The sequence below is a fragment of the Typha angustifolia genome, chromosome 5 (assembly GCF_048772165.1).
Source record: "Typha angustifolia cultivar Huaian chromosome 5, ASM4877216v1, whole genome shotgun sequence".
NCBI classification, from domain to species: Eukaryota; Viridiplantae; Streptophyta; class Magnoliopsida; order Poales; family Typhaceae; genus Typha; species Typha angustifolia.
In genome coordinates this window covers 632,928-693,875 of record NC_133243.1, presented here as the reverse complement: position 1 = coordinate 693,875, position 60,948 = coordinate 632,928, and the positions used below count along the sequence as shown (strand labels likewise).

Sequence of the window (60,948 nt, the reverse complement as noted above, 5' to 3'; positions counted from 1 at the left end):
AGGGATGATATCATTGCCTAGGGTTTAGATACATACGTGTGACTAGGTTTTTTTTAAATCCAGGTCTAACTAGAGTCAAGGTAAGATGGTTAGCATTCAACCAACCTAGGTGACTCAGGTTGACCGAGTAAGGGCTAACAGCTTTGAGGCAAACGGGAACAATAATGATCTAGGTGTGTGCACAACACTTATATTAGTCCAGCTTCTATATTCAGGTCGGACAAACTTGTCTGGTGCCATCGCCATCCAGTGTCTTCTCGTGTAAGTTAGTGTACTATTCATTATCGAATGGGAATTGGCTCAGCTCCTCCTCATCGGCTGATCAAAAGTGCATTTGGAAAGTCACTGACACCTTACCTAGAGTGAAGACCTTCCTTTGGAGAGCCATAGTTGGTGCTCTTTTAGTCAAGGTGGCGATACACAAACGCATTCCTAAAGCAGATCCCACCTGCATCCTTTGTTTGACGGAAGCAGAGACCGTGGAGCACTTACTGATAAAATGCCCATTCGCCAAGGCTGCATAGTTCCAATCGCATCTTAGAATGAAAGTAGAAGAAACCTCGATAAGGTTGGATACTTGGATGTTGTTGTTGCAAAGTCAGGTTACAACGGAGTAACTCGAGTATGCCTTTTGCTTTCTTTGGTGCATTTGGAAGGTAAGGAATGATAAAGAAAGCAAATCGCTAATGTGAGCTAAAAAATGGATGTGCTTAAGCAGTGGTTTCCTTGGACAGATTTAGATACCGAACAAATTCTTGATCAAGAGGAAAGCACTACTGAGAACATAAATCCAGGAAACATTATTTGTTGAATAGATCCCGCTCGGCAAGGTGGCCCAGTGGGTGGCATTGGAATCTTTATTAGCTCCTATCTAAACCAAGTCATAGAAGGCAAATCTATCTTCTTAGAAAACTGCCATAGCGCTCTTTAATGGAGGCATTGGCTCTTCTACCTGGGCCGAAATGTGTACAGTCCTTTGTGACGGAGGAGGACTGTTGGATCTTCTCGGATCCACAAACAATCATCAATGTAGTCAATGGTCATGGTGTTCAACTTGACCGATAATCAATGAATGTATTAGGTGGACTAATACTCTCCCCTTTGTTAGAGTAGCATATACGAGTAGGTGTAACAACTATAAGGCTCATCTCGTAGCAATATGGTCTGGCGTGATCCACCTCACCTAATCCCCTGCGAGGTGTTATAAATTTTCAACTAACATTGAGAGATCGAATAACTTTCTTAATTTATTGAAAGCTCACGTCTTCCTACGTAAAATTTAAACAGACAGACTCCTGACCGGATAATGCGAATTCTCCTACTTCCAGCTGGAAATTGCAATTAACCTTTCACGAGACGACCACTTTTTCTCGAATAAAGATTAATCAATAGTTTCCCTCGAAAGAAACTTCACTCCCAGATCTAATCAACGCAATTAAAGCGTAAAGACTTCATTCATGCATTCCTTCATACACCGCGTGCTCCTGATCCCAAACACGTTTTCCCCCCTTCCAAGTTTTAAACTAATCCACCACAAGCGCTGCGCCGCTGTCTTCTCTCTGTTGACAACTCATAAGCATTATAATACTACAAAAGAGTGAAGCATCCCACTTCCTTCCTACTTCACATCCCATTCCATCACCTCCTATATAAATCCACCACCCTCCATACTCTCTACTACATCACTACCTCCTCCTCATTGCATTCTCCACCACTTCAACATGGCTTCCTCTTCCTCTTCCAATGCTCTCATGGCCCTGCTGCCATTTGCTCTCTTAGCTTGTTCGTCCCTTTTCGCCGTCGCCTCTGCTGGCAATTTCTACCAAGACTTCGACATCACCTGGGGTGATGGCCGTGGCAAGATTCTCAACAATGGCGATCTCCTCTCCCTCTCCCTTGACAAGACCTCTGGCTCTGGCTTCCAATCCAAGAAGGAGTACCTCTTTGGCAAGATCGACATGCAACTCAAGCTTGTACAAGGAAACTCTGCTGGCACTGTCACTGCATACTATGTGAGTAGTCAGTCCTACTAGCATTTCTACCTTACCAAATTTATCGAAAGATTAAATGGATTAATAGATGGTATGATTCGTTGCAGTTATCCTCGCAAGGACCAACCCATGATGAGATCGATTTCGAGTTCCTTGGGAACCTTAGCGGTGATCCTTACACTCTCCACACCAATGTGTTCACCCAGGGGAAGGGGAACAGAGAGATGCAGTTCCACCTCTGGTTTGATCCCACCATGGACTTCCACACTTACTCCATCCTCTGGAATCCACAACATGTCATGTGAGTATTAATATAATATAATGCATCCTTATCTAATGATATTGAATTTTACTATGTATGCTGAATGAATCTTTATATGTTTCAGTTTCATGGTGGACAACATACCCATCAGAGATTTCAAGAATCTGGAATCCAGAGGAATCGCATTTCCAAAGAACCAACCGATGAGGATTTACTCCAGCCTATGGAATGCAGAGGACTGGGCTACGAGGGGTGGGCTGATCAAGACGGACTGGAGCAAAGCCCCATTCACTGCATCCTATAGAGATTTCAATGCTAAAACCAGCACTAGTTCGCCTGATGCTGGTTGGTTCAACCAGCAGTTGGATTCGACGAGCCAAGAGAGGATGAAGTGGGTGCAGAGCAACTACATGATCTATAACTACTGCAGTGATGCCAAACGCTTCCCTCAGGGATTGCCAGCCGAGTGCTCTATTGCTTAAAGAGAATCCAACAACGAATAGAACTAGAACCCATTCTTTGATTCTTTAATCCATTTGTAATATCATGATTTTGATGTCAGCTAGTGTACTTAATAAGAAATTTATACATTTAACACTACATTTTTTCCCCCAAATTATTCTCCAATTCAGAAACCGAACGATAACTCATTATGAAGGTATGCAATCTTTCTCAACAAACTGCATCTCCAACCAATATCTGTTAATTTTGGGACCTGTAATTTTCTTTGTCCCCTCCCTTACTTGCTCATGGGTGAAGTCGCGCAAGGCACTTTGGCAAAGAGCTGCCCGGGCTAGCATCATTTCAGATGAACTCCTTGCGAAGCTTATGTTCTGATCATTGACCCCAAATTGTTGGAAGAGAGCCGCGCAGAATAGAAAAACGTCTTGTTTGGCAAATTTCTAGGTAAGACTCCACAGCTTCATGTTGTTCGAGTAGAGCTTATGAAACAATGTAGCCTGGGAGGCGCCTTGTTCTAATTTCTGGCAAGTTAGATGGATTCTTCCTCTTTCGGTTTAATAACGAGGAAGACATAGTTACCATTCTTACCGGGGACCTTGATTAGGTCGAGGGAGGAAACAACCGTGAAGGCCTCGACCAGGGTTTGATCTCCTTAAGTATCGAAAACCACACACTATAGTAGGTGCATAAACGAGTCGAGCCTAAGCGAGCCGTCTCCGGCTCAAGCTCGGCTTAAAATTAATTTCGAACCTTAGAATTGGGTTCAGGCTTAGCTCAACTCAACTCCATCTGAGCCTGAGCCAGGCCAGATCAAACTAGAGTCTGAAATGAGCATATCATCAAGCCTCATTCAAGCCAAGCCAGATCGAGCCGGACCAAGCCAAATCGAGCCCAAGCCGAGTCGACGAAGAAGAAGAAGAAGAAGAAGAAGAAGAAGAAGAAGAGGAGGATGCGAGCTGGCGGGGCACTGCGATGGCTTGCTGTTGTCGAAGGAGGAGGATGCGCACCATTGTGGCACGCGACGACTTGCTGTTGCCAAAGTAGGAGGCGGCGGCATCGTTGCCAGAGGAGGAGGAGGAGGAGGCGACTGTGGCACTACTGCTGTAGAAATAAGAGGAGGAGGAGGAGGTAGCCGCGGCATTGCGGTCGCCGCTGCCGAAGGAGGAGACGGCACCACTGGTCCACTGTGGCACCACGGCCGCTTGCCACTGCCGATAGAGGAGGAGGTGGCAGCTACGGCACCATTGCTGCAGAAGGAGGAGGAGGAGGAAGAGGAGGTGGGGCACCTTAACGAGACTATTGAGCCAAGCTTGAGCGAGCCGGCTCTAGCTTAGGCTGGGCATTCAATATTAGTCAACCGTCACCTCGCATGGTTGGCCGCAATCTTGGACGAGGTTCTCAAGGTGCTACTTCATTAGGGAATATACCATGTTAGGTTTCTAGTGTTAGCAATTGTGTACAAAATATTCTAAGTATTTCTTATAAATATACATGAGTATTTATACAAGTTCTGAAAGTATTTGGAGTGAAGAATTTTACGATCAGAAGAGAAAACTTTCTGCATTCGCACTGTGTTCGAAAGTGCACTCAGGAGTTCATAGATACAGAGAATGTGTTAAGGCGGTTCGAACACGTGCATAGGCATTTGCAGATACAGAGAACACATTAAGGCTGTTCGAACGCATGCACAAGTGTTCGTATTTACAGAGAACACGTTCAAGCCATTTAAACGAATGCATAAGCATTCGCAAATACAAAGAACATTTTTCTTCCGTTCGAATGCACCCTGCATACGTTACAGCATGTTCACACATACAGAGGAGCGCATAGGCGTTTGCAAATACAAAGAACATTCACTCAACTAGTGAAAATCAATTTCGGGTTCCTTGGGAACCTTAGCGGTGATCCTTACACTCTCCACACCAATGTGTTCACTCAGGGGAAGGGGAACAGAGAGATGCAGTTCCACCTCTGGTTTGATCCCACCATGGACTTCCACACTTACTCCATCCTCTGGAATCCACAACATGTCATGTGAGTATTAATATAATATAATGCATTCTTATCTAATGATATTGAATTTTACTATATATGCTGAATCTTTATATGTTTCAGTTTCATGGTGGACAACATACCCATCAGAGATTTCAAGAATCTGGAATCCAGAGGAATCGCATTTCCAAAGAACCAACCAATGAGGATTTACTCCAGCCTATGGAATGCAGAGGACTAGGCTACGAGGGGTGGGCTGATCAAGACGGACTGGAGCAAAGCCCCATTCACTGCATCCTATAGAGATTTCAATGCTAAAACCAACACTAGTTCGCCTAATGCTGGTTGGTTCAACCAGCAGTTGGATTCGACGAGCCAAGAGAGGATGAAGTGGGTGCAGAGCAACTACATGATCTATAACTACTGCAGTGATGCCAAACGCTTCCCTCAGGGATTGTTGGAAGAGAGCCGCGCAGCTTGTTTGGCAAATTTCTAGGTAAGACTCCACAGCTTCATGTTGTTCGTGTAGAGCTTATGAAACAATGTAGTCTGGGAGGCACTTTGTTCTAATTTCTGGCAAGTCAGAAGGATTTTTCCTCTTTCTGTTTAATAACGAGGAAGACATAGTTACCATTCTTATGGGGGACCTTGATTAGGTCGAGGGAGGAAACAATCATGAAGGCCTCAATCAGGGTGTGCTTTATTGATCTCCTTAAGCATCGAAAGCCACACACTATAGTACGGGTGTAAACGAGTGGAGCCTGAGCGAGCTGACTCCGACTCAAGCTTAGCTCGAAATTAATTTTGAACCTTAGAATTGGACTTAGGCTCAGCTCAACTCAACTCGAGCCGAGCCCGAGCCAGGCCAGATCGAGCTCGAGCCGAGCTTGAGCTCATAAAAGCCAAGCCGGATCGAGCCGAACCAAGCCAAATCGAGTCCAAGTTGAGCCGATGAAGAGGAAGAAGAAGAAAGAGGAGGAGGAGGAGGAGGTGGATGCGGGCTAGCGGGGCACCGCGGCGGCTTGTCACTATTGAAGGAGGAGTATGCGCGCCACTGTGGCACGGGACGACTTGCCATTGCCGAAGAAGGAGGCGACGACGCCGCTGTGGCTTGTCGTTGCCGAAGGAGGAGGAGGAGGCAGCTGCGGCACTATTGCTGCAAAATGAGGAGGAGGAGGAGGAGGCGACACCACTGGTCCACTATGGCATGCTGCTGAAGGAGGAGGAGGTGGTAGCTTTGGCACCACTATTGCAGAAGAAGAAGAAGGAGGAGGCGAAGGAGGAAGAGGAGGTGGGGCACCTTAACGAGACTATCGAGCCGTGCCTGAGTGAGCCGGCTCCAACTCCGACTCGGCACGATATTAATTTTGAGCCAATTTTAACGGCAGATATAGAGAACGCATTAAGGCTGTTCGAACTCATGCATAGGCATTCGCACATACAAAGAACACATTCAGGCCGTTCGAACACGTGCATAGATGTTTGTAAATACAGAGAATATTTTTCTACCGTTCGAATGCACCCTGCATACATTACAGCACGTTCACATATACAAAGGAGTGTATTTACGCATTCCAACTCAACTAGTAAAAATCAAGTCATCACATTCGAATGCACTTGGGCCCGTTCGAACGCACTTGAGAAATAAGTCAGCCTGTTCGAACGCACTGGAGCCATATTCGAACGCACCTACATAATATGCAAAATTTTGGACTTACGTGAGTTTTGATATGACTTAGATTTAACATTATCTTGGTAATATATATAAGGATTGTGATGTCCTGACTCTAGGGTGGTTAGTGAATACTTTTGAAAGATAGTTTTTGAAGCTACATCGTTCTTCTACTAGCAAGGTCTGTCTTTTCTACATCGCATCAAGCTTTTGTTTTAAGGGTTATCTAGACGAAGGATCAATCTCGAGGGCTACTGATATTGGAGATCAATCACGAGAAATAGTGAATCGTGTGTTCTAGTGAGTGAGATTGAGAAAAATAAAGTCGTGGGGATCGATTGATTGTTTTGTGAGTCAGTCTTGTAAATGCTAGAATCTAAGTGATTGGTTTTCATCCGAGTTTGGATCTGTGAATTTTTTTTCCATTTAGGGTTTTCCACGTAAAAATCTTGGTGTTCATCTTTAATTTTGTTTTTTAATATTTATTCCTCATTTATTTAAGCAAAGGGATGATATCATTACCTAGGGTTTAGATACATACGTGTGATTAGGTTTTTTTCAAATCCAAGTCTAACTAGAGTCAAGGTAAGATGGTTAGCATTCAACCAATTAAGGTGACCTAGGTTGATCGAGTAAGGGCTAACAACTTTGAGGAAAACGGGAACAATAATGATCTAGGTGTGTCCACAACACTTATATTAGTCCAGCTTCTATATTCAGGTCGGACAAACTTGTCTGGTGCCATCGCCATCCAGTGTCTTCTCGTGTAAGTTAGTGTACTATTCATTATCGAATGGGAATTGGCTCAGCTCCTCCTCATCGGCTGATCAAAAGTGCATTTGGAAAGTCACTGACACCTTACCTAGAGTGAAGACCTTCCTTTGGAGAGCCATAGTTGGTGCTCTTTTAGTCAAGGTGGCGATACACAAACGCATTCCTAAAGCAGATCCCACCTGCATCCTTTGTTTGACGGAAGCAGAGACCGTGGAGCACTTACTGATAAAATGCCCATTCGCCAAGGCTGCATAGTTCCAATCGCATCTTAGAATGAAAGTAGAAGAAACCTCGATAAGGTTGGATACTTGGATGTTGTTGTTGCAAAGTCAGGTTACAACGGAGTAACTCGAGTATGCCTTTTGCTTTCTTTGGTGCATTTGGAAGGTAAGGAATGATAAAGAAAGCAAATCGCTAATGTGAGCTAAAAAATGGATGTGCTTAAGCAGTGGTTTCCTTGGACAGATTTAGATACCGAACAAATTCTTGATCAAGAGGAAAGCACTACTGAGAACATAAATCCAGGAAACATTATTTGTTGAATAGATCCCGCTCGGCAAGGTGGCCCAGTGGGTGGCATTGGAATCTTTATTAGCTCCTATCTAAACCAAGTCATAGAAGGCAAATCTATCTTCTTAGAAAACTGCCATAGCGCTCTTTAATGGAGGCATTGGCTCTTCTACCTGGGCCGAAATGTGTACAGTCCTTTGTGACGGAGGAGGACTGTTGGATCTTCTCGGATCCACAAACAATCATCAATGTAGTCAATGGTCATGGTGTTCAACTTGACCGATAATCAATGAATGTATTAGGTGGACTAATACTCTCCCCTTTGTTAGAGTAGCATATACGAGTAGGTGTAACAACTATAAGGCTCATCTCGTAGCAATATGGTCTGGCGTGATCCACCTCACCTAATCCCCTGCGAGGTGTTATAAATTTTCAACTAACATTGAGAGATCGAATAACTTTCTTAATTTATTGAAAGCTCACGTCTTCCTACGTAAAATTTAAACAGACAGACTCCTGACCGGATAATGCGAATTCTCCTACTTCCAGCTGGAAATTGCAATTAACCTTTCACGAGACGACCACTTTTTCTCGAATAAAGATTAATCAATAGTTTCCCTCGAAAGAAACTTCACTCCCAGATCTAATCAATGCAATTAAAGCGTAAAGACTTCATTCATGCATTCCTTCATACACCGCGTGCTCCTGATCCCAAACACGTTTTCCCCCCTTCCAAGTTTTAAACTAATCCACCACAAGCGCTGCGCCGCTGTCTTCTCTCTGTTGACAACTCATAAGCATTATAATACTACAAAAGAGTGAAGCATCCCACTTCCTTCCTACTTCACATCCCATTCCATCACCTCCTATATAAATCCACCACCCTCCATACTCTCTACTACATCACTACCTCCTCCTCATTGCATTCTCCACCACTTCAACATGGCTTCCTCTTCCTCTTCCAATGCTCTCATGGCCCTGCTGCCATTTGCTCTCTTAGCTTGTTCGTCCCTTTTCGCCGTCGCCTCTGCTGGCAATTTCTACCAAGACTTCGACATCACCTGGGGTGATGGCCGTGGCAAGATTCTCAACAATGGCGATCTCCTCTCCCTCTCCCTTGACAAGACCTCTGGCTCTGGCTTCCAATCCAAGAAGGAGTACCTCTTTGGCAAGATCGACATGCAACTCAAGCTTGTACAAGGAAACTCTGCTGGCACTGTCACTGCATACTATGTGAGTAGTCAGTCCTACTAGCATTTCTACCTTACCAAATTTATCGAAAGATTAAATGGATTAATAGATGGTATGATTCGTTGCAGTTATCCTCGCAAGGACCAACCCATGATGAGATCGATTTCGAGTTCCTTGGGAACCTTAGCGGTGATCCTTACACTCTCCACACCAATGTGTTCACCCAGGGGAAGGGGAACAGAGAGATGCAGTTCCACCTCTGGTTTGATCCCACCATGGACTTCCACACTTACTCCATCCTGTGGAATCCACAACATGTCATGTGAGTATTAATATAATATAATGCATCCTTATCTAATGATATTGAATTTTACTATGTATGCTGAATGAATCTTTATATGTTTCAGTTTCATGGTGGACAACATACCCATCAGAGATTTCAAGAATCTGGAATCCAGAGGAATCGCATTTCCAAAGAACCAACCGATGAGGATTTACTCCAGCCTATGGAATGCAGAGGACTGGGCTACGAGGGGTGGGCTGATCAAGACGGACTGGAGCAAAGCCCCATTCACTGCATCCTATAGAGATTTCAATGCTAAAACCAGCACTAGTTCGCCTGATGCTGGTTGGTTCAACCAGCAGTTGGATTCGACGAGCCAAGAGAGGATGAAGTGGGTGCAGAGCAACTACATGATCTATAACTACTGCAGTGATGCCAAACGCTTCCCTCAGGGATTGCCAGCCGAGTGCTCTATTGCTTAAAGAGAATCCAACAACGAATAGAACTAGAACCCATTCTTTGATTCTTTAATCCATTTGTAATATCATGATTTTGATGTCAGCTAGTGTACTTAATAAGAAATTTATACATTTAACACTACATTTTTTCCCCCAAATTATTCTCCAATTCAGAAACCGAACGATAACTCATTATGAAGGTATGCAATCTTTCTCAACAAACTGCATCTCCAACCAATATCTGTTAATTTTGGGACCTGTAATTTTCTTTGTCCCCTCCCTTACTTGCTCATGGGTGAAGTCGCGCAAGGCACTTTGGCAAAGAGCTGCCCGGGCTAGCATCATTTCAGATGAACTCCTTGCCAAGCTTATGTTCTGATCATTGACCCCAAATTGTTGGAAGAGAGCCGCGCAGAATAGAAGAACGTCTTGTTTGGCAAATTTCTAGGTAAGACTCCACAGCTTCATGTTGTTCGAGTAGAGCTTATGAAACAATGTAGTCTGGGAGGCGCCTTGTTCTAATTTCTGCCGAGTCAGAAGGATTCTTCCTCTTTTTGTTTAATAACAAGGAAGACATAGTTACCATTCTTACCGGGGACATTGATTAGGTCGAGGAAGGAAACAATCGTACGGCCTCGACCACGGTGTGCTTTATTGCTCTCCTTAAGTATCGATGCCACACATTATAGTAGGGGTGTAAACGAATCGAACCTGAGCGAGCTGGCTCCGGCTCAAGCTCGGCTTGAAATTAATTTCGAATCTTAGAATTGGGCTCAGGTTCGACTCAACTCAACTCGAGCCGAGTCTGAGCCAGGCTAGATCGATCTCGAGCCTGAAATGAGCATATCATCAAGCCTCATTCAAGCTCACCCGGATCAAGTCAGACCAAGCTAAATTGAGCCCAAGCCGAGCCGAAGAAGAAGAAGAAGAAGAAAGAGGACGAGGAGGAGGATGCAGGCTGGCGGGGCATCACAGCGGCTTGCCGTTGTCGAAGGAGGAGGATGCGCACCACTATGGCACGCGACAACTTGCCGTCGTCGAAGGAGGAGGTGGGAGCACCACTGCTGAAGGAGGAGGAGGAGGCAACCGCAGCACTATTGCTGCAAAAGAAGGAGGAGGAGGAGGAAGAGGAGGAGGTGGGGCACTGTGGCCACTGCTGCCGAAGGAGGAGGCGGCACCACTGGTCCACTATGGCACCGCGGCCGCTTGCCATTGCCGAAGGAGAAGGAGGTGGCAGCTATGGCACCGCTGCTGCAGAAGAAGAAGGAAGAGGAGGAGGAGGAGGAGGAGGAAGAGGAGGTGGGGCACCTTAACGAAACTATTCGAGGAGAGCCTAAGCGAGCTGGCTCCAGCTCAAGCCCGGCTCGATATTAATTTTGAGCTGATTTTAGCGGCTCGGGCATGGCTCAGCTCTGACCGAGCCGAGTTGGACCTAAGCTTCAGCCATGCCGAGCCTGTGCTATTCGTCAAGCTTGACAACCCTACAGTATAGTTAGTAGGATGCTGCTTATCTCCAAGAAGTTTATATCTAATTTCTAAGAGATATATAATCTTTGAAAAAATATTCTATCTTATCTCTAAGAAGTATATAAAAAGGTTTAATCTAACCCTAGATAGAGGTTGTCGATCATCTTCTAGAGATCATTAGAGATTATTTCATTGCTTTAGATGGAATGTGTTGAATAGCTCTCAACTCTATGCATCTACATCAGATTTTGGAAGAACTACGTTTTGAGAGTCACTGAGATGGAAGGATCAACTCAAGAGTCAATGAGGTTTGGGGATCTATCACAGAAAGTAGCGTGTCACGGGGTTTAGTGAGCAAGGTTGGTATAGATTAAGTCAGGAAATCGACGGGTGATATGTAAGCTTCTTGTTAACTGTTACAAATTTTATTGATTGGTTTTGATCCAAATTTGGATCGTGGTTTTTACCCGGTTTAGATTTTTCCATATGAAATTTTTTTGTATTTGCGATTGTATTTTTTTATGCTTTATTTTTCACATATTATTATCGATAGCATACAATAGATTGCATCTTTTAGGGCCTTTTTTATGTTTTTCAATTGCTACCGTAGCATACTTAAGGATTAACATAAGTTTTTTTTTTTTTTGGGGGGGGCGGGGGGCGGGGGGGGGGGGGTATGATAAGCTGTTGCTTATGAGAATATCCCATTTATTTGCTTCACTTATGATTGTTGGGCACAGAGAATGAAGAACCAGCCCCAATAAAGTGTCTAGCCAAGTATGAGAGTGATCCCATAGAGCTTTCCAACCTTTTTTCTTCTATGAAGATAGGTTCAAGGAACTGACAGCTATGTCGAGCCAACACTAACAACCATGGTCGTGCCTCAAGCTGTGGGTACGACTGACTAGGACTAGGCCAATGGGCCTTGGATACTAGTCAACCGTCACCTAGCTGGGTTGGCCGCAATCTTGGACAAGGTTCTCAAGGTGCTACTTCATTAGGGAATCAACCCTGTTAGGTTTTTAGTGTTAGCAATTGTGTACAAAATATTATAAGTATTTTTATACATGTACACGAGTATTTATACAAGTTTTGAAACTATTTGGATTGAAGAATTTTACGATTAGAAGAGAAAAGTTTTTGCATTCGCATTGTATTAGGTGGATTAATACTCTCCCCTTTGTTAGAGTTGGGTAGACGAGCAGGTGTAACAATCATAAGGCTCATCTCGTAGCAATATGGTCTGGTGTGATCCACCTATGGGTGTCAGGCTTGTCGAGCAACTCGGGCTCGGCTTGACTGGAGCTCGAGTCCGGCTTGGCTCGGTCAGAGCTGAGCCGAGCCTGAGCTGCTGAAAGAGGCTCGAAATCAATATCGAGTCGAGCCTGAGCTAAAGCCGGCTCGCTCAGGCTCGGCTCGATATAAAACTAGATTAGAAAACCCTAATCCCCAAATCAAAGTCCCACTCCCACATCGCATCCCCTCCCCACCTCCCACCCCAAATCTAATTTCCCCCTGCTGATCCCCTCGAACTGCCGTCGCCTCTTCCTCCTCCTCCTTCGACACTTGGCAGTTCGGAACTTCAGTAGTCGGCGCCCGTGCTAGTCGTCTCCTCGAGCTGCCGCGGTGCCGCCTCATCAAGCTGCCACGGACCCGCGGCTGTCGTCACCTCTAAGCTCCGCCTACCTTCCTTCTCCAAGCCGTCGCCGCCGCCACGTCGTCCTCCTCCCGCGGCAGTCGTCTCCTCTAAGCTCCGCCTCACCTTCCTTCTCTAAGCTCGGCTTGGGTCCGAATTGGCTCGGTCCAGTTCGATTTGAATGAGGCTTGATAATAAGCTTATTTCAGGCTCGGGCTCGATCAGGCTCGGCTCAGGCTCGGCTCGAGCTGAGGCGAGCCGAGCCTGAGCCTAATAAAGAAGCTTGAAATTAATTTTGAGCCGAGCCTGAGCAGTAGCCGGCTCGCTCAGGCTCGGCTCGTTTACACCCCTAGATCCACCTCAGCTAATCACCTGCGACGTCTCATAAATTTTCAACAAACACCGAGAGAGTGAATCACTTTCGTAATTTATTGAAAGTTCACGTCTTCCTACGTTTAATTTAAACAGACAGACTCCTGACCGGATAAAGCTAATTCTCCTACTTCCAGCTGGAAATTGCAATTAACGTTTCACGAGACGACCACTTTTTCTCGAATAAAGATTAATCAATAGTTTCTCTCGAAAGAAACCTCACTCCCAGATCTAAAACCACAACAATGCAATTAAAGCGTAAAGACTTCATTCATGCATTCCTTCATACACCGCGTGCTCCAGATCCCAAACACGTTTTCCCCTCTTCCAAGTTTTAAACTAATCCACCACAAGCGCTGCGCTGCTGTCTTCTCTCTGTTGACAACTCATAAGCATTATAATACTACAAAAGAGTGAAGCATCCCACTTCCTTCCTACTTCGCATCCCATTCCATCACCTCCTATATAAACCCACCACCCTCCATACTCTCTACAACATCACTACCTCCTCCTCATTGCATTCTCCACCACTTCAACATGGCTTCCTCTTCCTCTTCCAATGCTCTCATGGCCCTACTGCCATTTGCTCTCTTAGCTTGTTCGTCCCTTTTCGCCATTGCCTCTGCTGGCAATTTCTACCAAGACTTCGACATCACCTGGGGTGATGGCCGTGGCAAGATTCTCAACAATGGCGATCTCCTCTCCCTCTCCCTTGACAAGACCTCTGGCTCTGGCTTCCAATCCAAGAAGGAGTACCTCTTTGGCAAGATCGACATGCAACTCAAGCTTGTACCAGGAAACTCTGCTGGCACCGTCACTGCATACTATGTGAGTAGTCAGTCCTACTAGCATTTCTACCTTACCAACTTTGTTGAAAGATTAATGTGATTAATTTATGGTATGATTCGTTGCAGTTATCCTCGCAAGGACCAACCCATGATGAGATCGATTTCGAGTTCCTTGGGAACCTTAGCGGTGATCCTTACACTCTCCACACCAATGTGTTCACCCAGGGGAAGGGGAACAGAGAGATGCAGTTCCACCTCTGGTTTGATCCCACCATGGACTTCCACACTTACTCCATCCTGTGGAATCCACAACATGTCATGTGAGTATTAATATAATATAATGCATCCTTATCTAATGATATTGAATTTTACTATGTATGCTGAATGAATCTTTATATGTTTCAGTTTCATGGTGGACAACATACCCATCAGAGATTTCAAGAATCTGGAATCCAGAGGAATCGCATTTCCAAAGAACCAACCGATGAGGATTTACTCCAGCCTATGGAATGCAGAGGACTGGGCTACGAGGGGTGGGCTGATCAAGACGGACTGGAGCAAAGCCCCATTCACTGCATCCTATAGAGATTTCAATGCTAAAACCAGCACTAGTTCGCCTGATGCTGGTTGGTTCAACCAGCAGTTGGATTCGACGAGCCAAGAGAGGATGAAGTGGGTGCAGAGCAACTACATGATCTATAACTACTGCAGTGATGCCAAACGCTTCCCTCAGGGATTGCCAGCCGAATGTTCTATTGCTTAAAGAGAATCCAACAACGAATATAACTAGAACCCATTCTTTGATTCTTTTATCCATTTGTAATATCATGATTTTGATGTCAGCTAGTGTACTTAATAAGAAATTTAAACATTTAACACTACATTTTTTTGGTCAATGATTGTTCAAAAGATTTATAATATCACCCCAGCAGAACACACTGAGGCAATTTTATATTTCTCAAAAACAAAAACACATCGACACAATTGTGCAAAATATTTAAGCTAGATACAAAGTCGAGGATGTTGCGAATCAGATCTTGATCGACCTGAAAGTAATAAAATTATTAGATTTTTATAGTTGGTAACTCCTTGAGTTAGTGTTGTAATGGCTTTAGTTTTACGTGAATTGGAGGTCATAGTGAAGATTTAAAAATAAAACAATGATGAAAGATTATAATAAGACATAAGTGAAAATATTTGATGTTGACGAACGATAGTATAGTATTGTGGCTCGTGGAGAAAAGCCCTTAAGAAACTATTCTTTTTTATCTCTTTTATTTAATCTCAAACTTCATGCACAAAATAAAGGGGAGATATTTTGAAAAACCTCGTTACTAGCAATGAGAAGAAACAAACATCAAGCCCAAAGAGCATAATTGAGAAAATACCCAAATCACATAGAATTACTTGTCAACTAACTGATGAGGACGAAAAGGGAAGGGCAGCAGCAGAGGAAGCCTCTAGCAATCGGCAAGAGCTGGGTTGGACCACTCCGTGGTACCATACCAAAGCAAGCCTCTAGTGATTGGACTAACCTTACTTGAGCCACTAGAGTCAAAAGGTGATAGAGTTAGGACTCCACCCGAACTTGCCACCTTGTTGTTGGTGAACCATTAGCAACCGAAAGGAGGATAAGGAGAGACTGCTGCTAGGCAGAGAAGGTGACAAGGAGCGGTACAGCGACAGGAAAAGGATGACAATAAAAAGCGAGAAGAAACTCTAGAATTCACAATCATTTCCTAAATCAAATTTTAGAAATCTTATGAAAAGCATATCTATTATATAAAAATTATTTGATACTCAATTTCCAAAATAGTTCCCAAATCAAATTATATATATGAATTTCAATAATTTATTATGTCTAGAATGAATTCCATCACAAGTAAATATATGCAATAAGTTCTTAGTCATATATGCAAGTAACTTCCAGAACTTGATCAAGCAGGTCAAATATCCAAATCACAATAAGCAAACAAATCAAGTACATGATAGAATAAGCATAAAGTGATGAATACATACACACAGTCCTAAGAAGAGATACTAAAATCTATGCTTCAATTTTATTATAAATTGACAAGGTGGACCTAGACATAAAGTAAATTAGGACAGAGATGAAGATGTGAAAAGATGCCAAATTTTTTTCAAACTTCTTTGCCAAACTATCCATCAAACAAAGCATATTGTCAAAAAGGCTAAATATACACTTCTATATGTGTGAATGCGTTTGAACAGTCAAATATACATCTCTGTATGTCCGAGCGTGAGCTGAGTATGTTCAAACGGCTAGAACACCATCATTCTATATGCAAGAATTTGCAAGGTGATCTGATACCTTGAAAAGGCGAATCAGATCACTAGAACATAGGTGAGTTCTAGGTTATCTAATAGCATAAGATTTTATAGCAGATAATAATTTACAATGAAATTTTTTGGGAGTAGCTAGGGTATTAGTAAATATAATTTAGGGACTTTGGCAAGACTAAACCCTCAAATAGCTTAGTGCCTACTGCTTCATTAATCAAATTACAGTAGAGAATTACATATTCTACACATGCTTTCTTAACAGACATGCATCCTAATCCTAGAACAAAATAGGAATTTTATACTAGTGGAATTTGCAAAAGAACTAGGCTATTAGTAAATCATCTAATATGTAATATTTTTTATTAGGAACTAGGATGAGATCTTTCCTTAGTCAAATCAATGAATCAACTTAGTTTAGGAGCTTTGGTAAGACTAAAGCCTCAAATATATAACTTAGTCATATCAATGAATCAACTAACTGCTTCATTAATCTAATTGCTCTACAGTAGAAAATTACATATTCTTTACACCTGCACATACTTTATCAAACAGACATATGCACATTCTAATCCTAGAACAAACTAGGAATTTCTTCTTTAAACTAGTGGAATTTGCAAAGAATTAGGGTTCAACTACAAAGATTCATAAGGTCCATTCAATAGCTTATACATACACACAAACATAGACCTAAAGGCGACAAACACATAGCAAATCAAAGAAGCATCCCATATAATACATTTGTATATAATATGCAATCTAGATGAAGTCCAAGTGGTGGTTGAGAGTGCTGTTGTTTTGTGCAGCAGTTGCTCCCAACCAAAGAGAAAGAACCAAAGTAAAGAAGAAGACCATGGCGGGTTTGGAGGGCAGAAGCCTCCCTTCCTCTCCTTTTGTCTCTCTTGACTCCAGCAATCCTCCCTCTTTACCATGACCTCTGTCTCCTCCTTCTCTCTTGCTATTGCCATTAATACTGCCCTACAGAGAGAGAGAGAATAGAAAGGGAATTCTTGAATGGAATGGAAGAAAATTACTCCTATTTCTCTCTCTCTCTCCTCCCCATTTGTTCCATTATGTTAAAGGTGGTTGGATGTAGGTGTTTCTTTATATGAGCTCTCTTTTACTATACCTCTCTCTCTCTCTCTCTCTCTCTCTCTCTCTCTCTCTCTCTCTCTCTCTCTCTCTAGGACTTAAATGTGCAGAAGAATTGAAGACCCATAAATGTGGTCTGGTAAAGTAGCTATTCAAGAGGGGTGGATGTATGCGAGGAAGCTTAGTTATTGCCCTCTTTGAATTCATTTTGCCCACCTCTTTCCTCTCCTCCCTCCCTTAGCCTTAAGCACCTGTTCATGTTCTTCTCCTCCTCTCTTCTTCTCTCTATCTCTATCTTTACGTCCATCAAACCATTACTTAGTTTAATCTAGAGCATTTGCTGAACTGGGTCTTCTACAACTGGACATGAGGAGGATCGCAGCGGCGCTTGTCGCGAGCCTATTTCTAGTCGTCGCCGTGATGACTTCGCCTGGATTTGCTCGAGAGATTGGCAGGAAGAACAGCCATGCAAACGTAGTTACCGTCGGTGTTGGTAGATGCAAGCTGAAGAAGATTGAGCTTTGTGATCAACTCGCTTTGGCCGAGAAGAACGACACTACCGTCAAAGGTAGCAAGAGAATAGTGCCTAATGGTTCAAATCCCTTGCATAATAGATGATGGATGCCCTTTTATTTATCAAGATATTTCCAATGGAACTTTAGCAACAGGAGAAGCAATATATATTGCAGCAGTAGCTCTAAAGTAGCTGGATGGGGAAGAAGAAGAAGAAGAGAGAGAGAGAGAGAGAGAGTAATCTTTTGCTCGTCTTTTTTTTTTTCTTTCTTTCTCTGTCACTATGAAATTTTGGATGTTTTGATGCCAAAGGGATCAAACTAGTTGCTAAATTGTTGTTCCATTTCAAGTTTAATTGTAACATCTGAGCAATAATTTCCGTGCTTAGCTCCTTTTCTCATTTCTTTCAGTGCAGTAGTGTGGAATTTTCAGTGCAGGGACGCTGTTCATGGATTAAATGCTTCATTTCATGCTAAACTTTGGATAAAGGTTGATGCCAAGAGATCAAATACCATGAGAAGGTGATGGTGATGATAGTATTTATCTCTTGTAGACATTTAGACTCTTTTCTTGTGAAACCTTTTTTCCCATTCAGCAGTGTACGAGTGGGTAAGAGGAGCTGCAAAGAAGGGAGTAGTGGCATCTTATTATAACTATCTATCCATATATATATCAAAAAATTCTAAACATAAGTTGTTCTCTATGTCAACGACTTATATAAAAATTTAAAATCTCTAAAAGAATTATTAAATCTTAGAAGTCATCGTGAAAATATTTATCGTAAAATTTGATAATTTTTCCGATCAATGATTTATATTTGAAAGTCATCATTCTAGCCAGCGGTTTTACAACTCACTCGCATTGTCCCGTTGTTAGAGATAAACTAGACACCTGATGAAATATCTACCGGACTTAAAATAGTCAAAAACTCAAAACAAAAGAAAAAAAAACCCTTTGATTAGAGAACAATTTGAAAATTTTAAGCATTGGAAAGAAGAATTGAAGCAAAATTCTCTCATTGGATATGGTAAGTAGGAAGATAGAATATTCCTTCTCTGCCTTCCCCAGGTGTAGGTAGGTAACCAGTGGGTGGAAATTGGATCTCTGTGGATCATTTATTAGCAAACATAACTGCCAAGAAACAGCACCTAAAATTGGGCCATGGTTGTAGCTAGCATGGATGTAGAGCAGAAGAATAACTACCACAAAGACAATGATTGACGTTGGAAAACCTAAAAAGGGAAAAACGAAGAGAGAATTTTTTAAGTATTTAGTGTAGAAAATTCTAATTAATGTATTTAGATTATTATGTATGAGCATGATATAAAAGAAAGCCAAGGAATTTGTAATTGGCACAAGTGTTTTACAAGCGATTTGAATGGTTTATTGAAAGTTTACGATAGTAAGAAGGCATTTTATGAGTGTTTGAATGTTTTCAATAGTAAGTAAACGTTGTTGGACCGTTTGAACGTTTTTTTAGAATGTTCTGAAAGTGTTCGAAGGCTTTGAGAACTCATAGCTACATTAGCTGAAAAATTTAGGACGTCCAAATGCCCCGAGAAAAGCAATTTAAATGCCTCGAGCAGACTATGAAACGTTGAAACTTAATTTCAAATGAACTTACTTTCTCTAGCGCACCTATATAAAGATAAAATTTCCTAGGTAATAAGGTGAACATGGAGATTATATTTGAAGCCTAAGGAGAAATTATCAGAGAGTTTTGTACTGTCAAAAGACGGGATTCATATGGAAACCTTTGATTATAGTTGCTATATTGTTCTTTAGTGTGTGCTGCTATCTCGAGGATCACTGAAATATGAAATCTAATCCCGAGAGCCACCAAGGTCAGTTGATCAACCATGGGAAATAATTTATTATATATTTTAATAGAAACAAAAAACTTTCGATATAGCTACAAAATTCAGCAAAAGGTATATAAGTGGTTCTTAAAGTTGCAACATTATTAGTTGAAACATCCCTAACTTGCCATGTGTCTACTACGTGAGGTTATCCTCACGTGAGATTCTATAGAGACTAGAAGAGCTAGCAACATATAATTAATATCAGATAAAAGCAAAATAACGAAAATGAAAGCGGGGCCCACAAACCACAATTAATCTATCTATAATACAACAAGACGGGTAGAGTTCTTTGAATACAAGAATACATAATAAAAAGAAGATACAATAAGGAGAAAAACATAAACCCCTCTACAAAATAATATATTCTAAGAAAGTAAATAGGCCTAATGCCCTACTAAGGGGAAGTGCTATTGAGCTTAATTCTGTCACGATAATAGTCAATCTGCAACATATGCCAAATATAGAAAAGCCTAACACTTAACAAGCGACACTATAGTACGGTCCGACCCAACAAATGCTAGCTTTGGTCGCTTAGAATAAATGTCTAATTAGGATTCCTAAATAGTGTCCTTGAATAAGAGATATATATTGATCAACCTCTGGGCTACATAAAGAATATGCAGGTTGAAAAAGACTTGTATGTGTTAGGTTTTTTATTTGTTGGCAATTTTGTATAAAATATTCTAAGTGTATTTTTTCATGTATATGAGCTTTACACAAGTCTAGAATATCACTGGTGTGAAGAATTGCAAGATCATTGGAGAAAAGCCGTCGCGTTCTCACCGCGTTCACAAACGCGTTCGAACGCGAAATCTACGTTCACACAGACAGAGAGCCGCGTTCACAAGCGCGTTCGAACGCGGGCACTGCGTTCACACAGACAGAGAGCCGCGTTCACAAACGCGTTCGAACGCGGGTACTACGTTCACACAGACCGAGAGCAGCGTTCACAAATGCGTTCAAACGCAACCTGAAGAATTCAAGCTGTCGCGTTCGAACGCACTTGGGCCCGTTCGAACGCACCTGAGATTAAGTTAGGCCGTTCGAACGCACTCGGGCCGCGTTCGAACGCACCTATGAAGTTTGCAATTTATTGGATTTTCGTGAGTACGATTATGACTTGGATTTGGCTCTATCTTGGAGATCATATATAAGGATAGTGTTGCCCTAACCTAGGGTAGTGGAAGAAGATTATTCAAGGAGACTTTTTGGAGGCTACATCGGTTCTTCAACAAACAAGGCCCTTCGCATCTACAAATCTTAATCTTTCGTCTTAAGGGCTATCTAGACGAAAGATCAATCTCGAGGGCTACTGAGATTGGACTTCAATCATAAGAAGCAGTGAATCGTGGGTTCTAGCGATCAAGACTGAGAGGAACAAAGTCGTTTGGATCGACGGGTTGTTTTGTGAGTCAATCTTGTAACTGCTACTATCATAGTGATTGGTTTTGATCCGAGTTTTGATCCGTGGTTTTTTCCCGTTTGGGTTTTCCACGTTAAAATCTTGGCGTTCATCTCTACTTTCGTTTTTAATATTTCTTCCGACTTTTACTTAAGCGAACGAGAAATATCATTGCCTAGAGGTTAGATACATACGTGTGTCTAGGGGTTTATCAATTGGTATCAGAGCGGGTTCTCTCACCCTTTGAGAGAGATCAAATAGGCATGGATTTTCGTAGAGATGGACCCTCATCTATTAAACCTCCTATTCTAGATGGATCAAATTATGGATATTGGAAAGCTAGGATGAGAGCTTATTTAAAGTCTATAGATGAGAGAGTTTGGATGGCCATTATGAACGGTTGGAGTCCACCAATGTACATGGTGAATGATGAGTTAGTTGAGAAACCGATTGAGTCATGGGATAAAACAGATTATGAAAAAGTTGGCTGGAATAGCAAAGCAATAAATGCAATTTTTAGTTGTATTTCCTCGGAAGAATTTAGAAGAATATCTACTTGTGAAATAGCAAAACAAGCCTGGATGATCTTAGAAATAACTCATGAAGGTACTATGGCTGTAAAACTTTCGAAACTTCAGAGGTTAACTACTAATTTTGAAACCCTACGTATGGAGGAGAATGAAACATTTGATGAGTTCTATGCAAAGTTAAGTGATATAGTCAACTCCAGTTTTAACCTAGGAGAGAAAATTCCTGAAAATAGAATTGTCCGTAAGATCCTTAGGTCTCTTCCAGAAAGGTTTCAAGCGAAAGTTACAGCTATTGAGGAAAGTAAGGACATTGACTCTTTGAAAGTTGAACAATTGGTAGGAAATCTACAAACATTTGAGTCCAGTCTTTCAAAACCGAGGAAGTCCAAAGGGATAGCTCTATCCACTGTTGAACAAAATTTAGAGGAGTCTGAAGATAAAGGTGATTTAGATGTTGAGATGTTGGCTATGTTTGTCAAAAAGTTCAATAAATTCTTTCGGAAGCCAAACAAGTTTAATACTGAAAAGTTTGAAAAAAATAAAACTTTTGTGAAAAAGAAGAATACTGTGACTTCGAATACAGGTGGTAGCAACAACAATGTCAAACAGAAAAATAAGAATTCTGAAAATAAAGTTTAATGTTTTGAATGTTCTGGTTTTGAACACATCGCACAAGAATGCCCTAATCGTCTTAAGAGAAAGGGCAAAGCTATGAAAGTTACTTTGGATGATTTAGATGAATCTAATGATGATTCTGAAAAAGACGAAGAAAACTTTGTAGCCTTTGCCTCTTCTCTGCTTAATACTAACTTTGTTGATGATACTGATAGTACAGATGATCTTGATATGCTACCGGCTGAGGAAGATGAATCTGAAATTCAAAAGGCATATAATGACTTGTACCTGGAGTCATTTAAACTCAAGAAAAGCAATCTTAGACTACTTCAACGACTCAAGGAAATTGAACCAGAAAGAATTCAATTTGAGGAGAAGTACAAATTGGAGCTTGAACGTGTCAAAGACCTTTCTGAACAACTTGACAATGCGAAAAATAAAATGAAGCCTGATGAAATTGAACTAGAGCGATTGCATAAGGAAGTTACATTTCTAAAAGGGAAGAACAAACTGGACGAGATTCTAAAAGCTCAGATCTCTGGAAAAGACAGGTATGGTGTTGGATATACTGGTAATTCAAATAATAATAAAACTATTTTTGTTTCTGCAGGTATACAAAAGGAAGAATACCTGAAGCCATCAATCGTATTTTCAAAGCAATCCTGGATGAATCCTTCAAAATTGAAGTTGAATCTACAAACTGGTGAATCTTTGACGACACCAAAGGTAAACTTTAGTCACACTCCTCGACAAAAGATGAGTAGAAAATGGTTTGTTCTGACATGCTATCATTAAGGCATTCTAGGGCATATTCGACCTCATTGTAAATTTTTGCAAAACCTAGAACTGCTTTCATTTATGGGATGAAAACAAAAACCATATGGGTCAAGAAAAGTGATTTGAAATGTTATGTTGTGCATACAGCCTTGAAAGCTTTAAATTCTGATTTATGGTATTTAGACAGTGGCTGTTCAAGACATATGTCGGGTGACAAGTCGTTATTTTCTAATCTTGAAAACCATGAAGGGGGAGTTGTGACATTCGGAAATGGTAATTCATCAAAGGTAATAGGTAAAGGAAAGGTAAGTACTCTAGGGATTCCTAGTCTCGAAAATGTTCTTTATGTTAAGGGCTTGAAAACAAATCTACTAAGCATCAGTCAATTTTGTGATGAAGATTATGAGGTAAAATTCTCCAAAAATGATTGTACTATTCTAGATCATGATGGTAATGTTATATGTTATGGATCTAAAACATCTGATAATTGCTATGTCGTTGAAACTTCACATAAACGGAAATGTAACAATGCCTCTTTCGACATTGCAGATCTTTGGCATCAACGTCTTGGACATGTGAATCACAAGGAATTATTTACTCTGTCCAAACATGAAGTGGTAAGAGGAATACCTAAGATAAAAGAAATGTCAAAAAGAGTGTGCGGTTCGTGTCAAATTGAAAAACAAATTCGTATCTCACACAAGAAGGTAAATACAACTACCACTGACCGTGTGCTACAATTAGTTCACATGGACTTGATGGGTCCAACAAAAATGGAAAGTTTTGGAGGTAAACGCTATATATTCTTAATGGTCGATGATTACTCCAGATATACCTGGGTTGCCTTTCTACGTGAGAAGTCTGAAACCTTTGAAGTTTTTAAATCACTATGCTTAAAATTGTAGAATGAAAAATCTACAACCCTAGTTAGAATTCGTTCTGATCATGGTAGAGAATTTGAAAATGAAAATTTTTATATATTTTGCGATTCTCTTGGTATTCAACATAAGTTTTCAGTTCCTATAACTCCACAACAGAACGGGATTGTTGAAAGAAAAAATCGAGTTGTGCAGGAAATGGCTAGGGTTATGCTTCATGCTACTCAAAGGTTTTGGGTAGAGGCAGTCAATACAGTGATACATGTAATAAATCATGTTTATCTAAGACCAGGTACAAATATAACTGCTTATGAAATTTGGAAAGGTAAGAAACCTAGTGTTAAATATTTTTGAGTTTTTGGTAGTAAATGTTATATCTTGCGTGATCGAGAATATTTGACTAAATTTGACACTAGAAGTAGCGAAGGCATCTTCTTGGGGTACTCGAATAATAGTAGAGCCTACAGAGTATTTAACCTTGAAACTTCTACTATTATGGAATCTGCTAATGTTATGATAGATGAATCCTCGACTGACTTAACTAAAGCTACTTCTATTTCTGTTTCTGTAGATACATATTACGAAGAAATAGGAAAGGAGCTTGATCTGGAAATTGAGAATCAGGACGAGGACAAAGTTGAAATGAACAAAAATGACTGCAACGTACCGGAACCATTTGCTAGAGTGAAATCAAATCATCCACTATCACAAGTGATCGGAGACGTGAATGGACCAATTAAGACAAGACGACAAATCCAAAGTGAGGTATCATTTACTTGTTATACATCTTCTTTTGAACCTAAAAATGTGAAGGAAGCATTGTTAGACGATTCTTGGGTAAATGCTATGCATGAGGAATTAGAGCAATTTTCTAGGAATGATGTTTGGTATTTAGTTCATAGACCTAAGAATGTGAACGTTATTGGAACAAAATGGATTTACAAAAATAAAAGTGATGAACATGGCAATATAGTTCGAAATAAATCCAGACTAGTAGCACAGGGATACACTCAGGTTGAGGGTATAGATTTTGATGAGACATTTGCTCCTGTTACTAGATTAAAGTCTATTCGCATACTGCTTACCATTGCTTGTCATTTAAAATTTAAATTGTTTCAAATGGATGTTAAAAGTGCTTTCTTAAATGGTATCCTGAATGAAGATGTTTATGTGGAACAACCTAAGGGTTTCGAAGATCAAAAATTTCCTTCTCATGTTTTTAAATTGAAAAAGGCTCTTTACGGGCTAAAACAAGCTCCAAGAGCTTGATATAAGAAGTTGACCACCTTTTTAGTGGATGCGGGGTTCACTCGAGAGGGAGTGGACAAGATATTATTCATTAGACGTGAAAACATGAGTTTAGTTGTGGCACAAATATATGTGGATGACATTGTCTTCGGGGCGACGAGTCAATTATTAGCTAAGGAGTTTGCTGATCTCATGCACAGTCACTTTGAGATGAGTATGATGGGTGAGTTGTAGTTCTTTTTAGGGCTTCAAATTACTCAATTGGAGAGAGGGATTTTTATCGCTCAAACCAAGTATGCTAAGGATCTTGTGACTAAATTTGGTTTAGAAAATGCAAAACATGCTAGAACTTCTATGAGTACAACTACCAAACTAGGTAAGGACATGTTAGGAAAAAGTGTTGATCAGATAGTGTATAGGAGCATGATCGGTAGCCTTTTGTACTTAACGGCTAGTAGACTTGACATTGCATTTAGTGTCGGTGTGTGTGCTAGGTTTCAGTCTGAACCTAAGGAGTCATATTTGTTTGCTGTGAAACGTATCATAAAATATGTCAGTGGCACAGTTGATTTAGGTATCTGGTTTACTTATGACTCGGGTGCTATCATATCGGCATACACGGATTCTGATTGTGCAGGTTCATATGATAATAGAAAAAGTACTTCAGGTGGATGTTTTTATGTTGGAAACAATCTGGTTGCTTGGCACAGTAAGAAACAAAACTCGATATCTTTATCTACTACGGAGACCGAGTACATTGCAGCAGGAAGTTGTTGTTCTTAGTTACTATGGATGAAACAGATGGTCAAGGATTATGGCATTGAACAAAATACTATGGTGCTTTATTATGACAACATGAGTGCTATTAATATATCGAAAAATCATGTTCAACACTCGCGTACAAAACATATTGATATCCGACATCATTTTATACGCGAGTTAGTTGAAGACAAAACAATAGCATTAGAACATGTTGAGACGGAGAAACAGTTGGGTGACTTGTTTACAAAACCTTTGGATTTATAGAGATTTGAGTATCTTCGTACTTCTTTAGGGATTTGTGCTTTGGACTGATTTTATTGGGATTTGTGTTCTTTTTAGTTTGCGAGTTTCTTTCGTTTTTTTTTTTTAGGTTTTCTTTTACTCTGAAATTTTCTTTGGTTTTAATTTCAGTTTTGTCGAGAGTTTTTGTCATATAAAAAAAATAAAAAAAATTGATGCACTCCTAGATTCAATAATATACTCTTGACATAAAAATATGATTTTTCTTTTGATTATGAGTTATTATAGTCAATTTTGTCATCTTGTAGTATATTGTTTCAATTTTTGATTTTGTCACTCCCTCGACTTCTATAATAATAAATTTTTAATGCCTCATAACATATGTGTATTCTTGTGTGAGCATGATATCATGAATATTTTTTTAAATAGCTCTCTATTAACTTTGATTTGCATAGTTTGACCTCATGCTTAGTTATCAAATATATTTTTATAAAAGATCAATGAAAAGGGCTACAATGAGTTAGTGTGAAAGCCGTCTTGTTTCGAGTCCAATTTGACTCAGTACATTATTTACAAATTTTAAAAAAAATGATATATGTGAATTTCTTCTTGCACTTTATTTGATTTGTACTATAAGAAAAGGGCTACCTACTCATGTGTGAAAGCCATCATTGCACCTGTTTTGTTAATAAAAAAAAATATAGGAAAAATTCCTGTGATGTTATGGAGAATAAGTCGAAAAGTGCAAAATTTCTATACTAAGTCGGTTTGACTACTGTGTTGCATCATTGTTTATATAGGAAAGTTTGTTTAAGAAGATTGGTTCATGTTATCTATGCTCATCTTGCATATGCGTATCGTTATGATCAATCAAGATTAATTTAATTTTGAGTGATGCATTAGAATTGATTATAATATGCTTTTGATGACTTGATTGATCTGTGTATGACTTATTTCATTTGATTGTCATATTCTATATCTTGAATATATTTTGAATTTCTAGAAGTGCATCTCCAAAGTCTATTGATCTTGAGTGATTTTGTGCGTTCTCAACTTTTGATCACGTTAATGTTAAACTCTTGATGGTTCTTGTAAGATTGAACGTGATATCTTAGCGTTTTTCAAGTGAAAGATGTTTTTCCTTTTGGGGCTTCATGGTTTCTACCATTTTTTTTTTAGAATTTTTGCTATTTTTTTGTTGTTTTGGGCATGTATTGAATATTGCAACGTGTTTTCTTTTCAAGATTGCCTAAAAAAAAAAGGGTACAGTTACCAAGAAACCAAGGCCACCTTCGTCACCTACCTTGACTTCATGTTGACAATTCTTTATCGTCAGTTCTCTCTGAGTTCCTAGTCTTTGGCATTTGTGTCAAAAAGGGGGAGAGTGTCTTAGAGTCTAGGTTAGTGTCTAGGTGTGTAGGGGGAGTATAAGCATAGGGGGAGTTTATGAGAGTCTTAAGTTGATACGATTCGGACTTCACCGACGTCGTCTCGAGTTTGGATTTACCTTAGGATAAGTGTAGGGGGTGGCCCTCTTCTCCCCCTTCTTCCAGTATATCCACGGAATCCAAAAACAGAGTCCACTAAACGAACGATATCTCGAGATCCCCAACTCCGATTCGCCTGAAACTAGATCATAGGGGGAGTTTATGAGAGTCTTAAGTACTTTTGAACTTTGCTTGAAGTAACTGTGAACTTTGTCTGCTTAAGTACTTTTGAATTTATGCTCCATTGATAACTTGTGTTTGAATTGTTTATTCATTTCAAGTTATTTTCACTTGATCTTGGATTGGTATATGTTTATTTGCAGGGCTTGATGTGCAAAATATTCTAGACTTGTTGATTGCTCAATTTGAAGTCATTGTAATATCTTGTAACCTAGGTGTTTTGTCACAAATTGCCAAAGGAGGAGATTGTTAGGTTTTTTATTTGTTGGCAATTTTGTACAAAATATTCTAAGTGTATTTTTTATGTATATGAGCTTTACACAAGTCTAGAATATCATTGGTGTGAAGAATTGCAAGATCATTGGAGAAAAGCCGTCGCGTTCTCACCGCGTTCACAAACGCGTTCGAACGCGAAATCTGCGTTCACACAGACAAAGAGCCGCGTTCACAAACGCGTTCGAACGCGGGTACTGCATTCACACAGACCGAGAGCCGTGTTCACAAACGCGTTCGAACGCAACCTGAAGAATTCAAGCTGTTGCGTTCGAACGCACTTGGGCCCGTTCGAACGCACCTGAGATTAAGTTAGGCCGTTCGAACGCACTCGGGCTGCGTTCGAACGCACCTATGAAGTTTACAATTTATTGGATTTTCGTGAGTATGATTATGACTTGGATTTGGCTCTATCTTGGAGATCATATATAAGGATAATGTTGCCCTAACCTAGGGTAGTGGAAGAAGATTATTCAAGGAGACTTTTTGGAGGCTACATCGGTTCTTCAACAAACAAGGCTCTTCGCATCTACAAATCTTAATCTTTCGTCTTAAGGGCTATCTAGACGAAAGATCAATCTCGAGGGCTACTGAGATTGGACTTGAATCATAAGAAGCAGTGAATCGTGGGTTCTAGCGATCAAGACTGAGAGGAACAAAGTCGTTTGGATCGACGGGTTGTTTTGTGAGTCAGTCTTGTAACTGCTACTATCATAGTGATTGGTTTTGATCCGAGTTTGGATCCGTGGTTTTTTTCCGTTTGGGTTTTCCACGTTAAAATCTTGGCGTTCATCTCTACTTTCGTTTTTAATATTTCTTCCGACTTTTACTTAAGCGAACGAGAAATATCATTGCCTAGAGGTTAGATACATACGTGTGTCTAGGGGTTTATCAGTATGGTTTGAAACAAGCACCGAGGGCATAATACAATTACATTAATGGATATTTCTTGAAGAACAAATTCAAAATTTGTCTATTTAAGCATACTCTATACATCATAGAAGGTGCATACGATAAGTTTTTAATTGCATATATTTATGTTGATGATTTGATTTTTATGGGTAATAGTTCAAATTTTTGTGAAGCTTTTAAAAGAATCATGATGCACAGATTTTCTTTCATGGCATCCAAATTAAACAAAGTGGAGACAATATTTTCATAGTATGCAACAATTCTTTTGAAGAGATTCTGAATGGATGATGCTTCACCTATAAGCACACCTATAGGGGTAGGCTTTATATTAAGTAAGCAAAGTGATAATAAAGTTGTTGATGCTACTCTCGTAGAAGTCATATTTACCGTCTCATGTACATGACAGGCATAAGACCATATATTTTGTACTATGTTAGTCTTTTGAGCAATTTTATGGAAACACTAAGAAGAATATGCTATCTAAATATAAGGAAGAGAAAATTTAGAGATATATATAGTAGTGATAACTTGGATTAAGATATTACTTAACAAATACTAACAATTCATATTTATTTGGATGTTGTGACAGTGATTGGGGTGGAAGTATTATGTTTTCAACGTCGACTCCGGTGCAAAATTATATTCTTTAAAGAAGCAAGATTTTGTCACTCTCTCTGTTCCAAAAACAGAGTATCTTTCCTTGACATTGGCAAGTTGTCGAGAATTATGGCTAAAGTAAACTTTTGAAGAACTCGAGCATCCATTTTTCGTTCGAGATTTTGTAACTAATTCTAAAATCGATGTCAAATATTGTTGTAAGATCCAAGATCAATTAGCATATATATTCACCTAAGCTCTCAAGATGGATAACTTCACCAAATTGAAGAAGAATCTCTACGTGAAAATGATCTAACTTAAGAGGAGAATATTAAAATATTAAGCTAGCTCATTAATGTACTCAATTAGATTAATTGTCTAGCATAAAATTCAACAATAATATAGCATTAGTCTTTTGACTTTACATGACTTTTGCTATTCTCTATGCCAACGTGTCCTATATGTTTTGTTTGATATGATAAAAATAAAATAAAAATTAGAAAAAAATTAGGTAAAAAGCTACTTGTCACGTAAGTCGTTGCATTGCAATAGATTTGGGTGAGCAAAAAGAAAATTATGAAAAGAAAATAGATTAAAAACAAAGGGAAATTTGTATATAATATTTTTTTTTAATAAAATTTTGATTTACACTCTATATTTTTATTATTTATAAATCAAGCCCAGTAATTTAATGAGTATGTGTAGAAAACTACTTAATCAACCTCTGAGTTTAATTAACTATACTAAAAAAAATTACGAAAAATCCTCAACTAAATCGTATTAAGAGCTTTTTAGTTATTTTATAAATAAAATATCTCTACTTAATAGAATATTCTCACGGTGTTAATTCAAACCTAATTTAAAATATTTTCTGCATATATTCTTTAAATTATAGCACTTTATTCGGTATAAATTATAATTTTATTAAAAAAAAAAGGGTGTTATATATAAATAATAATAAAAAGAAGGATTATAGCATAGCAATGTGGTACTGGTAGGTTTGACTACTAGTAGTGGTACAAGTAGATCATTCTAAGTAATCGTGTTGGCATGATACGTGCTTGCTCGACAAGTTTCTAAAGCATTGAAACTTAATTCCAGACGTACTTTGACTTTCTCTAGTTGCACCTATATTAACAACAACAAAAAAAACCCTAAGTTGTTGGGTAAATATAGATATATTATATTCGGAGCCTTGGAAGAATTTTCTAGAAAACTTTGTGCTGTCAAAGGATTATCTCGAGATCTGAAATTTTTGTTTACGATGATCATGAACACTATAGATATAAATATTATTAGTGGTTAATTTGACACTAGAAATAAAGAGAGCCCAGAGTGGATAAGAATCGAGCAACGGACTAAGCATGAACTAGCGCATAGACTCTATCATACAGGAATGCAATAGGCGGATGTAACATTTTACCTTCGGTACTTTTCTTCTCGAGCAGGCAGGAAGAACAATTTTACTGCTCACTAGACAATCTAGCTATCCAGAATAGATCATGTAATGAATAGACCGATCCACCGTCGCATTAGGTCTAGTGAAAGTTGTGAAAAAAAAGAAGAAAAAATGATGCTCGGGATAATGAAAATTAATTTTTTTGGGTGAAATTTTTTCTTTTTTTGCTTCTACTCTTTTTCAGTCGCATTTTTTTATTTTTATTTTCTCTTTTATGTTTTATCTGACGTCATCTGTTTATTAACTTTGCTGATGCATGGCATATCGGACGACAGGACACGTTTCATCCGACTACTCCTTTACCAATTTATCCCGTCGCTCTCGTTGATGATTCACCTCCGCCACCAAATGGCCAAAAGAGGACGACAAATCTAAACGGAGAAATATAAAAACACCACCATCCCTCCCACCCCATCTTTATACCCCCACATACTGTGGGCCACAATAGTCCATACAATCGCCGGAGTCCAATTTCTGAGTACATTTCTCCGGTGCTTGTAAAGAGCGGAAAGCTAAAAAGCATTGTTCGCCACGTCACCGCACCGCGACAACGACCAAGACCCAAGGCGGTAACCTCACCGCACCGTCCCCCCCCACCCCACCCCTTCCCTGCTATATAACCATCGCCCGCTCCGCTCTTCGTCTTCCAAGTCGGAAGCGTTCTCGAGTCGATCTGCGAAGAAATGGAGATGCTGTTCGATTGGAGGTCGATGGGGTCTCTCGTGGGGACCTTAATTTTGCTGCGGACTGTGCGGGACTACCTCCCACCGGAGATCCAGTACTTCCTCCGTTCCCTCCTGAGCCGCCTCCTGTCGTCGTTCCGGCCGTCGGCGACCGTCATCATCGAGGAGGTGGACGCCTCGGCGGGCGCCAACGACCTCTACGACGCCGCCCAGATCTACCTCGGCTCCCGCTGCCTCGCCGACGCCCCCTCTGTGCGCCTCCACAAGCCCCGCCAGTCCCCCACCCCCGCCGCCTCCCTTCCCGACTCTCACACCACCCACGACTCCTTCGACGGCATCCCTCTCCGGTGGACCTCCCGCACCATCGAGCGCCACAACTCCACTTCTTCCCACGATCCATTTTCCAGGTAATCATCCTCTATTCACCGTCTTCTTGTTGTTGTTATTCTCTCCAGATAGTCCCAAGACTAAAACGTTAACATTCTTACACAGGCGGTCATCAAGTAATAATGACCAGCGGTCTCTGGAGCTCCACTTCCATCAACGGCACCGGAAGACGGTGCATAACTCCTACATCCCCTTCGTCATACAGGAGGCGGCGAAGATTCGTCTCAAGTCCCGGGAGAGGAAGCTCTACACTAACCGCGCCGCCTACCCCGGGGACGACCACCACCGCCTTTGGTCCTCCCACACCTTCAACCACCCCTCGACCTTCGACACCATCGCCATCGACCCCGCCCTCCGGGAGGACATCCGCGCCGACCTCCTCCGCTTCTCTGGCCGCCGCGATCACTACGCCCGCGTCGGCCGCGCGTGGAAGAGAGGTTACCTCCTCCACGGCCCGCCGGGCACCGGAAAGACCAGCCTCGTGGCCGCAATTGCTAACCTCCTCGATTTCGACGTCTACGACCTCGAGCTCACCACCGTTCCGTCCAACTCCCACCTCCGCCGCCTCCTAGTTTCCACCACGCCTAAATCCGTCGTCGTGGTCGAAGATATAGACTGCTCTCTCGACCTCTCGGATCGTAAAAAGAAGACGAAAGAAGAAGACGACAATGGCGTCGGACTGCAACCCAGCACGCCTGGGGGGCAGTCAGCGCCGCCTCACTTGGCGGCGGCGTACGCCAGAGAGGCGATAAGCTTATCCGGGGTGTTAAACTTCGTCGACGGGCTGTGGTCGTCGTGCGTCGGAGAACGGCTGATGGTGTTCACGACGAACCACCCGGAGCGGCTCGACTCGGCGCTGCTCCGGCCGGGCAGGATGGACCGGAAGATCGAGCTGGGGTACTGCGGAGCCGCCGCGTTCCGGATGCTGGCGAAGAATTACCTCGAGATCGACGAAAAGGGACACGAGCTGATGCCGGAGGCCGAGAGGCTCCTAAACGAGGTCAATGTGACGCCGGCGGACGTCGCCGAAATCTTCATGGGCTACGAGAACGACGGTGCCAACACCGCCATGGAAAAGGTTGTCCAAGAATTGCGCCGGAGGAAGGCGGCGCCGTCACCGTCCGATAAAAAAAGACAGTGAAATTTCCAACTGAGAGATTAATGGAAAGTAAAAGCTAATATATTAGGAGGAGACAAAGTTGAACACAGTGAGAGATTAACGAGAAGTGAATATGGAAATAAGCTATTCCTAAAATAAAGATCATCTTTTTAAAATTAAAAATAAATAAATAAGAATAATTCTTTTAAATTGAGTCTTTTGGTCTTCAATTAATAGAAAGCCAAAAAGGTTTTGAAGGGTTGAAATATCCAACCGAGTGGACGTAATCTTCTATGAATAGTCAACGGGGAAGTAAAAGTTGTGTTTCTATTTGGCTTTTTTTACATAAATGCCATTCGAAACTTTTATTATAATTGTCACTAAAAATTAATCTTTACCGAAATATTCTAACACTCGTCTTTCTTGAATTTTAGAGTGTGAAATAATTATTAATAATTTGTTTCTATTTTACTATAATATAATAGGGAATTTTATAAATCACACCCTATGTTTTATCTATTTTATGATCCGCATCCTGTCTTTGAGGTTTTGTAACCCGACTCCTACACCTTCCTCATAATTATCATTTAACGCTCTCATTTGCTTTAAAAGATACCATCAAAAAATTATAATATATAAAATAATTTATAAATACCTAAATTACTCATGCCTTCTTCAGAGGAGGGGGGAGACGAGGAAAAATAGTGATGAAGGTATTTTAGTAATTTTATTGATATTAGTTAGTCAAAATAACGTCAGGGTATTGAACGAGAATTATAAAGAAAAAACAGGGGACAAATTACAAAATCGTCACAAACAGAGTGTGAATCACAATATAGGTAAATGATACGGTGCTATTTGTAAAATACCCAATATAATATTAGGTAAAATAGTAGATATATTTTAATCATGATGATATTTTGAACAATTTTAGTACCAATTATGTAATACTATTTTTCTAATATTTTTTAATCGTTTATGAGTCTCTGTCACTGACACATAGAATGTATAGTTGAGCTAATTTTTTAAAGATCCTATGTCTAATGAGGGATTTAAATCTAATTAATCTCTATGATGGTAGGATAAGACATCAATTGCTTACGCTAGCATGGTAGTATTTTTAAGCAATCTATTTGTCATTAGTAATTAATTCGCTCTTGACACATCAGACGATTCATTTTTGGAGAAAACATCAGCATCAGGTTGGGAAGATTTATTTATTCCAATATAATGTCCAAACAATGATACATTATCTAATGTTATATTAAAATGCACTAGGGTAGATAAGATGTGATGTGTTACTAAAGCATGAAAGCTAGTCTAAGCATACAAAATCTCGGCATCGAGATCGATTTACAGGTTCTCAGACCTTGCGGAACCTGATAATAGATATTAGGATCCTGTTATTAGCTTTTGACAATACGCTCATCAAACATAATTACAAAGAAACTAACATGATAGCCGATTGGTTAGCCAATATTTTTGTGGAGGGGCTCAGTCTTAATTCCCTGAGTTCACTTTAATTTTAATATGAAGATGCCATTGGCACCTTGTACTGGGGAAGCGGGTTGTAATTTTTCGGATTTCTTGCCTCAAATTTAATGAATTTCTCCTTAAAAAAAAAAGCACCAACCCTAGCTCTTATGAATCTATCAAGCTATACTCCACTCTTCTTTTTCTTATGGGTTCTTTGTGCATGACACCTTATATTATCTGTAGTGTTGTCTAATGTAGGATAGAAGTAGACAAAATAAATTTTAAAAAAAATCACCCATACCCTCCTTTGCATCTCAAGAATACTTCAAACCATTATTGGGCTCATACTGGATAGCCCCCCAAAAAATAGAAAAAATTCAATGAAAAAGTTTTAATACTTCAAGAAGAACATAATAACGGGTTGCTTATTTTGTTGGTCTCGCTACAGAACAATAATTAGATATTGTTCTTCGTCACAACATGCTTCTTGTAGCCTTCAATCTGCTTTTCACTAATCGGTAGCCACTTCCAAGAGTCTGAGAATGTGTTTTACAGCTATCAAAGGTCACAAAGACATCATTAGATCCATAGCTTTCTTTTTTCTTAACTGCGACATCAAATCTCTTCTTGATGACTATTAACCTCCGTGTAGTCGAAATCAAGATGGCTCAATCCATTGCGCAGCCTCCTTATCAATGTTGTGGCAATTTCTCTCCACCGTCCTGATTGAGTGCACATGTCGTTTTCTTTGGGAAGAAGGGTTGGAGAGAGAATGACGATTGGTTGGAGAAAGAAGCGATTAGGGGAAATCGATGTGAGACTTATATCAAAGAATTGTCACTCTTTCTCCCATCTTTTTTGTGTATCAGGCTACGTTTAAAATTTAATGAATTATTCTATCTTACACGTTTTTCCAAAAAACTGTTTCAAATAGATATTACTACGACATTGTTGTTGTGCTTATAATTACTAAATCAGTATCACCGAGGGATCTAATAAATCAAGAAGATTAAATCCTAAAAGAAAATAGGGAACAATATTAACAATAAAAAAAAGTTAGAGAAGAGATAAGATAATATGGTCCTGAAAAGTAAGAGAGACGTAATCCAAAAGCTTTTTTAAGATTAAAAGCCTCAAATCTTAATTATTCTCTAACAATCGCAAATGTATCTCTATGTAGATACATGCTCGAAAAATGAAAGTTTCAATCATTTTAAAAATATAGATAGAAGATATTAACGTAATTTATACTTTTCTCATTTAACTTTGGACGTAAAATTTAATAAATTTACATTAGTTTAAACCATATGGGAGATAAAGTGATACAAAGAAATCTCACGATAATTTTTATATAACAAAAAAAATGAAGTTAAGGCGGCTAGATCAATAGACAAAAAAAGGGCAGTTTAGTGGAAGAGAGTGGTTAGGGAGTACCTAACGATTTCTAATGTGCTTACAAGCGTGGAAAGTTGAAGACATGTTTATCTTTAGGAGGGTAGTATATTTATATTAGCTTATCTAGAGGTTTAAGTAGGTAATAGAGAGATTAGGAGAGGGAAACAAAGCTTAATTAACGTAGTGAGATCATGAGATGTTGACACTTTGGACAAAAGAGAGTGGAAGGGAAGTTGCTCTTTTCTTTCATTGAACCTTTCTGTAATCCTTTTGGTCTTTCTTTTGAGCAAAGTCTTTTTTTCTTTCTTTCTTTCTTTCTTTCTTTCTTTTTGACCTTATAGGAGTGGATGACAGCGCCACTATAGGTGTTTTAGTGCTAATTTTTATGATAGGTTACTTAACGATTTATTTAAAATCTGAATTTATTTATAAGAAGCAGTCCACGCAATCGAGGAAAAATATTCACCAAATATTCTTCCATAGTCAGAAAATTACGAAACTAAGTGGGATCGATCCGTAACTCCCTGATATATGTTTTTTGTATTTATGCCCTTTCTAGATTCAAAATGCAACCGAGACAAAAATACTATATAGTGCGGATGATAGTGGTGGTGACGAGTGAAGTGGATCTTAGGGTTATAGATAATAATAGAGATAAAGGTGAATCGTTGATTGTTGTTTAAGTGATAAAGACGAAGGAGAAAAAGTGGTCGAGATCCCAAGGAAGAGAGAGGACTCGACAAACGAAGGAGATTAGAAGTTAAGAGAGACCTTGCCAACAGTAGAGGTGATAGGTTGGTGAAGAATGAGGAGGGAGATTAAGGTAGAAAGACTAGAGAGAAGATAGAGAGGCAAGAAACTAATATTCCAATAGTATAATAATTTTGGCTGCTATCCACGTCTTTATAGAGGCTAGCCAACAAGCCAAAATAGCAATTATTAACCCTAATTTTAGTGGACTCTCGCTGATCGCGTTCGAACGCGCCCGATCGCATTCGAACGCATAAAAGGCGTTATTTATTTTTACGAACCTGATGCAGGTATTCGAATGCGACCTACAGAAAATTTATTTTAATAAAAATAAATAACTAATGCAATAAAAAAGACTCTAAAAAGGTATGTCATTTTAACCTAGTATTGTGATCTAATATAAATACGAAAGGTTTAAATGAGTATAGATTTAATATGATTAGATTAAAATCATAAACAAATCATTATATACCAAGGCTACTACTAAGAGTCAGTACAAAGCCAAAGTGTCGATGTACTCTATTTAGCAGTCAATAGCCTCCCCGATTAGGGCATTCACATAGTGTCCGAGAAAGTGTGGCTTGGTAAGAATGTCATTGCTTGGAAAGTTGCATATATAGAAGGATATTAAGACCACCATTTGCACTGCCTCATAAGGTGGCAACCTAGCAAGATATATAAGGTCATCAATGGTCGGACTTGCTAGGGAGAGAGAGTTCATGGAAGGATTGATATTTTTGGAGAACAGTCTTCTATCTTGGCATAGAGTTAGATGGTTGGATAGACGAGAGTTTCTACTATGGTTGCCAAAGGAGAAAGCTTTACACCCTTGAAAGCTTTGATGCGATTATATGAAAAGTTTATTTTCAAGTAATGATTCCAGTCCTCTGAGCAGCCAAGTGCGAAATTGAGTCTAAGGCCTAGCCCATATGCGAACTAGGTTGCTTAGGCAAAAGGGGATCTTATGAGAAAATGATTAACAATCTTTGCTTTCAGGGAAAGCGATATTAATGATGGCATGCAAGATGCTTTGAAGAAAGATAGTGTTAATTAAAGTTGAGTTCCAATTGTGGCCAAGCTTGAGATCATTCACCTTCGAGAGACTTCGAGAAAGACAGAGGTTAGAGATATCAATGTTTTGATCCAGGGATATTGTTAAATTGAGATTTTCTTTTTATCTCCTACTAGCCACTTGATGCGAACCGAGTCAAATTGGATTATGTATGCCTTTAAAATAAGTTTAGTTAAGCCATATAAGTCATATAATGAATGGACTGATACGTGCTTACTTGACAAGTTTTTAATTGATTCATGCTTATAAAGTAAGTCTAGTTAAATCATATAAGTCACTAAGACAAATTCAATTAAGTCATATAAGTCACATTTATCACTAAGACAAATCCAAGCATTAATAATTAATTAAGTTTACTTATTTTCTAATTATTATATTTACTATTTTAATTGTAGTCATTAGATCATCTTTATCTTTATAAGAGTAGATCATAATTGTAGAACCATTCCAAACATCAAAATCCTAGCCACCACCTACCTTCAGTGGCCACCCCTATTATACGGCCGTCCGCCACCCTCCGACGACTGCCACAACGTTGAATATTTACCGTTTTGCACCTGTTCTGATCTTACTCCACTGTTTTAATTATATATTTTTATCCCAACATTTGATTGACATGAAACTAAAGCCATTAGAATCCTATCTCGTGAGGCTACCACCATCTAAATTTTTATAATCTTCTTACGTCCGGATCATTTTAGATATGATTCGTAACACGACCTAACATGCTTTTAGTATAGACTATAGAAATCCATGTCTAGGCAGCCCTAGGATGCAATCTAACTAACCAACACAATGATTTAGGGAATACATAGCCTTGCAGATTTTTGACCACTTGCTCCAAAACTTGGTTCACATTAGAGAGCTTTCTTATCCTGAAGCCACTGTTGATCTTAAGATGGGATAGGAGGTCCCAGGAGCATAAGTAGGCATGCCTTTTCTCACCCTTCGAAACCCCATCAAAAGTCTCTGATCATAAGACCATTGTGTAATTGAATAGAAGTTGATATATATGAAGCTTAGAAGTGATTGAATGAGGACTAAGCCTCTACCAGTCTTTACTCCACTCCTCGTTCAACATTGAAAGAAAAAATGTATTAGAACTAATTTATGACCTGCTAAACTATTTAACCTATTTAATTATCTATAATATAAATAAACTCATTTAATATGTTTATTAAATAAACAATATATTTGATTAGTAATTAATTCGCACCTAACACTTATTAGAAACTTATTTTATATTCCAATATGATGTCAAATAAATGAGCATCATTGGGGTACTACTTTTCTTCCTACTACTTTAAATAAACTCATCAAGCTTTTTGAGGACACTATTTTCTTCATGATTTCGTACTACTTTCTTCTTATAAGTCTACATCTCCTCTTAACTTTTAAGAGAAGACAAGCTAATGGTTACATAGTCTTCATCTCATCTCTACCCATTCACATAAATTGATTTAAATTATAAATTAGGAGAGGCCATGTCTTCAAAGTTGCTCTCACTCCTTCCATGATGTTAATATCTTCCACCCATTTGTGAACCTTTTCTTGCAATGCTATCAGTTGAATAATATGTAAGCAAAAGTGCTTGTGTGTGTATACATATAGAGTTTTAAATTTTTAATTAAGTTTGATTTTTTTTTAGTTTAAAAACTAAATATAATTAAGTTACAAAAACCTTGTATATATACAAGAAAGTATTCCAACTGCATAGAATTGTTGCATAGAAATTCTAATGCCATATAAAGGACATAAGATTATATAAATTGATTGCCAGTAAAATTTTCTGAAATGATATGACACATTCTTATGTGAAAAATTATAATAAGCATTAGGAGATTGAATTTATCACACGCTATTATTATAATAAAATGTGAAAAATAAATGCGTAGAAAGGCAATATCAAACACAAATGATTTAACATGGAAACAAATCTTAAAATATATAAAAAAAAAACTATGAATCTAAGCTCAGATCGAAATGAATCACTAAAAAATTATAATAATTATTAATTCACTAACTACTCTAAAAATCTAAATTGTTAGAGAACCATAATTTTTATATTTTATATTCTAATAATTTTTTTGCTTCTGGACTTAAACATTTTGATGGACCTTAAAAGTGGACTTGATTTGAACGGGGAGAGTTTTAGTTTGTAAATGATATATGTGCCTAGTAGATTTTGAACTCAAGATCTCTATGAACCGCTTCCTATGATCTTCGCAATCTCAATGACCCGTGAGACATAATTTTTTCAAACCCGACATAAATATAATGTGTAGAAACTCAATTTAGTTCATTCCATTTAAAACTATCGTAGATATCTAAAACTCTTCTCAAAAGTAATGATAATGGCTACTAAGATTAGATTTTCTAAACTTTTAAATATCTCGTTCGAGATAAGATAGAAGTGCTCCTCAGAAAAAATCTACGAAATCATTTATTTAGAAAAAAAGGATTTGTGACGAAATTCACTTCAAATGTCCTAATTTAAAATCTCGATTTTTTCTCTCGAACATCCATGAGAACTTTTGCTAATAAGGAAAATAAAACTTATCTAAATCATGTTTATTTGCACGAAAAGAATTATTAGAAAGTTCAACAAATAACAAAAAAAATGATAAATGCTATATTTTTTCAGATTTAGAGTTTTTATCATCGAAATCATTATTACTTACCCAAGTGGCTTGTAAAGTCTTTCCTTTTGTACTTACAATTTGGACATCTATAAGCAATATAACCATATCCTTACAATCATTAGTATTGTTCCAAGTAGCTTGCCTTTTTAATCTACAATTGGACATTTATAGGCAATATGACCATACCCTTACAATCATTTGTATTATTCCAAAGTGGCTTGCAAAGTTTTACCTTATTTTTTTTTTCTTTCAATTGGACATCTATAGGCAATATGATCATACCCTTACTATCTATAATATTCAACTACCGCTCCTCGATGTCTAGCTTATTATTCGTGTCAGACTCCTCATCTTCATCTCTAATAGTGGTCAAGTCATGCCTTTAGACTTTCAAGATTGATGAAGAGAAGGCTCCAAGGTATGTAAGTTGCCAACTAGATGTTCAACTTTTAGTAAGTCTATATTCTTGCTTTCTTTAATAGCAACAACTTTTCAAGCAATGACCTAACAATTTTTGTTTTCCTTCGTATGAAGAGTTTCAAAGTTTGTCGTCGGCTTTTATAGCTTAAACACACACTTGTATATTCTAGTGCAAAAATACATACACAACATATCATGTGAGACTCCCTCTTAAACGTAGTTTTATTGTTTTTATATATCAAGCCTTTTATAAAGCAAAAGGCTTGTGTGCCTTACTCATGTTACACCATCCATATATCTCAAGTATTTGAGCATTATCACATATTCTTTGCATCTTCATACGTTCATGGCAGACTTTCAATATGCCTATTATGATCTTCTATTTGCAGTCTATAAATGCTAACCCTCTGTATCTTTATATAAGTATTTAAAGCTATGTCATTCTTCTAGTCAAATTATAACTCATATAAGAAAACAAATCCTACATATAAAATACATTTCCTATTCATTCCTTGACTTGTATTCGCATTTCAAAATTCTCAATGAAATGGTTCTGTCTAGTCTAGTCTTCATCTCTCTCTCTTACAGAGATGATCATCGGACAAACCAAGTCAAGCTTTTTGAGCCGATCAGGCTTAAATATGTGTTTATGAGATATCAGGCTTAGGTCACACATAACGGACCTAACGTAAAATCATGAATTTAAAAAAGATTATATTTTATCATGTCAAGCTTAATGGGCATCAATAAAGATATTTAATTATTTTTTATAAGAACATACTTATATATTGATATCTAGTTTACTAAATATCTAATTTTAGATTAAAAAACTATAAAAATAAGCATACATAAAGGGCCGGGCGGGCAAAGGTCTAACCCATGCCGGCTATTGTAATCAAGCCGAGTCTAAACCCAATTAAGACCAACCAGATTCCAGTCTGAGCCTAATAATCACCTCTACTCTCTCTCTCTCTCTCTCTCTCTCTCTCTCTCACACACACACAAATAGAAGGAGAGAAGCCTCTCTTTGGGCTTAGCGCACCCATGATTGGGTTGGGTGACAGTTCTTAAGCCGTATCCAAGGGAAACAGTTGACCTATACTGAAATTTCCCTTTAATCTGGAAGAAAGAATTGGTCAAAGTGGCAATTTATGGCCACCAACCTTTGGAAAAAGTCTTCTATTTGCTTTGTCAAACCCTCTATTGATCAATCTCACTTTCCCAATGTTGACGCTGCAAACTTAAATTTCTTCTTCTCTGCTCCTTCTTTCTAGCTCGTAAAGAGTTTATCATTATTATTTATATATAGATCTTTTTTTCTCAATTTTTCTCTTTTAAAAACTCTGAAATTAATTGCATAACAATCAAGTGAGGATCTCTCTTTGCCAAAGGTAATTAACTGCAACATGAGAAATCTTTGTTAAAGAAGAAATGCCATCAAACTAGCCCTAATTAACAACCTTGATCATTTGATCTAAAACTAACTAATAGCTAGTTTCAATGACTAGTTATTAAAAAGATTAGATTAACCCTATTTACATTATAAATTAGCCATTCAAAAACACCATGCATGGAAGGGTCTGTGATCATCATCAGCATAACTTGCAATCCTTTCTAGGGTTGATGCTCCAATCCTTAACGCTCTTCACATCATCCATCACCGCCTTCTCGCACGTCGGGCAAATACTAACCATCGCCGCCTTCTGTATCTCCACGTAGTACGCCGGCACGCCGGGTCTCGCCGACTGTAGCTCCGTCAGCTCTCTCTTGAGCCGCCGGTTCTCGTCGGTCAGGCTCTCGCAGCACCTCCTCAAGAACTCACAGTCCACCTCAATCTGCTTCAACTTAGTCCTACATATAGATAGATACGATCAAGTACATCATAATACTTCATCCCATGCACTTAATAATTATCAAGTTTTCTATATATATACCTAGCTCTTCTATTCTGGAACCAGACTTCTACTTGCCGAGGCTTTAGATTCAACTTCCGTGCTATCTCATGTTTCTGCGCCTGTCATGGAATATCAATTCATCAATTCTAAGATTAGCCCATAAAACCTATCTAGAGAATATATATATATATATATACAGAGAGAGAGAGACGAACTGGTGAAAGGGTGTGTTGAGATCTGAAGCAATCTTCGAGCAGCGACGACTGCTCCTTGTTCAGCCGCAGCTTCTTCCTCGAGCCGCCATTATCATCTTCCTCGGTGCTCTTGGATTGCACTTGCTCTTTTCCTTCTTCCACTTGAAACGGAAACAAGATGTCGAATTGAACAGGCGGCTTCGCCTCCTCCTCCGCATGGCGCCGTCGGCTTAGGTTAAACTCTCCTCCTCCTCCTCCTCCTAATCCTATACCGAGAGCAAGGCCTATGTTGCAGTGGTCCTCTTCTCCCATGGATAGATTAACTGCTACCTAAAATAAGAGCTTATAGTAGAGCTTTGGTGGTATACACTGGAAAGGTATGTGGTTAATATAAAGAGCATAAATGAATCATTTTCTGGGTGGATGGGCAGTTTCTTTTATGTGGTTTAATGCCAGAAGTAAGGGGTGTGCGTTTGAATATTGCATTAGAGAGGGATAAATAGAGAGAGAGAGAGAGAGAGAGAGAGAGGAATATTAGCATTTGAAGTTGGACTCGAGAAATATTACCACTTGTTTTCAAGTCAGCATATAAAAATTTCTGGGCAGTTTCTTGGTCTTTATCAATTGCCACATCTTTGTGGGAGGAGTTAGTAGTCATAACCGACGGCATCAGCATTAATTAAAGGGTAAGTTTTATGAGTCCTAATTAACCCTTTCATCACTCTATCTCTTTGCATGACAATAAGAATCTTTATAGAGAAAGAAATCTTTAGAGAGAGATGTGAAATATTTTGTACAGAAAAAAAAAGAAGTGGACCTTGACCTTTTGGTCCTATGATCATCATGTATGACTTAGTACCATGTCCTATTGCCCTCCCCATGGCCAATTACAAGCAACATATAGAGGGTCTCTTAATTCTAGGGACAGATGGCCCTTGGTCCAAAGTTAAAGTTAACACTATTGTTTAATCATTTATCACTTGTTTAACTAGGATGGGCTTTTGCTCATACCCTTAGATAACCGGTTAATCTACTAATATATTTCATTTATTAGATAATGAATCAACAATTAATATATATATATATATATGTATGTATGTATCATGCTTTTAATTAATATGCCTGCCCTAATATTGTACCTAGATAATTGATATGTTTGGCAATTATAATATTTCGAAAGTTTACGGCAAGATTTAAATCTATAATCTCTAGAAAAATTAGCTCTAGCACTATATTAAATAATAAATTAATTTTAGCTCCAATATATAGTATACTATATATGCATAACCTAGACCAATTACTGCATCACAGACATTAGTCTTTTCAATTTAATTCAAAGCAGAAATTAGGGCAAAGGAGTTGATCAATAATTAGGCCATTTTTTTTTGCTTTGGGAAACATCAAACTAAGAGATGAGTCTCTTTGAATACTTCTTCACCTAACTTGGAATTATTGTTGACTGGAAGGGAACAAAGATCCTTTTGATGCGTTCTTGACTCCAAGTACTCAATTTTAAGGAAGGCAAGTGTCATTGCTTATGCAAGGTGGAGTATTGAAACTTGACATAGTGTATGCAATTTAGGGGACAATGGAAATAAACTCTTGTCACTTTAAGATAATTTGGGAGAGTCAATAAAACACTTGGACAAGTAATCTAAAAAGGGATTGATGAAGGGGTTAATGTCACTTGAACCCCAAGGACCAATAAATTCTAGATATAAGACAAAATTTACCAATTCAACTATATGAAAATAGTTTATATTTCTTTTTTATAATGGAATGATTTACATTTTTAGTCTATTATTTAGTGGTTTGAGTTTTTAGTCAACTAGTTATCTAACGTGATACCAGAACTAGTTTTTTTTTTTTTTTGTTACTCAGCAATTTTTAAGCTTTTAGTTCGATAAGTTATTTGATATTTTATATCACTACTCTATGATTTGTAATATTTTACTTTATTTCTTGCCCCATTTTAGTTATAAAAAATTTGGTAACATATCTGAAACTAAATTTGAAACTTTTAGTCCATTATTTAGCAGTTTGAATCTAACTAGAGTCGATACACAGTCTAAAACATATTTGAAACTAGATTCAGTCAAACCTTAGGCTTAGATCAATGAGCTCTCATATTTTCACTCGTGATATGAATCTAGAAACCCTAATCCTATCTATCTTCCTCTTTCTCCCAAACCCTAATTATAACGATAAATACTACCTACGACCAACAACTCCTCGACTCCTTGTAAAACCTTTGAAAAGAACCCACCAACCCTATTCTTTATGCAGTACAATATATTTTCTAAGAAAATATTTTTTGGAGAATTTTTCCGTTTGTAACTTCTATTAACGTTGTTTAGGGGCTTAAAGATTTTGACTAATTGAAGAGTAAATAATCACCTATAATTAAGGAGGTCATAGTGTAATTAACCGTATACTAAAACCCCACTAAATGAGAAATTAAAAGAAAGAAAGAAGCATCATTCACATTTCTAGACTTTGTCCACGATATAAAGCATAGTCAAAGATCAAGTCAAGGTTGAGATACGAGCGAAAGATTTTGTGAAAAGAAGGTAACCCTAATAAATTAAATATGAACAGGGAGAAGAAGCAAGTCATGGTCAAGTGCATGATACACGCCTCCAATCTTCTTCTTCTCTCTAGATCTTAGAAATTACTTTCTAAACTTTCTACTCATAGAATGATATATTTAGCAAGATATTGGATTTGTTCTTCTATTCTGCTATCATTTTTACTGAGTCTAAAGATCAAAGTGGTGATAGATGTGATTTCACATCATTGGAGTTTGGGGTCAAAAAGCCATTTCCTTTTCCTTTCTCTTTTATGGTAAACAGGTCAAAATCCCATGTTGATGTGAATGTTTTTGTGTTCATGTGAATCAAGCCATCTTTTGGGTAAGATTAAGACATGATATTCATACAATGACGTGAAAGTTGCCTCTCTCTCTCTCTCTCTTTCTCTCAACCTTCGTATTTCTACTTTAATATATATATACTTGACTTTAATAGGTAATGATTTTATATTTTAAGCTCTATAATTTAGCAAATATGCTTTGAAAATACTCTGCCGTTAGAATTTCATTTTTATCTCTCTCTCTCTCTCGCGCTTCATATTTCTAATACATATATATACTTTACTTAAATAGGTAAAGAATTTATATTTTAAAAGACGGATCAACTCGATAGAATTTAAAATCAGAATCTCTACTGTAATAGTATATTAATTCATCAATTATTCTAAAAGTTATTAAACACCGGTCATTTTTATGTTTTATATTCTAATAATGTTATGCATTATTGATTTGTTATCTAATAGTATTATCTAATACAGTACTAGACAATTATTAAATCTGTTAATTAAACCTCTTGATTAAGTTAAGTACTATACTAAAAAATTATGAAAATATCTTCGACTAAGTCATACTAACGATATTTTAGTCATTTAGAACAAAAAAGAGATGTTTTAGTTATTTTAGAAATAAAATATCTCTGGATATATTTGCTAAATTATATAGTGTGATTTATAAATAATAAAAATATAGGGTGTAAACTATAATTTTGTAAAGAACAGGGTGTTATAGGCAAATTTCCCTATATTTTAAAAGAGCTCCGAAGTCGGCCCATACAAATGAGGCCCATCAACCCGTTAAGGATCCGAACTCCAAATGGTATCCAGCCAAATGAAGCTGAAGTTACAATTGTATCCCTAAACAAGAGTACTTATTACTTAAACCTCTCATGGCATGTTTGGTAAATAAATAGATTCCAAGGGTCTATTCCAAGAATCTCCACCATAAAAGCAGCAGCACCTCGTCGTAGGGTTTCCTGAGCTTTTCCTCAAGACTTTTTTCGCCGCCGTCGTCGTCCGTCGTTCTTCTTCTCAATCGCCTCAAAACATCCGTTTTGTTTTCGTTTTCAAAGTAATTGGTTCTTTTGTTTTCGATCCGAGTTTCCAACGCTTGTTTCCTCGCTTCTCCCAATCTAGATCTAAATTACTACTTGTGTTTATTTTGGAGGAGATTAACGTTGCAATGATGATAACCAAATCAATCAATCGAGAGTGTTCTTCCGAAAGAAGAATGCTTGATGAGATGGAGAATATTTATGTTCTTCCTGAGCGGTTACCTGAGCAATTTGGCCTTTACCTCGTTGTTCTTTTATTTGGGATTATAATTAATTTTTCTTTTACTCGAGTTAAAAAGGAGTGGTTTTTAGTAGATTTGGATTAAATGGTTTTAAATTCTAATATAGATGTTGGTACAACAATAAAAGATACCAAAGTTGCTGTAAATAATTCAAACAATATGACAGCAATGGTGAAAGACTTTAATTCTTTTGGATGCATTGAAACATTTGAAATCAGACTACATCATCACAACAAGCCATAGATGAAATCAAATCCATACAACACTAGACATTCTAGTCCCACGTATCAAAGAAAGTAGGTTAAGCTAAGAGAAAGAAATTAGGGATCCCTAAGCACAGAAGGTGTTTGATTCTAGGAGGCTGAGAAGGACCAACAAATCTTCCCATCTTTTTTAGAGAGCTTTCCGTGTATGGGTGCAGTAATTTTGTTTGCTTGAAATGCAGGAGCAAATCCTTATTTGACTCACAAAACCTTATATTAATTACAGAGATGACTAAGAAACTTTAGCATTCGTCTATACTTGGCATTGCTCATTTTCCTAGGCAGATAAGAAACGGACGACGACGCAGGTGATGTTATCGGCACTGCCTCTCTGATAAGCTTCTCGGAGGAGTCTCTTTGCTGCCTGCTCAGGGTCCTCTATGGGCTTGATCATGGCCACAGCCTCCTGGAGCAGTGCAAAGAGATTAAAGAGTAATTCTATCTACAAGAGTAGAGCAGTCAAATTGTGGTATATTATACCTCATTTGATACAACATCCCAGAGTCCATCACTAGCAAGGATGAGAAACTCAAGAGAGCCATCGATCACTTCCTCCTGAAACAAGTATTTTAAAACAAATGGGCCATTTTTGGGGAAATTTCCATGCAAAACAACTAATGATGGAAATTCTGAGTCTGCATAGCAGTACATCATCAAAAGATGAGGTTGTTGATTAACTGGATACATAGCAGTACATCATCAAAAGATGATTTTTATTTTAGGGAACCAAGCAAAGTTTTGCATTTACTTTTCTCATATATCTATCTAGGAGAAATATGTCAGCAGTGGAAGTAGTTGCAAGTTGCAAGAGTCAAAATGCACAAGAAACAACATGAACCAATTTTGTCTGAATGGAAGTTAAAACAAGAAAAACACCAACAAGGCAGAGAGCTCAAACCCGAATCTCTGGATCTGCAACAACATACTGTTTCAAAAGCCTATCACCAAATGCACGGGAAACAGCAAGGACACCACCAACACGCCATGTTCCTATATATATAAATGTGTGTGTGTTGTTGTCAGAATGGAACTACAAAATATTTAAATCATTGAACAGAAAGCTAGAAAAAAAGAAGGCTGTTAAAGACATTTACCGGCCCACATCACAAAGCCTCCGGCATCCTCAATCCGCTGTCGTTCATCTGTTTGGTCAGGTTTGTGATCTCTTGATACAGCAATAGCTGCAAAATTCAAAATTAGATATCAACATTAGGCCTAACAATAACAAATGCTAATATTCAAGGAAAGGCCACAAATAAGCCATGTCTGGCAGGTCATAATTTGCTGGCCAGAGCAATAGTTAAACTGTAATTCCACCATGACCAACGACATTCAAGCACTGGCAAACAATTAACTACTTTAAAGTTAAAAAGGGTTACTTACATCTAGGCCCTCTGAATTATTTTCTATTTTCACATAGACCTCATTTATTTTTTATAACATTTTGATCCCTTCAGCTATCTAATACCACCCATCTCTGCATAGCCAGAAAATGTTAAATGATCATATTTTAGGTAATTTCTAAATACTTCCTGTGGGAGATGTAGAAACTACATACTTTATTTCATATAAACCATTTTCCAGTCTCTCTCACCACACTTCTAAATTCTTCACCAAGTGCTTATCTAAATATTGGCTCTCGCTATTGACAAAATCAGCATAGGAAAACAACTAAAGTTTGAATAAAACATAATATTCCATACAGCATATGACAACATTTCATAGAATGACAAGCAAAATTCTAAATTTAACCACCCAAAGTATCAACCATCAGGAGCTCGGCATTCTCACATAAGAAATTACCCCATAATTGCCAACACAAGCTACAAAGACAGTCCACATTTTTTTTTTTATTATTGCATTACTTTGTCTCAGCTTGTTTTCATGTAGTGCACAAATGGAACACGAGACAGCATAGAAATGGAGCAGCACATGTAACGATGGGCACCATCAGATCTACTGGGCATGTAACTGCATCAGCCACAGGATTTAACCAGGCAGATACCTGACTATGCCCGGCAAAGTCAACACCTTTAAAGGACAGTAACTTCTAAAATGATTTTCGACTAGGGCTAATGGTCTTAAGGATAGGACAAGTATCTCACTCTATGACACTTGTGAACATTTTTCCCTGTTGTTGGAAGGGTGGATTTCTAGAGTTTGTATGTTGAAAACTCGAAATACTCCATGCCTCTGATGTTAATTCTTGAGACTGCTTTAGTGACCAAACTATTTTTATCAGTTTTTATTGCTTTTCAGAATAAGTTGGACCCAAAAAAATAAATTTCATGCTAGAAAATAGTCAGGCATGGTTGTTGTGGAATTTTGAATCAATGTGAAACAGTGGACATAGAGTTACTTACAGAAGAGAGCAAGAATACTTGATTGAAAGGAATAACTTGAGGCACAAAGAAGTTCAAAAGAAACTAAGAAAGTAATTTCAAAGATTATGATATTACTAAGTACCAATCCAAATTTTGCATGCTCAAACTCAGTATTGGTCATTCTACCACACACAATCAACTTTCTTAATTCCCCGATTGGTCCAATTAAACTTACAACAAATGGCTTGATATTTCTTTAACAACATGAAAAAGAATGTAAATCAACAAACATTTTCTCCAAAAAAAACTGCTTCAAATGTATATGTTCAATACCACAAAGAGCAATGTCGTAGAGTTATGAGAACACAATACATTTTTTGTACTACATCCTAATGCTGATTTGAAAACAAAAACCCTTAAAAGTTATAACAACATGATTACTTCCAAATATGAAATATTGGTGGCATAGCAAATCTTGTCTAGTTAAAAGGACTGCAGACCACTCTAATTTCCAAATCGTACTTTTAAAAAAGAATAAGTAATATCAGGTCCTAGATAATGCATTTCCAATCAAAAGTATATAGCACATAGTATTTTATTTTGGCATCTATACTGTTATATGAGGATATATATGATAGATCTTTCATGCCATTTATTTCATTATTCAATTGGACAAACATCGGACTTATATTAAAAAAAAAAATAAGATTTTAAGAAAATGAAGAGTGGTACAAAATGAAGCAGCATTTTTTGTGGTCAAATTGTATTGCGTGACAACCATTGATTTCAAACAACAGGAGAAAACATACAACGTTCAAGATAAAAGATGAATATCATCTTATGCTCACAATTCAACCAAGAAAACAGCTGAAGATTTTTAGTTATCACATTTGTTGCAACATTCAACACAGGGAATTCTACAAAGAATAGTATTGAGCTACATGGGAAATAAGTGCTCAACATGTTAAGACAATTAAATACATGGAAAGAATGCCCAAAGGAATGACAATGTCAAGTTTGAGGATGGGTCAGCCATATGGGCCAATCTGTTTTGGCGATACAGATTGGGATCAGCTAAAACTTCAATCCATGGTTTGAGGAATACAACAATATAAAACCAACTTAAGAAATTAATTTAAGCAATGGAATTACAACAGAAAACAATTTCAATGATTCTAATATGACCAGATTCTAGAAGAAAAGCATTAAATCATACAATGTCAAATCACACTTTTACAAACATTTTTATTAATATTTTGTAATGCTAAGTTTCATTGGAAAAGAAAGTAGCAAAGAAATTTTCACAAGAAAATAATAATAACGAACTCTTGTAAAAGTAGGAAAAATAGGAGAATAAAAACCAAGGAAGAAGGCATAGTCTATGTGCTTAGCATATTCGATGATGATGCATATAGTTGATAAAGTACCTTTCCTTCAAATAGAGCAAGCTCAAGTTACATAACATGGGTTGCTTCTTCATGTGGATGAAGAATATAAGAAGTTAATGCTACTGTTACTAGGGCTTACCGTTTCCTCCCCTACATATAACAACCCTGGAATCCCCAACATTTGCAACTAGAAGGCGGTCACCAACAAGGATAGCAGTTGAAGCAGTTGAGCCAGCATCTCTATTTTGACTATTCTCACATTTCAGAAACTCCGAGTCTGTATGGTTGTATGCATCAGCTGCAGTGTCATGATTAAGTTATTAAATTACCTGGTCATTCAAGAAATATTCACAAGACAAAAAAAAGATAGACTTGTACCTATAGCCAACTTGGTATCACTAATGAACTTTGGGTGTCTGATCAAATTGCTGAAAAGGTTTTGCTTAACGTATTCTGCTGCTCGAGCACCACCATGACCTGCATGTACAGCCAAGCATCACAAAAGCGTTAACATGGATATCCAGCATTAACTACTTGAAAACTTACTCAGAATAGAACAAATCCAAATAGAAATTCACCAATAGAAGCAACAGATAGATGAGTTTAGCCCATCACTGCGCCCTCAAATTTTATAGTAACTTTTTGTGCCAGGAAAAAATGTTATTAATATCCTTAAAACCATATGCGACAACTGATAAAATAATCCTCCTCTTCTCAAACAAAGAGAAATTCTTACCATCAAAGACTCCAAACAAGCCGACTATCTCTCCATCGACACCATCAATTCTTGTCTCATAGAAGTCCTCCATGGAAGCCCTCTTTCCTGGAGAACTTGCATACCCATAAGTAAACTTCCCATTCTGACTGCCAGAAAAAGAAAACATGGGCGTCAATCACTATGAGTTAGCTATTTCTTAATGAAGGGAATTTAATCAACAAAATAAATCAGTCCACTACTTTCATATTTATCTGTTTATAAATTCAGAAAACATTCTGCTTCTTCTTTTTGATTTCATGCATTTGCCCAAGATTATACGAAAACTAATATAAACACAGCAGCATATATTAATAACAAACTAAGAGTTTGTGTGATCAGTCAATTCAATAACCAAAAAAGTCTTTAGCGAAGACACCTGAATCAAGTTTGCGCATATCTAGTATTACCACATAATCCAATATACAATAATTTACATCTAGTTCACAAAAATTAAGTCACGTTCTCCTCGAATCAAAAAGAAAAACCCCCAAAAGCAAGCTTGGCATCAACCACAAGACATTCTAGAAGAAAAGGACAAAAGATAAAAACTTACTGGATAAAAATTCAAACTTCAATCATAATATCGACAAACAACCTCATGGCAAGATGGAGTGCAAACTCAACAAATAGATCAACAAAAAGTAAGAGAGACCAAATCAGACCTGAGACCACCACCACTAACAGGCGATCCATCCGAGTGGATACCACCAATTGAGTTCAAATAACCCATCTCTCCAACTCCTCTATCTATCCTTCTACTCCTCCTCCACCGATCTCATCAAACTTTGCGACTCTGATCAAAACCAAATCTAAAGCGTCCGCCTGCAAACGAGAAAAAATTCCGACCAAGAGAGGAGAAAAAGAAGTCGAAATCGATAATAGAGACGAACCCTGACCGCCTGCGCGAGAGCGAACGAGCGAGAGAGGAGGGAGAGGAGAGGAGAGAAAGCCGAGAGAGGAGTAGCGGTTTTCGTGGTAGGGAGGAAAAAGGAGAGAGAGAGAAAGAAAGAGGAGAGAGAGAGAGTCGTCTGGTTAATAATAAAAATAAAAATAATAATAATAATAATAATAATAATAATAATAGAATATTCTGGAAAAAAAAACACTGTAATAATAAGAAGGATGAATCCGTAATAATAAATAAATGGGACCGGAATTACGTGGCATCAAAAGGCTACACAAGATTATGCTTCTCTTGTAGATGCCCAAGAAAGCACTTATAATTTATAGAATATTTGTAAAGTATTTATAGATAAGGCTTTATTCCTAGTTTAAGCTGATAAAGATTGAATAATAGTAAAATTGGAAGTGCATCTCTTTTTTTTTTATTCTTTTTTACAGGTTCGGAGATATAAAACTCATTGATAGACATTAGAGAAGTATACAAATCCCTGAAGGAATTAAACAAAATTTATCCTATTGAGTGCGATCACAGATAGCTAGATAGGCTAAGCTGTGAGCCGCAGTGTTGTTGCACCTGCTAGTAGAACAAGTAGCAATTCAATATTTTTTTTGATAATAGCTTCAATAGTTCAGTCTACTTTTGAGCCAAGGTCATTTGTTGCCTTAACAATATTAAGTGAGTCATTGAAAATCCATGCATTAGAAGGACCATCCCTCGACTTTATCAGCTCCTTTAGATCGTAAAGAGAGCTGCTACAGTAAAGAACGCAAGTAATTTTACTAAAGCAGGAGCTAAAGGGAGGTTCACAAATGACAAATCTCAAACCTCCATTAGAGCCACCCCTCCACGCAACGCCAACCCAAGCAAGAGAGCAATCATTAGTGGGAATATATCCTCCTATATGAACAAGGGGCTTGAGCAAAACACTACCTAGCTCACTAGGATTTGGGTAGCAATCAGAGGAAGGGAGGGCCAGGTTGTTGATGTGAAAACCTTCGATCGAAATAATAGAAGTAGTTAGACTAGCAACATTGGCTATAATCTGAACAGGTGAAAGCTCATCATTTATAAAGAGTTTCTCATTCCTTGCCTTCAAAATAGACCAAAGAACACTAAAATATGCTAGCTTGTTAGAAGAGATATGAGTGTGACGAGAGTCCACAAGTGAAAGCTCATATGCTCCCCCATAAAAAAATAATACTCAACTTGCTGGCGAACTAGGTGGCACGAGCTAAGTGGCAAGATAGAAATATATGATGCGTTATCTCTAAGTGAGAGTTGCAGAAATAGTAGAAGTCTTCAACGAAGGGGACTCATGAGTGCAACTTGGAGCACAAGATTAGAGCACCTACGACACCTAGACATGATGGTTTTGATTCTAGGCAAAGCCTCCTTGTAGTTCCAAATGATCCTCCAAAAGTCAGAATAACTTTCAGAAAAAGAGCTAAACCAGTCACCTTTACTTAAAGAGACATAAAATGATTTAGAGTAGAAGTTCCTAAACGGGACTAGAGTATGGAAGCCAAGGGTCCTACAGAATTGAGATTGAGAACCTATCCCCTCCTAACCAATGAGCATTTGCTTTGAGAAAATCCTTCATTCTGGTGATTAAGGACCATATCCAAGAAGAGCATGCAAAGGTAGAGCCAGAAGGCTAAAAGAAGGGCAGAAGGGGTATCTACTAGTGTGATGCACCTATTTAAGGGGATAGGGAAGGGGGAAAGTTAGGGAGAGGGACAAATTCGTGTGACAAAGAATTGACTCTCAGTGAATCATGGTAGCAAGGTCACTCTGCCACCACATCACATATTTAAGTCTTCTACAAGGTGGCTACTCATAATCAAATGGGGCTTGGGCCAATGGTATGGCTCAATGAGGGTGGATATTCCTACAGGAGGGGTGACAAATACTAGTGCCGCATGCTAGCTTGATTTCTTAGAAGTATTCAACCATAATCCTACATATGATAGCTTCGCACCACTAGATTTTCAACCGTGTGATGACCAATTGTATGAATCAATGGTTTCTCTCGTATTAGATTGAATTACTATTGCGATAGGTTTTAGTAATGTAAAACTAACCTCTCATGATGGTTTAAACCTAACTCATGTTCCCTATTAGTGGATGATCAATCCAATATTTAGTGAATTCTGCTTTATAAAAGTTATCTTTTCTGCTAAACAACTCGCCCAGTGTGGAAATAGCTCAACAGAAGGTACGGTCCAGCAAATGGAAGAGCACCACACGTCACACGAATGTTCGATGCACTCCAGGTTACTCGTGAAAATCCGAAGGACTGAGTGCCACCCATGCTCGATTTTGCTCATAACCATATCAAAGCTACAGGGTGAACATCCTCTGACTTATGGAACAAAAATCACAAATAGATTATTGGGTGGCACAAATTATTTGATTTTTAATAAGTTATTCAGGTTATGAACGGATTATTCGAGTTGTAATGGGTTTTGTTGTATTATAACATATTAAGCAGGTCATAAACATGTTATCATGTTATAAATGGGTTTATACGATCGAGTCATAAACATGAATCGGGTTGGGATAATAAACACGAACACAACCCATTTAATAATTAGGCCAGACAGATTAACCTGCTTAAGACTCATACAGTTTCTAAACTATACTCCACCCTAACCCATCCCACCAAATTAAAAATATTCTATCCTAACATGTAATCAAGATATTTTAGAAATTATTGGTTATATTCTAACAACCTCTTCTATTTGGAAATTGTTAGGTTAAGTTAGCTCAAAAGTGTATAGGAAAAAAAGGAGGTTCTTGAAAAATAAGGTATTAATTTAAAATTAGTTTATAGAAATAAACTTTCTACGGCTAAGAGAGTCTTCCAAAGTACTTTTTAGATGACACCTATCATATGTTACCAACCACCTTAATCTTTATTAAATAATGTTGGTTTGATTTCATGATAAGCTACCTTCTTGGGCTGTGTAATTCCTAAAGAAATCCAATTCTTCCACAAGACTCAACTTTGAAGAACTTGCCAACCAATCCAACTCAATGACTCATCCTATGATCATTATATATATATATATATATATGATGATGATAAGATAAGAACAATGAGATGGGTCATACCATCATATTAAAACAAGATATTCACAAGGATTATCCAAACTCTTTATACCATCAAATTTAAATGATTCCTTGCCTCCTGATCCCTGACAAGAATGAAGGAATTAAAACTTAAAATCCATCCACCCTCTTGTTTTAATAAACAAAATGTTGTTTTCAATCACTATCCAAGTGCTAGGCCATAAACTTATGTGGCTAAATCTTAGAGCATTATCCAGAACTCCCCATTGCAAGCTCTCCAAGTGTTGGGCCAGAAACTCTGATTGAGACTAGAATTCCTTTCATAGAAGTTTTTGGGCCATCTGAGACTACCTACCAAGTGCAAGGAAAAGTAACACAAACCTCTCTATCTTCCATGTGTCATGTGTTTGGCTCCACATACATTTCACATACAATCCAAATGTTTATTAGATAGTGCACAAACAATTAATTGCCTTTCCAATTTAAATGGAATATTAACCCACCAACCAACAAAGGTAATTACCTTCTCTATGACTAAAAAATCATAAAATTGACTCTAATTTAAGAAATTATTATAAAGAAAATTATTTATTAGTTCAGTGGTTTGGCTTAATAACTCGACTTAGCACGGTTGATGGCATTTAGCTCAGAGCAATATTTCGATAGCATTTAGCTCAGAGCAATAGTTCGACGCATACACAGTTTAAAATCCAATTTAGACGATATCTAGATAGTGCACAAACTTCAGTAAAATTAGTATGTACCTCTCCTACGACTAAGAAGATTATAGAAATGGCTCTAACTCCAAGAAATTAGGATAGAGAAAATTACATATTGATTTGGTGGCTTGACTTAATGACTCAACTCGACCCTGTTGATGACTTACAGTGTCTTAGAGTGATATCTCGATAGCATTTAGTTTAGAGTAATAGCTCGAAACCTAAACTAGACGGTATCTAGATATTGTCTAATTTATATCTAGTCTTCAAGTTCTTGAATAGTAAGATTCGAGTAATCTCACGGATGGTAATTGGTTGAATAGATTATATAGTATAATTTAGTGGTTTAAAGGAGAGTTTTGTGGGAAAGGGAACCTACCATGCTATTCAAGTGGGCACTATAAGCTTCCACATCATATTGTAGCTTTAAGAAATTAAATAAAGTTTGGTGAGAATTATAGGTAAGAGATTTGTTGTGGAACAACCTGCCAACTAAGTGAAATTAATGCGTGAAGGTTACTTCTCTTAATTGTTCGTTAATTAAAACAAGTAACCTTCATGTAGGGGTTGCAATTATGTTGATATATATTGTTCATTTATTACTTACCAACTTAAGATTTTAGGTCCATTAGAAACACACTTATATACACTTCACAATTTCTTGTGCTATTGCTGCTGCTATTGATCAGATTGAGCCGAAACTTAATAATATTAATTGGTCGAATCCAACCCATATCTAAAACCCATAATAGTACTAAACTGTTAGCGAATGGTAGAATTGACCTAAATTGATGGAGACATTTTAAATGACAAATAATCCTAATGATATTTGAGTAACTCTTGTTCCATTTTCACCATATCATTAAGCTTTAGTTAGCAACAATGGCTCTTTACAAGATCCTTCAACTACAGTACTATCTTTAGCTTTCGCCCAAAGGAAAAGATAGAGACCGACAACAACCATTGCTGCCCCGATGACACTGCAAAAGGAATCGGATTTGATGAGTGAATAAGATTGTGAAAAAAAAAAAGAAACAAGAAGAAGGCATCAAATTAATTTCAAACTGACCTTCCAAGTTGAGTGTCACCTCCTAAGATGAAAATCTCTATTAGAAAAGAAAAGACCACCACCAACGGAGAGAATGTAGAAGCAAAAACTGGGCCTTTCTTGTGTATGCACCAGTTGTGACCTAAGTATAGTAAGCCAGAGACTGCAATGCCCTGAACCATTAGATGCACTTTAGTCCTATATAATATAATCTTAGCACATAACTAGATTTGTTAGGAATAAATGGAATCTTTTTTTGAAAATTAGAACTTGGAACTATCAAGTGAGTGAGCTTAACAAACTCGAAACCTCCTAATCAGATAATTATTCTAAAAGCTTAAATTGTTAGAAGCCGATATTGGAAATATCATGTATTTAAACATGAATATTTTATAAACTTTGAGCTAGATTAAGTGGGTCTACATATTATTAATGATGGCTAAATAGTAAAATTAGAAGAGCTTAAATAGTACTTTAATGACATATATTCACTTATTCAAATCTAAGAAGAGAAGTAAATAAAAATTGGCTTTAAAATGACTATTATGGCAATAAAAATAAAGATAAATGAGTTTATGTACCATATTAAATATTTGAGAAATATCTAGAAATATTAGTAAAGTATATAAGTGTCAAACTTTTCATAAGATTTAGGCCCCAAAAAAGGTACCAATTATCTTGCACACAAAAGAAAAATGCTATTCAAGTGTCTTTTGAATAAGAAATAGTGCAATACTCACTCTTAAATGCAAAGAAAAAAAGGCTCTAATTTATATGAATGGAATGGACCAATTTCGTAAATAATTAATTTAAACTGAAGGACTATTCAAGCAAAAATTAATTTTAGATTTTACCCACGTGCACGAATTGAATTTAGCCAAGCAATTTGCACTAGTGTGAGTTAATTTGCATAAATTTATTTACCAAGAATATCAACATCCACTGTTCCAAAAGTAAACAATGGATGATAGATTATCCTTAAAAGATAGTGTTCAATATTATACTCGACTTATACAGAATTTTGTATTCCGTGATCAATCTATAAATTTTTATTTAATTTTATTTTCTTTTATTAGTCAAATTTTATTTATAACTATTTGAATCATATTGTTACTGCTAACGACCGATAGTATTTATCTTTTCCATAGTAACAAACTTAAACTTTGCTTTTTAATTATGGAGGAAAAAGTCTAGTGGGATTGAAGCTCAAGAATTCTTGCTCTATTTTACAAGCTTAAGTTAATGAAGAAAAATAGGTTTAATTTTCTATATTCAACATCAAGAAACTCCCAAGTGGTCTATAGTTAAGCATTTGATTCTTACCGCATATAGGATTGCTAATATTTCTGGTCTATTATCTGTCCATCCGATCCTCCATGATGTCAAGTCTCTTTCCATAATCAATGCAATCACCACAGTTTGCAGTGTCCCAAATACAGTTATCATAGTCGACAAGGTGAGATCCGATGGATACTTCAAGGCCACACTTTCCTGCATCCAAGAACTAATCATATTTGCAAATTATATCTGTGATTCTAAATTTTAGGGACTTTTTTATTAGAATTTTATAATTTAATTGTATTTAGATTTTTAATTTAGCATATAAAACTAAGTGCATATATTTTCTACGGTAGATACATATTTTGTTACAATGGAGTATACATAAACCAATATTATAAATTAAAAAATTAATACAATTAAATTAGTATTACTAATCCGTAAATAATAAGTTGGACTCGGATATTACATAATTATACGCGCAACCCAAGGTTTAGCAATTATAATTATGAATTAAATTAAGATTTTCTCATTAAATAATGTCATTCATAAGTTAAATAAATAATAATTAGGATTAGGGGTATAATAGTCATTTTACGTATATTGGACGTGACGATATATAGTAATCCTTTCTTATATTTCGCTTAATCTAATCTAAATCCAATTAAAATATCAATTATTATACTTACCACGAGGATACATGAGGCTGCCAACGCAACAACCGCAGCTCCGACCATCAAGCCGCCGCCGATGAAGCCGACGTCGGCCACCGATCCGCTTGATTCCGCCGTGCCACGATCCGACACGACGACGAGGACGGTGGAGCCGGCGACGGCGACTAGGGCGCCCCATAGCTTAGCCTGGCTGTATCCATCCCGGAACCGAAACCGCTCCCGGCGGCACGCCACCGCAGCCACGAACACCGCCATCGGTATCATGTTCAGCCCGACGCTCTGGAACGTCGCCGTTATGTAACGGAGGCTCGACGTCAGCAGGACCTCCCCAATCGGGTATCTACAACATGATTAAAGCCCAATTAATTCTCGATGGAAATTTGCAAATAACCCCCTACGTTGTTAGTGCGTTTATGAACTGGCACTGCACCATTTTGTGAACATATTAGGGTGTGGTATGAAAATTATGGAAAGAAAGAGGGCCAGATTGCAAATTAATAGGTGGAAGAGAAGTGGAGGACTTTAACTGTAAGAAGCCGATGAGGGAGGCGTAAAGGAGGATTTCGACGGACGGCCTTGAAATACCCTTGCGGAGATCGACGAGGAGGACGGCGGCGGAGAGGACGGCGGTGGCGACGAGCTGCTGGTAGGCGGCGAAGACGACGGGGTGGAAGCCGCTTGATGGGGCGAGGACGGAGCGGAGGACGGCCATGAGGACGGCGTTGCCGGCGAACCGGAGAGTCATCAGCACGTACGGCAAGATCTCCATGCTCGCCGATCCAATTCCTCCGATCCTCGCCATAGATGATGATTGCAATTTCGCCCCTTTGTAATCCTTCTGCTATCAAAAATAATATGTATAGCTACCAGCCAAATTGGTCGGTACATTCATTACGACTAATGAGGTCATGAATTGGACTCTAATTTTAAATAATATTATAAAAAAAATGATGTAAATAAGAGTTTAAGGGAGTCTTTTAATTTTAAGTATAACCAGGAGGGGTAATTTGAAATTTACCCTGTGAATTATACTATTCTCGAACAACCATTACTGGCCAGAGAGAGCGATAGGAAAAAGAGCTTGACGAAAAGATTGCTGCAGTGTGGACACTTGGGATATCGTGATTGGCCATTGAACATGAAATTCCCGCACGGAAAGCACGTGGGCGCATTGCTTTTTTTACTTAGAATTTTGTACATTACACCCTAGGTTTTATCTATTTTGTGATTAGTACCTCGTATTTCAAGTTTTTCTTATAATTAGTATTTATTAATTTAAATAGTACCGACTAAAAAAATATTCCATTATAATATAGGTAATAATTTATACATACCTAAATTACTCTGACTTTTTTAGAGG

The 60,948-nt window shown here is 38.0% G+C and overlaps 7 protein-coding genes, 1 non-coding gene and 1 pseudogene across 11 annotated transcripts in view; 6 read left to right on the top strand and 3 right to left on the bottom strand.

The window, feature by feature from the left end:
• The first annotated feature begins 1,672 nt into the window (after positions 1 to 1,672).
• Positions 1,673 to 2,853, top strand: LOC140760119 (xyloglucan endotransglucosylase protein 1-like). The gene is made up of 3 exons (XM_073096945.1): positions 1,673 to 2,012; positions 2,099 to 2,292; positions 2,378 to 2,853. The coding sequence occupies exons 1-3, from the start codon at positions 1,722 to 1,724 to the stop codon at positions 2,733 to 2,735; spliced, it is 843 nt and encodes a 280-aa protein (XP_072953046.1). The 5' UTR covers positions 1,673 to 1,721; the 3' UTR covers positions 2,736 to 2,853.
• An 834-nt stretch (positions 2,854 to 3,687) lies between these two features.
• LOC140760387 (probable xyloglucan endotransglucosylase/hydrolase protein 23) lies at positions 3,688 to 5,203 on the top strand (annotated as a pseudogene).
• Positions 5,204 to 8,559: 3,356 nt separating this feature from the next.
• Positions 8,560 to 9,737, top strand: LOC140760648 (xyloglucan endotransglucosylase protein 1-like). The gene is made up of 3 exons (XM_073097687.1): positions 8,560 to 8,896; positions 8,983 to 9,176; positions 9,262 to 9,737. The coding sequence occupies exons 1-3, from the start codon at positions 8,606 to 8,608 to the stop codon at positions 9,617 to 9,619; spliced, it is 843 nt and encodes a 280-aa protein (XP_072953788.1). The 5' UTR covers positions 8,560 to 8,605; the 3' UTR covers positions 9,620 to 9,737.
• A 3,818-nt stretch (positions 9,738 to 13,555) lies between these two features.
• On the top strand, positions 13,556 to 14,739 carry LOC140760651 (xyloglucan endotransglucosylase protein 1-like). Its single transcript, XM_073097691.1, has 3 exons — positions 13,556 to 13,898; positions 13,985 to 14,178; positions 14,264 to 14,739. The coding sequence occupies exons 1-3, from the start codon at positions 13,608 to 13,610 to the stop codon at positions 14,619 to 14,621; spliced, it is 843 nt and encodes a 280-aa protein (XP_072953792.1). The 5' UTR covers positions 13,556 to 13,607; the 3' UTR covers positions 14,622 to 14,739.
• A 16,884-nt stretch (positions 14,740 to 31,623) lies between these two features.
• Positions 31,624 to 33,364, top strand: LOC140760590 (AAA-ATPase At3g50940-like). The gene is made up of 2 exons (XM_073097611.1): positions 31,624 to 32,076; positions 32,162 to 33,364. Exons 1-2 carry the CDS (start codon positions 31,670 to 31,672, stop codon positions 33,195 to 33,197), a joined length of 1,443 nt encoding a protein of 480 aa, XP_072953712.1. The 5' UTR covers positions 31,624 to 31,669; the 3' UTR covers positions 33,198 to 33,364.
• Positions 33,365 to 42,305: 8,941 nt separating this feature from the next.
• On the bottom strand, positions 42,306 to 43,439 carry LOC140760457 (homeobox-leucine zipper protein HOX18-like). Its single transcript, XM_073097393.1, has 3 exons — positions 43,021 to 43,439; positions 42,845 to 42,924; positions 42,306 to 42,761 (listed from the first exon to the last, which is right to left on the bottom strand). Exons 1-3 carry the CDS (start codon positions 43,309 to 43,311, stop codon positions 42,503 to 42,505), a joined length of 630 nt encoding a protein of 209 aa, XP_072953494.1. The 5' UTR covers positions 43,312 to 43,439; the 3' UTR covers positions 42,306 to 42,502.
• Positions 43,440 to 47,042: 3,603 nt separating this feature from the next.
• On the top strand, positions 47,043 to 47,149 carry LOC140760689 (small nucleolar RNA snoR128). Its single transcript, XR_012104451.1, has one exon. It is a non-coding gene; the product is annotated as a small nucleolar RNA snoR128 (small nucleolar RNA).
• Positions 47,150 to 47,333: 184 nt separating this feature from the next.
• On the bottom strand, positions 47,334 to 52,931 carry LOC140760077 (probable protein phosphatase 2C 59). 3 transcript variants are annotated; one of them, XM_073096878.1, is made up of 9 exons: positions 52,784 to 52,931; positions 52,556 to 52,686; positions 51,873 to 52,000; positions 51,515 to 51,613; positions 51,276 to 51,434; positions 48,519 to 48,605; positions 48,323 to 48,414; positions 47,905 to 47,979; positions 47,334 to 47,830 (listed from the first exon to the last, which is right to left on the bottom strand). In XM_073096878.1, exons 2-9 carry the CDS (start codon positions 52,621 to 52,623, stop codon positions 47,702 to 47,704), a joined length of 837 nt encoding a protein of 278 aa, XP_072952979.1. In that variant the 5' UTR covers positions 52,624 to 52,686; positions 52,784 to 52,931; the 3' UTR covers positions 47,334 to 47,701. The 3 variants fall into 3 exon arrangements, with proteins under 3 accessions (XP_072952979.1, XP_072952980.1, XP_072952978.1); XM_073096879.1 differs by having other exon boundaries at positions 52,556 to 52,715; positions 52,790 to 52,899; XM_073096877.1 differs by having other exon boundaries at positions 52,556 to 52,715; positions 52,784 to 52,894.
• A 4,407-nt stretch (positions 52,932 to 57,338) lies between these two features.
• Positions 57,339 to 60,948, bottom strand: part of LOC140760371 (protein ENHANCED DISEASE RESISTANCE 2-like) — an 8,911-nt gene continuing 5,301 nt past the window's right edge. The window contains exons 2-6 of one of the 2 annotated variants that reach the window (XM_073097304.1): positions 60,116 to 60,426; positions 59,604 to 59,928; positions 58,960 to 59,127; positions 57,658 to 57,809; positions 57,339 to 57,568 (exon numbers count right to left, since the gene is read on the bottom strand). In XM_073097304.1, the coding sequence (XP_072953405.1) occupies positions 57,451 to 57,568; positions 57,658 to 57,809; positions 58,960 to 59,127; positions 59,604 to 59,928; positions 60,116 to 60,426 (1,074 nt within the window). In that variant the 3' untranslated portion in view covers positions 57,339 to 57,450. Of the gene's footprint in view, positions 57,569 to 57,657; positions 57,810 to 58,959; positions 59,128 to 59,603; positions 59,929 to 60,115; positions 60,427 to 60,948 lie in introns of those variants that run through there. The other variant, XM_073097303.1, reaches the window with a different exon arrangement.

What these genes read in the sequence shown, in the direction of transcription:
- LOC140760077 (XM_073096878.1), bottom strand. Translation starts at nt 52,623, where the DNA reads ATGGGTTATTTGAACTCAATTGGTGGTATCCACTCGGATGGATCGCCT. An exon ending in TATATGTAGGGGAGGAAACG is followed by an intron (nt 48,606 to 51,275) that starts GTAAGCCCTAGT and finishes TGAATTTTGCAG; the next exon opens with CTATTGCTGTATCAAGAGAT. An exon ending in GGGATGTTGTATCAAATGAG is followed by an intron (nt 47,831 to 47,904) that starts GTATAATATACC and finishes GCACTGCTCCAG; the next exon opens with GAGGCTGTGGCCATGATCAA.
- LOC140760457 (XM_073097393.1), bottom strand. Translation starts at nt 43,311, where the DNA reads ATGGGAGAAGAGGACCACTGCAACATAGGCCTTGCTCTCGGTATAGGA. An exon ending in CTCAACACACCCTTTCACCA is followed by an intron (nt 42,925 to 43,020) that starts GTTCGTCTCTCT and finishes ATTCCATGACAG; the next exon opens with GCGCAGAAACATGAGATAGC. An exon ending in TTCCAGAATAGAAGAGCTAG is followed by an intron (nt 42,762 to 42,844) that starts GTATATATATAG and finishes ATCTATATGTAG; the next exon opens with GACTAAGTTGAAGCAGATTG.
- LOC140760648 (XM_073097687.1), top strand. Translation starts at nt 8,606, where the DNA reads ATGGCTTCCTCTTCCTCTTCCAATGCTCTCATGGCCCTGCTGCCATTT. An exon ending in GCACTGTCACTGCATACTAT is followed by an intron (nt 8,897 to 8,982) that starts GTGAGTAGTCAG and finishes GATTCGTTGCAG; the next exon opens with TTATCCTCGCAAGGACCAAC. An exon ending in TGGAATCCACAACATGTCAT is followed by an intron (nt 9,177 to 9,261) that starts GTGAGTATTAAT and finishes TATATGTTTCAG; the next exon opens with TTTCATGGTGGACAACATAC.
- LOC140760119 (XM_073096945.1), top strand. Translation starts at nt 1,722, where the DNA reads ATGGCTTCCTCTTCCTCTTCCAATGCTCTCATGGCCCTGCTGCCATTT. An exon ending in GCACTGTCACTGCATACTAT is followed by an intron (nt 2,013 to 2,098) that starts GTGAGTAGTCAG and finishes GATTCGTTGCAG; the next exon opens with TTATCCTCGCAAGGACCAAC. An exon ending in TGGAATCCACAACATGTCAT is followed by an intron (nt 2,293 to 2,377) that starts GTGAGTATTAAT and finishes TATATGTTTCAG; the next exon opens with TTTCATGGTGGACAACATAC.
- LOC140760590 (XM_073097611.1), top strand. Translation starts at nt 31,670, where the DNA reads ATGGAGATGCTGTTCGATTGGAGGTCGATGGGGTCTCTCGTGGGGACC. An exon ending in TCCCACGATCCATTTTCCAG is followed by an intron (nt 32,077 to 32,161) that starts GTAATCATCCTC and finishes ATTCTTACACAG; the next exon opens with GCGGTCATCAAGTAATAATG.
- LOC140760651 (XM_073097691.1), top strand. Translation starts at nt 13,608, where the DNA reads ATGGCTTCCTCTTCCTCTTCCAATGCTCTCATGGCCCTACTGCCATTT. An exon ending in GCACCGTCACTGCATACTAT is followed by an intron (nt 13,899 to 13,984) that starts GTGAGTAGTCAG and finishes GATTCGTTGCAG; the next exon opens with TTATCCTCGCAAGGACCAAC. An exon ending in TGGAATCCACAACATGTCAT is followed by an intron (nt 14,179 to 14,263) that starts GTGAGTATTAAT and finishes TATATGTTTCAG; the next exon opens with TTTCATGGTGGACAACATAC.